Raw genomic sequence first — 56,893 nt, 5'->3', positions numbered from 1 at the left:
GTCTGGATCTGGACACCATCCCGTTTCTTACGTTACTGATAAAATGTTTTTTTTTGAGCAATCACGATTGCTTATTGTTCTCACTTGACTGTTTTGATGTTCTTTGATTTTATTTTCTCAGCACCACCCTCTGCAGCATCACCGTCGACCAGGTCCTCACGATGCTGCTCCTATAGCGAAAGCCGTCTCCAGGTTGCATCCATGTCCTACACACGCGCATACATACACAACTACACACACACAAACACATTCACACAACTACCCACACATTCATGCCTGCACACAGACACAAACACATATGCCTACACACACATACCCACACAAACACACATTCATATACACAACTACCCACACACTTATGCCAGCACACAGACACAAACACACATGCTTACACACACATACACATACCCCCTACACAGAAACACACTTACCCCCCCACACACAAACACACACGCCTACATACACAGACACTCGTGATTGCGAAAAACATAATTTGAATTCAAGATGTCAAAATTCAAATTAATTATTTTTTCTTTTGAGCAATCACGATTGCTTATTGCTTTTATTTGACTGTTTTGATGTGCTATCATTTTATTTTCCCGCCAGCACCCTCTGCAGCATCACCGTCGATCGCAGGGCCGATCCTAGGGTGTCGGTCGCCCGTGTGCAAAGCCCTAATGTGCGGTCCCTCAAAGAGTATTTTGCATATTTTGACTAATCTAAAAACACCCATATAAATCTTTCTTCAAATTTCTATGTCAGATTTTGATTCAAATAACAAAAAAAAAAAAAAAAAAAAAAAAAAAAAAAAAAAGAAGAAGAACGATGAACTTATAAAAAGGAAGACAAGTTCTATAGTAAGAAACTCCTTAGGTACAATTTGTATCTTTGAAGAAAGTAATAGATAACCAAAATTTACTAGTCTGTCTGTACCATTTTATAGTCTGTCTTCGATGACATCAGAAGAAGGACGGAGGAGAGGAAGCAGGGGTGGGGGATTTATCCCAGAAAATTATCGAAATTGGCGCATGAAAAATTGTTTTATTTAATCTTTGGTTGTTTGGTTGCAATGACTAAAGAGTCGGGTATATTCAAAGTGCATAGAAGAAATTTTCGAAATTGACGCCAAATATCGCAATTTTAGGAACTTTTTCGAGACTTCAGGAAATGCAAGCTGGAGTTCTTTCCTAAAATTCTTTCAAAAATTGAAATCAATTTGAAGCTATTTTTTTTGACCGTAGCTTTGGAAGGATTAGCACTCTTCCCGAAAATTCCGAAACTGGAGTTTTAAACACGCAATTTTGGGCTATCTTTGTTGACGTTTCTAAAATGAGGGACATTTAATCGTCTCTCATCGAAAGTTTTCGAAATTGAAGTTTAAAACGCAAATTTAGGCTGTCTTTGGTGGCGGTAAGGGGATCTGGCGGCTTTCCTTCGGTAATTTCTCGGGACTATTGTTTCAAAAACCCACTTTTGACTATATTTGAAAACGATAAGGGGAAATGTGAAAATATTCCTAACCAAAATATTTTTCGGAACTAAAATCCATTTCAGGCTATTTTTCGGAAGGAAGGGTTTTGGGGCTCCGAAGCGGATATTTCTATGAAAGCACAATTTTACACTATCTTTGGTGACGTTAACGAAAATGGGGAGCTTTGGCGGATCTTTCGGATATTTTTCGATATTAATATCTGAAAAATACAACTATAGACTTTTGTCCACCTCACTTCGAGAATTGATGGGTAGACCCTAGCTGTCTAAATACGAATCTTAGAAGTATAGGGATTGCGTTGGAAAAAAGGGGAATCTGGGGTCCTTCCCCAAAAGTTCTTGAAACTGAGGTTTGAAAAACGCAATTTTAGTTCGTTTTTCAATACGTGAAGTGAGAGGGTGTGGGATTAGGGGCCTCTTTAAAGACGCCAATTGAGACTACCTTTGGTAGTAATGTTTGCGAATGGATTGCTGGGCACTCCATCACAAAAATTTCGAAAAGAATCCAAAAATGTCATTAAGCAATTTTTGATGACATTAGGAAGTCTTCTGAAAACACATTTTGGATTTTGGAGTACATTTTTGCTCTATTTTTGATTCAGTTAAGGTTGAAAGGGTGAATCAGAGCCTTAATTGGTTCCTTAAGATCGGTGGTTCAATCAGCGAAATTTTCCAAAATTAGTCCTAAAAACGCAATTTTGAGCCTTCTTTAATATTGTCAAGGACGTCATGGCATCCTTTTAGAACTTTTTTTTTTTGGAGACATTTAAATTTACTACCCGGGCCCTGTCCTTCTACCAGATTTGAAACCGAGCAGTTAATCCGTGATTTTAGTTAGAAAAATTGTTGCAAAGGGAGAAAATTACAAAATTTTTGTTCGTCATTCGTATATGTTTGACTCTCAGGGGAGTTGTAATTTTCCACTGTCACTCCACGCATCCCCGATTGTTTTGAACACAGAATTTGTTGTTTGAAGCGCTTGCGAGAGTATCTATAGCTTCTTTTATATATAAAATAAAACTATATCTATAGTCTATAAAAGCTTGGGGGGTAAACATTAGTGGCCGCACTCGGTGCTAATTTTAGAAGGCACCCTTTCCTGCTTCAGGAGGGGCCATTTCCCTCATTTCCCCTCCCCTGTATCCATGCCTGATTACCAGTTTTGTCACAAATTTTACAACCAAATGAAGCATGTGTGTAAAGGGTAGACAATAATGGACAATGAACCAACACAATGTTCCTAACATTCTATTTTTCTTAAACTATGCTATGTTGTCGGGAAATTGTCACTTACTTTGATAATTGAACATTTAAAATTCAGCATATTTATTCGACTTATTATAAGTTATCTTGTGAGAAATTCTTGAGGAATTTTTCTTGATTAAAAGAACTATATGATGCGGCCTGCGGCCGCCCCTTGCTTTGGTCGCCCTTGTGCGGTGCACACTCTGCACACCTGCTAGGATCGGCCCTGGTCGATCGGCTCCTTACGATGCTGCTCCTCTAGTGAAAGCCGTCTCCAGGTTTCGTCAATATCCTACACCACACATACATACACGCACGTACAAAAAACACATACACACATACATATACCCAAACACATACACACACAAACATACAAACAAACACCTACACATACGCACACCTACACACAACTACCCACACACTCATGCCTGCACACAGACACAAACACATGTGCCTACACACACATACACATTTCCCCCCTACCACAAACACTCATACACACAACTACCCACACTCATACCTGCACACAGACACAAACACACACGCCTACATACACCCACACACTCGTGATTGCGAAAAACACAATTTGAATTCAAGATTTCAAAATTCAAATTATTATTTTTTCAACTTAATTTTAAACTAGTTTCCACAAATTGCTAAACTACTATTTTTTGTATCGAACTACTCGCAACTCTACTTAAAAAAAAAAAAAAAAAGAGTAGTGCGTTACACTACAAACAACTACAAAATGTAGTTACTACAGTAGTGTTGCTACTTGTAGCGGGCTACTTCCGACCAGTGGCCACAACTTATTGTATCAGTTTATAGTTTTTTGGATTGTCGCTTTAGCTCATTGCCATCATTTGCAAAAATAATAAGCTTTCAATTCTCAATGAGTATTTCATTGAATTTCCAGCAAATGTGTTGTAAAAAAAAAAAAAAAAAAACCGAACTAGTAGAGGGTGGGGTGGGGTGGGGGGAGAGCGACGGGGGGGGGGGGGGTTCTGAATCTGAGAAACAAGTATCTTGATCAACAATGCTGTGAGAGAAGGGGCAGTATCTGCAAATTTTCCATTTTCGATTTTTTTGCATTTTTATCATCTATTGTAGTCTAGTTTTATCGTACGAGTTTGCTTATAGGGTTTCTGCTAAAAATAAAGCAAGGGGGAAAAAAAACCCGTCATGATTCCAACATTTCACAATGGAGTTGTCGCAGGTTTTGTAAAAAAAAAAATCTCTTCCAAATATTTCTAAGTTTATAAGTTTCCGAGTAATAAAAAACGATTTTCAGAACGAATGTTTTATTTACTTTTTATTATTTTTTTTTCATCATATTACTCTTAATTCCAAATCTTTTTGATCCCTTTTTGATGAACAAATAAAATATCCTTTAGAACTGAGGAAAGTTTTTAATAACATGCACAATCTTTTACTTTCTTAGTATTGTAACTTTTGCATAAAAACAATTATTAATTGGTTACATTCTTATTATGATCATTGGCTCTAAAATTCCACAGAAAAATTCACACCGTAAGTTTTGCGACACAAATTTTTCAGTAGCAAACAGATCCTCTGAATGAAAAACTTACCTTTGATTAAGAATTTACAACATCTGCGATATGGAATGAAATCATTTCCCCTAACTTGGTCAATAAAGCAGGGGTGCCTACACCCCTAACGGCTAGGGCGTCCCCTAAATGTCTCAAAGCCCCCCCCCCCTAAAAAGAGAAAATACCCCTTAAAGAAACTTTGCCTGAAAATTTCAATGGCGCAGTCTGCGCCATGATCCTCCCCCCTGGTGGGCACCCCTGCAATTTATTCGCAAATATAAAATTAAAAGTTACTTTAACACGGCTGTGAAGTTCAGTGCCTAAACTTTTTTCTGCGAGTTACTTGAGACATAGGCATTTATTTTTGTCTGTTTGCTCGGTTACTAAAGAATCCTAGACAGCCAAAAAACACTTAGTTATGCTATTGGCACGGCGCATTAAATTAAAAATTTTGAGCATTGCGGGGGGGGGGCACTTGTTGGCCCGGCCTCAAGCCTGAAAGGGGTCAAATATTTTTAAAACTAGGGGTGAAATTTTGGGGAAAACAACATGGAGGGGGGCGGAAAAGTCATTTGTGGCTGGCCCCAAAATTTCTGGGCACGCCCCTGGAGGGGGGGGGGGGTAATTTTCCGAATGAAACTCGAATTTTATTGAATGATAAAATGGAGCAATATATATATATATATATATATATATATATAACGCAGAGAGCCAAGTCGGGCCCCTTGTCAGCACAGCCTGATTAACTAAAAGTGAGACCCAAGGCCCACAATAATTTTGAGGCCCCCTGAAAGTTTTTATTTCAAAAATGTGTATACTTTTAGTATAATTGTAATGCTATGCATAATTCTTTAAGTAATTTGGGGCCCCTTAGGAAGAGGGGGCCCCAGGCCCAGGCCTTGAAGGCCTGTGCCGTAATCAGGCCCTGCTTGTTAGTTATGTCACCGGGCAACTCCCGCCACTAAAAAAATAGAAAAAGAAATAAAAATGGAAAAGATGAAAAAAATGGGGGTTGAATTGGAGAAGAGAGAAAAGGGGGAAAAGGGAAACGTACTAAAAAAAAAATTAACTGTATTTTAAGTGCCATAACAGTAAATACCAAAAAAGTACATTTAACTTAATTTTTACGGTTTCTCTCATTCGGAGTCCCCCCCCCCCTTTTTGTCTTTCTTTCTTCCTTTTTTTTCTCTTTTTTTACTTTCTTTCTTTTCTTTCATTTTTTTTTTGTGTCAGTGTCGCCGGGTCCTCCCAAGGCCCGTTCTTCTAGTTTCTGACTAGGCTGACATGGCCTTTCGTCTGCTCTCTGGAATAAGTAAGGCGATCAGTTTCATCAAACAAATAACGAAATAGATTATTCTCGATTAAGTATTTTCTCAATTAATGACCAGTGTTTTTAGCTGGAATACTAATTGTTTCGACGGTTTAAATGCGCCCGTACATGCAATATTTATTATTTGTGAAATTGTTTTGAAATTATCGGTATTTTTTTTCTAGATAATTGGATAAAAATATTCGTATTAATTGATTAGTTGTTCCATAATTTTCCTTTCTGATATCTAACAAACAATATTGTGAATGAAAAAAGAAAGAAAAATTTAAAAACATATTGTATTCATATTTATGTACTGATCAACAAAAATAAAATAAATAAAAATTGATAAATAAATGAATAAAAATAATAGAAAAAAAAATTCATTTACACTAGAAGAAAGTAATGTTCCCCCAATTTTTTTTCTTAGAGGGAGGGGGGAGGTGTAGAACTTGTCTTCTTGCTTATCTCTCGTCGTGAGTGAGTTTATATCAGTTTAAATAAACAAACGAAAAAGAGTAAATAGTACTTGTTGAAATATTTCCTTGATTAATGATTAGCTAAGTTTATAGGGGTGCCGACGAGTAAGGAGGGGGGGGGGGGTCATGGTACAGACTGCGCCATTAAAATTTTTAGGAGAGATTAATTTCAGAGGAATTTTGTCTTTTATTTCCGAAGGGTCTCCTTCTTGGGAGGGGGGAGGGTAGTATGTTCTGCAGCATTAGGGGAGAGTGATCCAACGCCCTTGGAGGGGGGGGGACGACATCCCCGAGTTTATCTTTTTTTTGATTCCAAATTAAATCTGTTTAAAAATAAAAATTTTGTTTTTCATAAAAATGAGCGTTTGGAGATTTCCTAATAATTGGACCCCCCCCCCACCCCTCATGAAGTTGTGTTTGCATAAATCGCTGATTTTCAAGCAGTAATTTTGTAGGTAATATGGACTGCGGTAGGAATCGAATCCTTTCCGTTCGTCATGTTGTTTTCGTCGTATTCGCCGAGGATGGGAGAGAATAGTCGAGCCCGAGGTTCTCACGGCTCGGAATCCGAGAGTCATAAGGGTTCGGTTTCTCAGTTGCACCCTTGTGTCTCGATCATTTTGCTCTACTTCGGAAACGGAGTACCTGTACATGCTCAGCCTTCACGTTATTCGCTGGCTGCTACTTGCGAACCAAGGCCTAGGCGACCAACGAAAGACCCGACGCCGATTCGCATTGGCGCATGGCCGACCTACACTTCTTTTTCGTGACGTCATCAATTTGTTCCCACCTTCGTTTACATCGACTTGTAGCTCATTCACCACACCAATTCCCTCTAAAACATCTATTACGCGATTACTGACAACCACAACAATACGATTCCCCCGCGTCCCGCACACATGATCCACAATTGAAATTAAATAAAACTGAATTATAAAACTATTCTACGGTAATGACGTCACTTGTCGTTGCGGTAAAGCACTCCCTGAAACAGCCAATGAGAACCCCGTCGGACATTGGCATGTTACATGACGGGTGAGTGTTTTCTGAATATTATTTTGCTGATAAAATTTTCAGGGTAAACATGGAGTACAGCTGCTCTGAATCGTACGAATGATAGAAATGTCGGTTTTCATTTATAAATCCGATTGACCCAGGGGTTATGCACTTCCTTTTCTTTCGATGGATCATTTTAGCGATCGCGAGTCTCCTCTCCCGCCACTTTATGGCTAAGCCTGACTTTCAGGTGTAGATGCAGCTGTGCTTATGTTAAATGCTCCTTGATTTATTTTAAAATGCGACATCTCCTATAGATTGTCTTAATCCTTGCCGAGATTTCTTACTTCTGGTATATTTTAAGCAACAATTAACTGCTTTCATTATTTCAATCGATTCTGTGTCGCGATCATTCGATTCTATTGCATTTACGGTGTATATTAAAGTGCTATGCAGAGTGTAATGTGTTTATGGCGGCCATAGATATTGTTGTAAGTCGCAGTTGATTTATGGAGAAGTAAACATTGAGCTTTTTGGTTATTGATGGCTGAATAACTTTCCGAAATGCCTTATTTATGACATCGGAGGTAGATAAAATTAAGTATGTTTATTTAGATTGACCTTATTCAATCGTAAACAATGTTTAAATCTGTTTATATTCCATGTTTCACCTATGATTGCACGTACGATGTGGAGCAGTTGTATTCGATAAATTTTAGTTAAAAAGTGTATAAAATGTGCCATATATTTGTAGTAAAAAAGATTTGCAGCATTTACAGTAATGCTTGCACAATGATTTTATTTTATTATCAATCAGCAGGAACTTTACGTGATTGAGAAAAAAATGAATACTTTATCACGTATTTGGAAGTATGAACAAATTTCATGTTTTTAAAATTTTTCGCACAGTTAAATGTTTGATCATTACTATTTTTGATATGATAATTATGTTATGATTATGTTAAACATTTACCCTTGTCAAAATGACCTTGAATTTGTCACGCCGTTCAGGCTCTTTTATCGCTACGTTCACGTAATTGCTTTGTGTTTTTACTGATGTCTTTGTCTTCGGTTGTTTCCTTTTAAGATCTTTGTTGCATACAATACACATTTGTACCTTGGTAATTTTTGGCGTAAACGATGCTTTATGCATTTGATCTTGAACTGATTGAATTTATCAGAGTATAATGAAGCATGTCGATGTAAACAATCATTATGATTCTCAATATTTTTTAATTGCCAAAATTGATTAATTGCTTATATTTGTAGTAATCATTGCAAAAATTTTTCTGGTGATTGACTTCTCCAAATTTAGTGTGTTTTTACAGTTTTTAAAGTATTTTAAGGAAATATAATTGATGTTAGTATTGTTTAAATGCTCTCACAATACACAACACATGTCTTGCAAATTTCTTAGGGAATCCCCCACTTTTTCAACACCATTTTTATTAGTTTTGGGGAATACGCTTCATGCACACACACATACACCAAAAAAGTTCTTTATTTTATGTTTTTTAGAAAAATTGCATGATTATTAATGTATTATTTATTTCAATAAAATATATTGCAACCGATCCGTCACTTTATTTCCGTTTCTTATTATTGTATGCTGTGATCATACAAAATGTTATGACGTTATAAAATATGTTTTTAATTTACATATTTACTGAAAACACATTCAAGCATCTACTTTTTGAGACTTTACTACATATAGTAATCTTTAAAAAAATTACGGTTGTACTTATTTGTTGAACATTTACACAGATCCCATTTAAAATTTGGTTCATTAACCAAATTTTTAATAAATATTTTCTGAAGCACTTCTTAAAATTCGAAGTCTTAACCATTTTAGCAAAATTCGTCTGTGGAAGTAATGACATTTCATCATTTTTTTTTAGATTAGTGTTGCCAATCTGTTGCATTGGTTTTAGTGTTTCTGCTATAGATCGGAAATGGGGCAGGGACATTCCTGATAAAAGGGCACTTTCTCAAAAAGAATTTTGTATTAAAATAGTACAAAGTTTTGTAGTACAATCTTCTCACGCCCATTCTAATGGACAAGGGGAGTGAGAGAAACGACATTTCAAACCCATTCTGGGGTTAAATTGTACTTTTCAAGCGAAAACATTTGCTTCTGTGATCAAGTGTTGTTAAATTTTGAAGGGGCAACTAGGATTGAGAAATGCAAAATTCATTGCATTTTTATTTGTGGCATTCATTTTATTTATTCGTTGCATTTCTCAATGCTTTTTTGCATTGAGAAATGCAAAAAAGAGGGCAGGGCACAGCGCCCTCCTAAAATTGTTTGGGGGAAACACTATATTCGATCTAATTGTGTGTAGTTTTCTAATTCTCTATCTCAAGCTTGATTAATGTTGTACTTTGCTAGCTGCAATAGATTTTTATATATGTGCATTTAATCTTTGCTGCATTCTTGTTAAGCAGTAATTCAGTATTCTATTAATGTTGCTGATAATATAGAACACATATATTTAAACAAATTAAAAATGTTCATTTTTTTCAATGGTTGTCCACTTAAAAAACTTTCACTTAAACTTTTCAAATTTGCAATGTACTTGCTTCAGTGTTTCAAGGTATCCTTTTTTCAGTGCAAGGAAAAATAGCTCTTTGAGATAAATATTTCATCACTTAAGAATAAACCGTGTAGTAACTTCAAAACGAGAATTGGTGCTTTATTTTCAAATACCGACATTGCTTATTTCTTCCTTGTAAGAAGGAAAGGAAGTAGGTGTTTTTTTTTTTTTTTTGTAAAATATTCTTATTTAAGTACGAATTTCGCAAGTTTTTATTCATTTTAGGAAGCATCAGGATAACTAAGGAATTAATAAATTAAAAAAAAATCTTTTACTTAAACTGTTGTACGACAAGGCTGGTTCAATACGTAGCAATGATTGACTCAAAAAGCAATAACTAAATGAAAAACTACCTTTGTGCAATGAAGTAACAGTAGTATACAATGTTGGGATAAAGCACTGATTACCAGCTGGTTGTTGACATGTGTTTCAAGGTTTGAATTTACCCCTTTTCCAATGCAAAGGAGTGTGAGCTTTTGGATGTAAAGTCGTCGTAGAAGAGCACCAAAAGCTCATACTTTTTTGCATTGGAAAAGGGGTTCCTTAAAACCCTAAACTTATATTTTTGAGACGTCATAAAATCTCAATTTGCGGAATGGAACTGCAAATTTTGCAGAATGATAAAACTCGGGTGGCACAAATAAATTCGTCGAGAAAAGTCATTCAGCCATTTAAAAATTGCAACATTGCAATGGACCCTATTCACCAGATGTCACTGTGGGTATAAAACGTCACTGCAGTGCATTTTGGGAGCTGTAGCAAACGGAAATCCAGTACTGCAGCGTATAATAACTTGCTTTTATGCCACTTATAATCTCTTTTTTTTCTACAGGGTTTGTACGCTCCTTCAAAACTCCTCCAATACTCCTTCATTTACAAAATATTTTTGAAGTGCCCTTCAAACGCCTTCATTTGGGTTTGAACTCCAAAACTCCTTCTTTCTTAGTTCAAGACTACATTGTCTTCCTCTATGTCAGTAGCTTGAAATACTTCGGTTGACAACTTAACTTTGTCACAAGAGCAAAAAGGGCGATTTTAGTGTAGTAATTTTGTGTATTTTTTCATGAAGATGTGATTTACAAACTGATCATAGTTAAGTCATAAAAGTTGAAGGTGAAAGTTTTATTAGAAGACTAAAACATTTCAGACGTGAAGTAAAACATGCTTAAATTGTGCTTTGTTATTTTTTCAAGTTTTATGATTATTGCTTTTCCCTCTACCCCACTCTCAGCTGCAAAAGTCATTTTGTCTAATTATTATTTAAATATTTAAAAATACATAAGCAGATGTACTATATTAAGTGATTAGTGTTGAAAAAACAATTGTTTAGCAAATCACAGTTATGATAGTGTAAAATCAATCATCCACAAGTGATGTTATGCCTTGAGGGGGAGACGGGTTCATGAAAATGTGACAAGGTGGACGTGAGGGAGGGTGACAAAAAGTAACATCATGCGGTTGTTATAACAATATGTTTTTAAAAAATATAACATGTGACAAGAGGAGGAGTAGGATAAAGTGTTACACTTTGTGACAAAGGGGAAGGGGGTCAAACATGTTGGGAAAAAAAAGGTGCGACATCAATTAAGGACATCCCATTAGTACTCCTTCAAAATCTCATTTTACTCCTTCAAAACTCTTTCATTTTATTTCTGAAACTGAGTACGAATCCTGTATCTATTTAAAAAAGAGAGCTTTCAGATGTTTTTAACTCGTTGTAAAAGGATGATGAACTATTAATTTGATACGAAAAATACTCTCTTCATGATCTTATTTTCGAGTTTTTAAGTTCCTCTTCACAAACATGGTGAAAACTCAAATTCTCTTTTCCCTCTTCCTTTTTCTCCACATTTTTCATGCAGTTATAAATCTGCATAAGCCCTAAGCATTTTCATCATTTGTATGAATTCCAGTAATCCTTAAATAAAAGGGAGTTTTTTCAGCACTACTAACACTGCATAGTTGATCAAAATACCCACAGACACCAGTCTAAGAATCTATCTTCATTCAACCCAAACATAAATGATCTTTACCAAGGTTAAGTGTCTTTTTACCAGGGATGGGTTATATTTGATTGTCGGTTTTGTTTTATAGCTTTTATTTGCTGTACATTTTCAGACGCACAATTATGACTTATCTATGAATCAGCTCTTGAATGTTAAAACTTTTAAGTTCATACTGGTTAGAAATCACTGATATGTGACTAGAAGCGCCTTAACTTAGTTGGAGGGGGGGGGGGGTCTCAATTTACCGAATGGAGCTCCAAATTATGCTGAAAGATAAAATATGAGTGCGCGCATACATGATCTAATGATGAGGGACATTCGATCATTAAAAAATTACGATATTACATTCATGTCTCCAATTTACTGAATCGGCAGACAAAATTTGCCGAGTTAAGAAATTTTTTATGTTACAGTGACCTCCCATCCGGGTACCTCTGAATGTGGCCTTCAATTTTTGAGAATTAATTGTCAGCATGCAGTTTAGCAAGGGATACCTATTTTCATTCTATTTATAAAACGCATATGCGGTTTTAAACCTTCTCCATCGTTCGTATGATATCCAGACATGTTGAAAGTGTTTGTAACCTTAGAATCATTAAATGAAACTACTCTTTTAGGAAATAATCAGGACTGGATCTAAATATGAATTTTGGGCTCCCCTGCAACAAAATCTATAGGGCCTAAATCTCCAGAGGCCAGCAATGTATATTTGCAACGTTAATCAGTCTTATGCTTTTTTTAAAATTTTTTTTGTCAATTTCTTTGGTTATTTTACCCCTTAAATCCGTGACCTCCCCCTCTCTGCACTGCGGATTCTGTGGCTATGCAGATCCAGGCCTGGAAATTATTTTTATGCAGGATGCATCTCCCTACACTCATTGTCTCAGAAAAACCTCTTGATTTTCCTTTTCACTCTCCTTATAGTCCCGTGGTATTTCTTGCCATGGGTATCGTAACAGATCAGGAATACTGTGAACCGCCTAAAACATGATTATATCTGAAAGACAGATTTATTTGGCATGTTAGTATGTTTTCGATAAAAAAAAATTAACTTGGCGTTTTTAAAAATATTTTTGCTGCCTCCCTCTTTTCTCTAAGTTATTATAGAAACTACTTTGATGATTCCATGCATTATTTTGTCTTTTTAATGGAATTTTAAACAAAATAGGAGCTACAAGAGTTTCAATGAAATGGAAAAAATTATCCATATATAATTAAAGGAATCCAATAAAACATAAAGAAGACGGTCAAATAAAAACCAAGTTATTGAATATCAAGAAAAGCTTGATTAAAATAGTTCATCAACTAAATAAAACACGAATAAGAGATTCATTGTAATGTTAAATCATCTGCTAAATAATTATTTGAGTCATTAATGATTTATAAAAGTTCTGTTAATATGTAAAATCGGAAAAAGAGGAACAAATATGGCTCGACGTAAATGCTTTTATTTTTTTTTTGTGTTGCAGCATTATCAACCAGAAACAGATGAAATGCCTACCTATGATTTGAAGTTTCTGTCGCTCTAATTTCTTGTTGTTAAAACGTATACAACAGTCTCCACAACAGGGGTGGATACAGATTCCCATTTAGGAGGGGGCAGGGACATGCTGAGGAATGCCCCTCCCCCTTTCCACCGCTAAAAATGAATCTACAGTTTTGAGTTGGAAATGTTTTTGAAACTGCTTGGGTGTCAATAAAAAACACCAAATCTACCAGGAACAGTGTACGAATAGGGCATTAACATTACAAATTAATTTAAAAGCAAATATTTAAAATATTTTCTTTTATAAATTATGAATTGAAACTTACTGCAAACCTTTATATTTTAATAATGAAGTGTTTAATGTAGGTAGTTTTGGGAGGGATCATGGGGAGAGGGGACCCATAACCCTCCCCTTGTATCTGTCCCTGCTAGAAGCCCATTCAAATGTCAATGTTTGACGACTTTTCTTAAAGTTTTGACAGGATGAGTAATAATATTAATAAACATGAAACCTTTCAGTCTTGACAATAGTTGTTTTTTAGTAAGTGTCAGATTGTGTTTTCCTCCAAATGCACATGGTGTAAGGCTGAGGTATATTCAAGACATTTTCAATTGACTTATCTAAGAAATTGCACTTGTGAATTTGTGTAGTGGCTGTAACCATCAGTAATTATGTAGTTGTACGTAGTATGTCTGCTATTATTAAAATTTTTTGATGTACATGGTACAGAGAAGCTTCTACGAGCAGCCACCTCTATATTGTTGCCTCAGAGCAGCAGTAAGATATCTTAGTGTCATTTCGGTGATGAGATGTCTTACTATTGCTCTCAGGCGATGATATAGCTACCACCCCCATTAGCGACCAAATTTCTAAAACACCAGTTTTCCTGCCTACCTACTCAATGTAAAAAACCCTCTGGGAGAAACCATCAGATCCTCTCCCAACAACCAGAAGAACAGAAAACTCAGCACAATGAATTTTCTGTAAGAAAAAACCAAAAGTGACATAACAAAGGGAAAGCAATAAAACATTTTGGTCTGGACATGCATCCACCTTCTTTTGCTTACGAAAGTGGCAAAAAAAGTGGGTAAAATCTATTTTTCTAGACTTTCCAAATAGATTCCTTTTGCCACCGTCTGTGTAGAGTCTCAAAAATGATACAAAAAGGGGGGCTTAGTTTTTTTTTGCCTTTGGGAAGCTAAGATGACACTTGTACATCCCGCTGCAGGTCAGGCGCATTTTCTGTCATTGTGGGAGGTTAAAAAATGCAAGTAGCTGTTCTCGGAATTTAGTTGTTGCTTACAAATAGAACAGAGGCATTCCCAGGTCATTTTAGTGATCAGAATCTATTTTTAGCTCATTTGAGCAGGTGATGAGTAGATCGGCTCATGTTTTACTCAGATCGCACTGATAACGACATTAATAATTTTTGTGGCTAAAAAGAACTAGAAACAAAATTTGATTCAGGCAGCACAAAGAATCTGAAGCAGACATTCTGTTTCTTACGTTTTAAAGCAAATCGGTTCCTAAATGGAAAAATAATGTAAGAAATTTGTGATGGAGAAGAAAAATTTTGGTTTTTCTGTTTAATTAAATCCTGATCACAGTGTTCTTTGTATACTGTAAGTAGAATTTAAATGATGTCTGTTGATGCAATTATTATTATTTTTTTTTTTGCTTTTTCAAAAACGACCTTTTATAGCATCTGACCTTCAGTAACTACCAATTTTTTTAGGAACGGAGAGTGGTCCCTCTAGAGAAGTTCACTGTACTATGTATTTGCATGAATGTCTAACAATGCTATTATAGCTGAAAAAAAGTTTTGAGAAAAAATTTTGTTCAATGGTTATAAATCAATGCTCCATTCAATTAAAGAAATATGGCGCTGGCCAATTGTAGGTTTTCTGAACTTGGCATGTTGTGTAACCTTTGAACTGGTTGTGACAATGCACTTCACCTGATTTATTGAATTTTTATGATTGAAAAAAAATGTTTATCTATTTTGGTGTCTATGCTCATAAGATAGGATCAAATAAAATAAATTAATTTGAATTATGGCTTTTTGAATTCAAATTATGTTTTTTGCAATCACAAGTGTGTGTGTATGTAGGCGTGTGTGTTTGTGTTGAGGCATGAGTGTGTGTATGTATGCGTGTGTTTGTGTCTGTATGCAGGCATGAGTGTGTGTGTATGTAAGAGTCAGTGCGTATGTATGCGTGGGAGTGTTTGAGCCTGTGGTGCAGGCATGAGTGTGTGCGTGCAGGTGTATGTATGTAGGTGTGTGTATGTTGGATATGGACGCAACCTGGAGACGGTTTTCGCTAGAGGAGCAGCATTGGGAGGAGTGGTAGTGCTGCAGAGGGGAGGGAGGGGGGAATAAAATCAGCGTAACGTCAAGGACAGTCAAATGAGAACAATAAGCAATCGTGTTTGCTCAATTAAGTCTATTTTTGATAGCTTATTTTATTTAAATTTTTAAAAGCTGTATTCTTATGGAAGATATTTTCTTTTTGGACAGTTATGCTGATACGTGATCTGGAAGATTGAAGGCAGGGTTTTGTATCAGGCATACCCTGCCCTGTTATTACTTCCGTATTCCCAATGGTCAGACAGATTTCCCTCAGTGTCCAGTATGGGCACACTTGTGTATGCATGCACAATATGATTCATAATGAAGATAAAAGTGAGCAAGATAATGAAAGCAAAGTCCTCCTACTCAAGTCAACGTGAAACTGTCGTAACATCTAGCTTTGGAGGTGAGTTTTTTTATTGCTTTTTTAATTCTCCCTTTGTTTGTGATAGCATTTTAGGCTGATTTATGTATTAAACAGATTTTTATTGCTAATATTTTTTATTTTATAACTGAATGTAAAAATTGCTACAGAGTAAACTTCCGATTATCTGCGAGTCAATCAAGATGAATTTTCGTAGCAAAAAGCAAATACCAATGTCTGTTTTTTGTCGAAAAATTGTGAATTTAAACTTGGTTCTTTTTGTTTCATTTATTTATTTTTTGTGTCTTCTTCATCGTACATATACTTGTTCTATATTGATGTTAAGTTATGATGCTCAAAAATACAAAACATTTTTACTGTACTGTATCTGCTTTTAATGTTTGTAGGAAGTATTACACATCAATATATCTAACTTTTTGAGGAAGTGAAAGTCTTTTCCTTATTTGTCCTTCATTTTAGCTTTTTTGCGGTTTATCCACGATTTTTATTATCTGCTGCACTTGTGCCACCTATTGTACTACAGTTTCTTGTACAAGCTTGCTTATTTTGTTTCCGCTGAAAATAATGCAAGTTAAAAACATTAAATCTAACATTTCCCTATTGTTTGTTTGGAAAGCAAAATGTGTTTCTTCAAATATCTCAGAAACTCGGATACTGTGCTTTACCTTCCAATGGCAGAATAGTGATCTAGTTGAAGCATGCATTTTTTTTTTTTTTTTGCCTGTGTCTGCTTTTTGCACATTTTAAATTCTTTTTGAAAATCCTTTATAAAAACAGGCTTAAATTTTGCCCATGTTTTCGCCTAATATAGGTTGTACGTAAGTTTGCAACATTTATCTTGCAATCGTTATGTTCAAATTTCAGAATTATACTTCTCTTGTATATTGTCAATTTTTCTGAAAGTTTGGTAAGCTTTGATGGAAAACTTTGCTTGTTATAGGCCATAAACCTTCAAATAAAATTTTTAGTTTTGAAAGAAATGCTTATTTCTTTGTCAATGTCAGTGATACTTTCCCAAAAGCATATAAAATATTTGTGAGCTAAATATATTTCTGAAAGTTACGGCTTATTCTTAGCTATTTACGAGGAATGATGATCAAAAAACTTTTTTGCTGTTCTCAATTTGTTTTTGATCCCCTTATTGCGTGAGTGATATAAATTTTAATTGAAAATGTCTGCTGAAGCATACTTTTTATGTGACATGTTCATTAGCAATTGGTCTCTTATTTCTTAAGAAATCCTTAAAAATGTGAGTTTTTAAAAGTGTCCCAATCTCCCAATACTTTTGGTGATATATGTGTATGATCTAGTGCATCATCAATAATTATGTCAATGGGCTTTTTTTTAAAAATTGCATGCAATTTTTGTGATATTTTTTTGTAATTTTTTGAAAGTTCATCTGTTTTTTATTATTTCAAGCAATTAATCAGCTTTTTCTTAAACAGTTCTTGCTGGAAGATTTAGATTTTGAATTAATGATTTTATCTAACTACATGATGATTGGATATATTTAGACTTGAATAATGACAGTGACTGAAGTACAGAGCTGCCTACTTTTTAAAATCTAAATTACTAGCAGAGTTTTGAACGGAGGTGTATTTGGGGGGGGGGGGGTGTTAAGTAGCAGAAAATTAAAATAATAAAACAGATGCGATGAATAATTGTGCTTGTACAATCTCGAAAGTACTACCCGCCCTACCCATTTTCAAAACGTTCAAAGTTTCCAGTGGTGTTATAATCGAGATTATTAGAAATATATTGTTTTCGGTACTAATTTAAGGGTGCAGAAAGGAAATAATACGTATACATTTTCTATTAATATTAAACAAGAATTATTAAAGGATAAATAATAACTTGTCATAATTTTATAGAAGTAACAGATTTTTAAGGCCCCATCTTTTACCAAAAAAGGATTTAGCACTTTAAGTTGGCGACCCCCCCCCCCCCCCCCACTTTTCTTAGCACTTAAGAGTTCATCATATACTGAATAAGGAATGAAAAGCAAACATTTAGTGTCATTGTTCTAGAATAGAAGCCAAAAATCGGAATTGTGACATCAATTTCATTACAAAAATAGCAGTTTCGAAAATGTTTCAGAAAATTCGCGATCGTAAAAACATCCTATACACTGTCTAGTAAATTGTGCATTGAAAGAACAATGACACAATTATAAATTTTTTGTTCCTCATATTTCATGTTTTGTATTTTAAGGTGGTAGTCTGATCTATATCTGCTATATGATGAATCATGCAAGTAATCTATTTTTTGTTTGGTATAAGTTAGCTTAAATCATTTTTATTTTAAAAAAAGTCACATAAACACACCAACAAGAAAAAAAAAAAAAAAAAAAAACTTGGTATTAAATGCTAGAAGTTGCAGGCAGAATTGAATTTTCTTGCAATTTTGGATAATCGAATTAGTGATAAGCAGGGTTAACTAGTTTTTTGACAGTTGAAGGTTTTATCCGGTTTTATCCAGTCTCTACCTGCATATCAAAACTTCCTATTCAATATGGTTTTTGATATAATTATCGAAAACTTAAATTTCTGTCTTAAACTTTTCTAAAATTGATAGCAAAATTACCTTAACAAGTGATTCTTAGTTTAATACATTTTGATTTCATGCACTGAAGAAAACTCTTTGACTGTTATAAATTTTCAAAATGATGTACAATAAAAAATCTCTAACATAATTTTTATTCAGAACAAGCTACTTTTCTGTAGAAAAAAAAAGAGATAAATATAATCGGCTATCATTATAGAATAAAAAGTATTATAAGTAGCATTATATATTGAAAATAAATGAATGATTGTTTCAGGGTTAGTTTTTTTGCCGGGACAGTGGAAAAAACCATGGAAAAAAATGGAAAAAAACCGGCAAAAATGGAAAAAATGGCAAAAACCTAATTGCCAATAAAGTAGCATTATAGTATTAATCAAGAAATAGTGACAATATAAGATAAATAATGCACTTTAATATTTTAGTTATGTCTCTCCATGTTACTTCTAATTTATAAAGTAAAAAATAAATAAAAAACAAATGTTGGAATTGCAAAACTTAAGATTTTAAATGTTTGCTAAAATAATTTTTTTTTCAGAATGAGCCAATTTCTTCAATGCTAAAACAAAGAATGTTTACTTAAGCTTAGTAAATTAATAAAAAGATTGAATTCTAATTACATATATATATATTTAATTAATCACTTTTTTTTTTATCCCACTAAGATTTTTAAGCTATTTAATTAATGACAGAAAATTTACTTGAATATGGAAAATATTAACTTTTTCTCACTAAAGAAATAATTTTTTCTCACTTACTGGGAAAATGGATAGCCAAGAGAAGAATTTAAAAAGAAGAAAAAATGGCTGATCAATATGTGCATTCTATATTCACTCTACTTTTTAGTAATACTAGCTCACTCTACAGAAAATGACAAAGCCTTTTTCAAAATCTTTTCACGCTTTTAGAAAAGTAAAAAAACTGTCCGTAAGTTGTTAACACAAAATCTATTTTTGCCACTTTGGAAAAAACTCTCAAAAACCTATTTTTGCCGGGCGGTAAAAAACGTGGTTTTTTCCATGGTTTTTTCCGCCCCCGGCAAAAACTTGCCAACCCTGGATTGTTTATTCCTTTAATTTTCCTCAGCTGAAATTTCAGGGTATGCATTAGATTAGTTTGACACCTTACACACTTAAATAAAAGACAACTATAATTAACATTTACTTGTTAAATTTAGTCCCATTCTAAATCCCCTTCCCCCCTCAAAGCATGTGGTAACAAAATACCAGTTTTGATGCCTTTTGTACTCCCAGTTAATTTCTAAGTTTGGAATAGATCAATCCTAAATTTGAGAAGATCCTCTTGATGCTGAACGACATGGACCTTATTGATTTTTCTAGACCCCTTTCACAATGTACTTTCGGAGACACCTTGAACTGAGATGTAACTTTTAGAATATGATGAGATTCAGCTTCAGAAGCTATTAGAAGCTTAAATGAATTTGTTTGTATTTCAAGCAAATGTTAGCTCATTTATAAACAGATAATATTTATTATTGGTTAACGGAAAGAATTTATTACAAAAGAAAATAAATAAGTATGGTCAAAAATGTTTAGATAATTTATAAATAACCATCGAGTGCTGATTAACTTAGTTTTTACTTTTACTCATAAGCAAAAGATGTTGCATAAATCCTGATATGAAAGGGGTTTTTAGGTTGATAAAATTACATGTAACTAATTGTTTTAGTCATAAAAAATTCTAAACGGAACTACTATGAAAAATGGATTAACTGTTTTGATATTCATGACCTTTTTTACGGCATAACAAATTCATTTAAAGGAATATTTATAGATTTATTTTAAATAAATTATTAATTACATTTTTGGTTATCTCAGTTGGTACGATGTGTGAATTGTAGTTAAGTATTTTTTCAACATGAGGAAATCTCGTTTTTATAAAAAGTTTTGGTAACGACTGTATATTTTGACAAAAATCTTTTAATTTGAGTTTTTAACTGGTTTTTGACATTTTTCGACTAGTTTTTGGCATGACATGTGAAAAAACTGGTTTTTGATGTCAAAAACCTAACTTTGGTGACAAGACTTCAAGATCTGTGGAATAATTCCACACATTTTTAAAAGTTAGTATTTATAAAATGTGCTTGCATTAGAAGCTATGTTATTACTTTAGATTGGAAGTATGAATCTAGGCTATAGTCTTTCTAAATGTTCGGTAACCATGGTATGCCAATTTCATAGTGAGAGATTTGAAGATAACATACGGAAATTAAAAAAAAACCCACAATTTCTTTTATTTTCATGTTCTCTGTACTTAACAAGAAGTTCTTCAAGAAGAACATCCAGAACTTTCCCATACCAATATCAACTTTCTGCTATCTGATCTATGTTCTCAAAATTAGCTAAAATGGCAAAATATTTCAAACGTAACATTTTAACCTGATTTCCAGAAATAAAATATGCCTCGTTCATCTGAAGAAATAGATGCATAAAAAATAAATAAACAATAAAATAAATTAGCAGCAGCTTTTAAACAAAGCAGCTAATATATTTTTTCCACTAAAAAAAAAATCTTTAACCACTTTGAAAAAGAAAAAAAAAAGAATGAAAAATAATAAGCTCATTAAAATCAATACATTGTGTTAACAAAAAAATCATTTGTTTTTCCCTTGTTGCTAAAAAATAATTTAAAATATGAATAAATGTACTTTCAAAATAAATAAAAAACCAACAAAGGTCAACTTAGAAATAATTTTCATTATCAAAAAAAAAAAAAAAAAAAAATCGTCTGCTCATACCTTTATGTAGAAACATAAAGGACTCCGAATTTCTCCTCGAAACACTGAATACATGAGTTCAAACTTTAGCGTGAAAATAAAACAAATTATATCAGCAATAATTATTTCAAAGTAAAAACCGTGGCTGCGGAGTGTCAATCTCTGCTAATGTTTGCAGAGTCGGAGTCGAACTCATTTTGGGATAAAGGAGTCGGATTCAAAGACTTTAAATTTCCAAGAATCGGGAGTCTGTCATTTCCCCTCCGTGTCTAAATTTTTGCCAAAGCTACGGAGTCAGAAAAGTTATCCCATTAATTTTGTGATACAGGAGTTGGAGTCAGAGTCAACGGCCCTAAAATTCTAGGAGTTGGAGTTGAGGGTTTGTCATCAAGAGCTATTTCCAACAAAATTTGTTTGAAGTGAATCAATGTATATTGACTTTTAGTTTCGCAATATGCGCTAATGTTAAGGGATATGAAATGTTAAAAATTAAACGGAAAAGAATGTTCAAATCAAAAAAATATTTTCTATGCAATCTTTTTTCAACAAAGTTTGTTTGAAGCAAATTCGCCTAAGTTTGGGATTTAAATTTGTCTTGAATTTCCCCGTAGGCGCTAATGTCAAGTTCTTTTTGAACTGTTCAAAATTGAATGAAAAATTGTTCAAATCAGAAAGTCAAATATGGGAATGAGGTGTCCTTGCCGAGATCTTTCGAGAAAAAATTGTTCGAATCGGACTATTCACTCAAAAATTATTGGGGATTGGGGGGGGGGGGGGGGCAGACAGACTGACAGACATTTTTCTCTGTGTCAATTCCCTACTTTCTAGTTTTTAATTTTTCGATATTTATATAATGATTTCATTTATTTTTGACTTTTTTTGTTTTATTTATTATATTTGCGATATTTCTAAGATGCATTAAACCTTCTTTCAAGCATTTTTCTTCTTTCTCTGACTTTAGGAAAGTAGGCTAAAAATGGATTCATTCTTAGGCTGGTTTTCAAAAGATGAAAATACTTTTGATAGAATTTTACTGCCCTTTAACTTGATTGTTTTTTTTTAATATAAATGTTATATATTTTATTTTATTTTTGTATAACATGGTATTTCCAAGATTTGTGACATGGTAATTAGCACTCATTCCAAATTTGGATAATATTTGTCAGTTCGGCTATTTCTTTTAACATTTCTCAATAATCACTGCCATATTCCACTTAATTGCCCCCATAGAAATATGATCTAAATCCTCTTGGAGATATTTCACTTGTTCCCATCATTACCAGGAAAACTTAATCTTCCCAGAATATTTCTTCACAAATAATCATTAATACTAGCTGCGTACTCAGCGTTGCTCAGGCTACTTAAAAAATGAAAGAGATGTCCAATTCACATGTTTTTGTATTACTCGGACATCAGTTTCTAAAGCGCTAAGGAATAAATAAATATGCGTAATGCAAGGGTTGCAAAATACCAATAGAACATATTTTTGGCAAAAATCTCTTTAACATTAATCATAGCTATCAATGATACAAGTTATGAGTAATTTCAATTAGCACGAAAGATGAAAATATATGCACTATCAACTATAATCTGTGCTTACTTTAAACTGAATCAAATCTGATATACTATATCTGAAATATTTATGTACAATTACAATCGGCTTTTTGCATAAAATGACTTATACTTTTGGGTTGATTACGTGAAACTAAAGCACCAAGACTTAATAAATACCAATAAGCTTAAGCATTAATTTAATACCAATTCATCAGATTCCAATTAAGCTTTAGTTAAAATCCTCAAAAACAATATTTTTCGTTCAACTCTGTTTCACTTAAAGAAATCCAAACAATCTTAATTTAACATGTTCTTTTAACGATACAAATTGTATTTCAAAACTAGAAACAGGAAGGAAAAAGAGAGTTATTACGATTCAAAAACTCACCCATGTGACGGAGACCGGAAAAAGTCCAACAAAATAAACATAATTAGTCCCACATCCTAAATGCACCAAAATATGAGGCCGGTGAATGATAAACTTACACTATAATCAATAAACATAACTAAAGAAATAGCTCATATGCTGAAAAGAGTTAAGAACGTTGAATGTAAAAAATAAAAAAAGGACAGATGATAAAATAAAGGCGATGTCCAAATAGAGCAACCAATTTTAGACTAATTTAAAATGAAATTCTAGATGGAAACGTTGTTTTAAGATTTGGACAGCAGCCATAAAAATCTCTTTTAAAATAATTATTAGAATTTTATTTGCTCACCCATATGCAAAATGGCAACAGGAAAGAAATAAAATTTCCTGAATAACTTCCTTCCTTATGTTAATTAACATTTTAATTAATATCTTCTCTAATTAAAGTCTTACAATTATGAGATTGGTCCTATTGTTTTTTCTTTTGGAAAATTTCGAATTGATCAGTATCTCGTTCGACTCTCACCTCGCAGCGGTTTTCGAGAAGATCAAACTTCAGGTGGACAGACAGACGGACGCGAACAGATTTTAATATTATAGTGGATTATTAACTTGTACGATTTTTTATTTGGCGTAAAAGTTATTTTTTTCAGAAACAACCAATAACCTTCTAAGGCTCAAATAGGGTTGGCCAATTAATGTGCTTAGTAGTTTTATCTTTTCTGATGTAAAATTTTAGTTATTAAATTCTCAATCGCGAAGAATTTGTTAGATTTTTATTTGGTTTTATTCAGCAAAATTAGAATGCATTGAAATACTTTTCCAGAATGCTATAAAAGTGCTAACAAAGTTACTCATAGTGTAATGTTTTTGACATTCAATATTATTAATGCCACTTTTTTCAGCTTTGAATACCTGTTCACACTAATATCTATAAAGACATGTCCTGATTTTTGTTGCTAATGATGTTCTGGGCCAAAAAAAGAGCATCTCAAAATCTGAGCAATAAAGTTTTATATTGTAAGAAATAGTACAAAATGTTTTGATTTTCTACATTTACCCTGAATACATACTTATTTTTTACATTCTTTATTTTATTATTTTATTTAAATTCCTTGTTTTATTCCATTAGAACCTTTTTGAGAATTTTTGGTTATGTTTCAAATTAGTTTTTCAAATTTTAATGTAAAAAACAATGAAAAAAAAAAAAAAAAATCTTTATGAAAGCAATGTTTGCTTTTATTGTTTTAAGGTTTTTCCATCATTCAGATGTCTCATATCTGAAAAAGTTACTTTGATTTGTGGAATTAGATACATTTTAAGTAGATACATTTCAAATTTGAGTTCATTCCACATTGCACTAAACAAGCTTTTATACGCAGTAATTTACATTTGAAATGAAAAAAATCCATGAAATACTAGTTACAATATGTTATTAAAACTACTTTTCTTTGAAACATGAAGTTTGCTTTACAATAAATTTTTTTAAGTGCAAAAACATTAGCTATCCCCTAAAAAAGATGTTCTATATGATCGTTTAAAAGAAAATAAACCCATATTTGAAGATTTTTTATGTGGAGGGTCTTCTTTTAGTTTCGGAAAATTTCACTGTCTTCATAAATTTTACTTGAGTCCACTATCACCATTCTGTTCCACTGAACTGATCCAAATGAAATTTCAAACGGTTCTCAACAGTTCTCAGCCTAACAGGGTGGGGGGTGTAGAACTTCAAGGGGGGCGTTAGCGCATAAAAGAAAATAAAAAATAAAGCAGACTATAATTTACTTAATTTTGTGGTCACATGTGAATATTAAATAGGTGTTAGCCCTCTCATAAAGGCTATGAAAGTGACTACTGCATCCACAAACCTCACCTAGGTTACTTCGGTTATTTATTTCGTTGCTTCATACTTTGCAACTACAATATGTTCAAAATCAAAGTCTGCTAGTAACGTTGGTGGATGAAACTATTTAGAATTTTACTGAAGCTTCAGTCTTCCTAATGAGCTTCAGTTTCTTATGGTATTACTTGTATTAACCACATATGGTGGTGGTGGGGGGGGGGGGGGATGATGATATTATTTCAGTGTTCAACGAAGGGCAACGAGCTTGAAAGATTGAGAACCCCTGATGTAGGTCACGCAGACTCAATTTTTGTTTTAAAAAAAAAGGGAACTTCAAATTGAAAACTCTTCAGGAGAAAACTTATGGATTTCGAGATTTCGAAATTGGGGTCTCATACTGTATCAGCCATCATATTCAAGTAACTGCTCTGATCTTAAAAATATAACTCTCTTGCATTCGGAATATTTTAAAGACTTTTGCAGAATAGAGCTTTATTTTTTTCTGTTACTTTTTGAACCATTTATTCTGAATTGTTTGTTAAAGAAGTACTAATTAGGATTTTTCTTGCCTACAGCATGCAGTTTGGCAATGGACGATGGAGGTCGTTGTCTGCTTGACGTGATTAAGTAAGTTATATCAAACAAATCTTTTTCAATATTTGATTGCCCTTAAATGAGAACATTTGTATTTAATTTAGTGACATGTTATCCTGAGTATCTAAAACTCACAAATGTGTGAAGTGTCTTCCAAAATTTTAAACTATTTTAATGTGCATTATTTAGAGATCATGTTCCGTGAACCCTCTCCATCTGACCACCTCTTCTCAAACAATTAAAATTTTTGAAATACCTGGAAAAACACTGCGTGTAATTGATCATCTAGATGAGGGGTCTGTGGTGAATGTTAAAATAGAAAAATCTTTTGATTGGTTAAATCTGTGGAATGTCATAGGTGTGACAGTAGGGGAATGACCCCAAAAATAAAATCTTTTAAAAATTGTTTCTCTTTCTCTACTGCAAACGCATACTCTTCAGGTTTGGCCGACAATAACATAAATTTGCAGTAGAACAATGGATACTTATTGATGTCTTGAAAAACTAACACTTCCCGAAAAGGGTTGAATTGCGGTTTGTATACTTCGTCATTTGACTCTTGGAATACTTCACTGTCCGGATGTCATCAGAGCGCTTCAATCATGAGCTGTCGAAAGAAAGATCGGAAAAGACAGTATTGGATTGCATAATGTATGAATACACAGTTAAGCGCAAATACAGTTTCTATTTTTCATCATTATTTTTAACTATCATGTATAGTCAGGGGCCAATACAAGATTTTTTTCTTGCTACCTATTTTTGTGAAATTATTGCATCATTCTATTTTTGTGAACATTTTTTATCATCTGCACTGTTTTTGTGAAATTTTAAAGACATCCTCATTTTTGTAAAAGAGAAGTAGAACAAGTAAAATTTTAGTTCGAAAAGTGTAAAGGTCGTCTAGTATTATTTTTAACAGGTTTTGATTTTTGGGGAGGGGGGAGAGCTAAAAACCTAAGAAGTACAAAAAATACCATCGTAATTAAAGCTTAATGGGTTATATACTGTATACAATATAGGAAATTATGAGAGAAATGGTTTTCCAAAACAGATGTTGAAAGATTGCGATAATATTGCATAAATACACTTTGGCGAGAAACAGCTAAAAATTAGTTAAAATACTGCAAAAAGGTTTTTATCCAAACGATTGTTCATATAAACCTGCTTAGAGTTTCATTTTATGAGTAAATTTTATTTTAAACAGAGAAACAAATTTTATATTTTAAAATACGAATTTTTGTGAAATTTTCGATGTTTTTATGAAGCTACTGATTTTATTACTTGATTTTTGTGAAAGTACCGATTTCAAAACAAGATTTTTGTGAAGGTACCGAAAAACGGTAGCAAAATCAGCCTGTATTGGGCTCTGATAGTGGAAGTAGCATCTGTGTACTGTGTGTATTAATTCTTCAAATAAACTACTTGATATCAAAAATGGGGCATGTCCTAATGAGAATATAGCATGTCAGAAAACCATTTGTATCAACCACAAACTTATTTTCTTTTTTTGTTTCTTAACAAAACGTTTCTAATTAATTTTGGAATCGCATAATTATTCATACGAACTAATGCTCATAAAACAAGGACAATGCTATCGGTTCCAAAACCACTTTCTAAATGGTTCTCTCAAGCACGGCAACCGCCGCTATCTCAGTTATGTATTTATCTTAACATTATAATTAAAAAAATAAATAGCCAAAAAAATACTTGATACAAGTTTTATCCCCGGAGGAGGCGATCAGCAAAATCAGGTAAATGTAAGGGGACATTTTCAAGTTTTGAGTAAACTGCGTTTAAAGATAAAATACTATGTAGGCTTTCGTTCATTTTTTTCCCTGAATCGTGCTGAACAGCAGCACCTAGCAGGGCTACTAGTACTATCTCTTACCCCAAGACAGGGGAGAAGTCCCACGACTATTTGTTCTGGTTATCTCCAAATTTTCAATTTCGCCTCTTACATCCCTTTGCTTCTCACTGCCTCATATACAAGTATTGCCGAAGATAGAACACATGAACAGCACATGTTTATGTACTCTTGGATACTTGTCTACGAATACATACTTCAAATAAAAGGCTATTAATGAAGGTGTTTCAAAAAATTTACATTTTAGCGCTGAGTTACATTGCATATCTACAATTCTAATTGAAGTTCTGGTGGAACATGTAAGGAATCAAAATAGATTTGAGAGTAAAACAAGTTAAGGTGCAATATCAGTTTGTTTTTCAGAAGAAGTAATGAACAGTACTGATTATATGATGGTACTGATATGATTTTATTCAGTAAGTTACTGCCCTATAGCCAGGGCAAAGGCAGAAGTACTTGAAATACGCCGTCAGCTCATACATTCCATCATGATGACTGAGGGAAGGAATGACTGAGCTGGCGGCGCATTTCATGTATGATTTTATTCGTTTTCTTTTGTCAATTTTGAGCTTTTTTCAAAAAATAAAATACTCTAAGTATTTTACTGTTACTGTTGAAATATGACCTGTAAGGATATCAGTTAACTTTTCAAAATAATTTCCGAGGTTAAAATATATGCAAAGCATCTTGGTTTGGCAAAGTTTTTTAGAAAACCATAAGACGTTTTATGTAACCTTTGCATTGACTTGTCTACCATTGTTGTATAAATAAAAATCAAAAGTATTAAATTTAAATTGTTTCCTTAAAAGCCAATATCTTTACTAAGATTATATTATTTCCAACTTTTCAGTGATCCACTTCTTCTTCAGTCCTTTCTAGAGAGTGGTAGTGACGAGAACTCAAAGGTAATGTATTTCGTTTTTTGCTTCTTTTTAGTATAAAATTCTTCTGGAGCAATAAAGATATACTATTTTTGCTATCTCAGTAAGAATATACAAATTGAATTGTGAATTTTGATTACAATTTGTATTCTTCAATTACAAATTGAAGAATACAAATTGTGATTTTTGTTTTGTTCTGAACTTAAAAAATGTTTTTTAAGTATTGAAGTTTCAGATTTTGTGTTTCTCGAGTGGACTTTAGCATGTGGAGTGGAATTTATGAGATCAAGAAATGAATAGCAAAAGCTATTGTTTCATACTTCGTTTCTGGCATAGCCATGTTTGCATCCTTCTGAGATTAAGGCAAAATTTATAATAATTTGATATTTAATGATATGCAAGTGATGTAGTAAGTTATACAAAATGGTTTTAGACTGCAATGCTGATGAAATAGTAATTGAAAGCATTTGTACACTTTAAGCAAATTCCCACATTCAACCATTTCATGCACAAGGGCGGATATAAGAAAGGGGCAAGAGGGCGATCGTCCTCCCTTGTGGAACTCTGCCCTGGCCAGGTTTCGGAATTGAAGTCCTAACGACAGAATTGTGGGCCAGCTTTGATGATATTCGAGAAAAAAAATGGGGTTTGGAAATCTCCCTTGAAAATTTTTTGAAATTCAAGTTTCAAAAAGGCAGTTTTAGGCCATTGTTGGTGATGTTCGGAGAAGAGATGTTCAGACGCTCTCTTTACTTATTCTAACTTGGTGCTACAAAAAACGGGTTTTATTAAATTTCCCTGAAATTTTTCCAAAATTGAAGCTCTGAAAACACTTTTAGACTACCCTGAGCAACGTAAAAAGAAGGGAATAGTTTCTAGAACCTCATCCTGGGCTATTTCTCTATATTTATCTCTATGAAATAAAAATGCTGTTTGAGTCCTCCCCCCCCCCCATGCATGTGTAAATAAACCACGTAATAAATAGTAATAAAAATCAATCTCCCCTTGAAAAATTTTAGATCCGTCTTTGTTCATGCATAAAATTTACATAAGAAATAAATACCTTTGTGCTGAAAAGTGAAAGAAAACTACGATAAATCGCACAAATTTGCAGCAGTAGAATAGGTTTAGACAGAAGATAATGGCTCTCCCTTAAAAATGAGGCCCTAATTTGGCTTTGATACATGAGTCACTTTTTGTTAAAATTGCATAAGTCAACACTTTTAGTAAGTTGAGTTATGTCCTTTCCACAAAAACTGATCTATGTGGCAGCACCACTTCCACAATTTAGGCATAATTCTGAAAGGTAGTGGAAAGTGTTTACGTACTCTGTACCCATGATAATTGGTAACAAACAACCACAAAATGTCAGGAACGCTATACTTATAACTGCTAACGACTACCACAGGACTAGCATTTTACAGTTATCAAGAGCAAGTAAAATTACTTTGGTTTTGTTTCACGCTGCTAAACATAGTTTTCTCTATTTGAGATGGTTATTGAGTTAATGCAGTCGATTGAAATTTTTGTCTTTATTTTGAAATGGATTTCAATCAAATCATTAGCATATTTTGTTTCTATTAAAGATTTTCCTTCTGAATTAAGTTTTCCATTGCCTTGCATTTATTTCTTAGGAATTTTGCTTCTTTATTAATAATATTTCTTTGATTTAAATATTTTTTCGCCTTTTTTGTTGTAAAGGAATCAAAAATTTTTTAAATGCATCATTTCTTTTTCTTTTTTAGCAAAAAGTTATTTCAGCAGTAAAAGAGTGTGGAAGTAAAATGTAGTGGATGTAATTAAATTTCAGTTTACTAAATAATAAAATTGCTTTTGAATTACAGGACCCTCAAGATGGGACTTCATCAGAGTCGGCTGTTGAAAGTCCGCAGGTGCCAAGGAGTTCTCATTCTACCTTTTCAAATCATCAGGCATCTATTGAACACATAGTTGAGCAGTCGGAAATGGGATACAGTTACACTGTAGAAGGCCAGGCTGTGCTGGCCCAAAGTGGGATATGTTCGACAAATGCTGGCTTAGGGAGCATGTCACTTCTGGTAACTTCATCTGGTCAACAAACATACCAGCATGCTTCATCCAGTGGAGCTACTATTCATCATATTCCATCATCTGCTGCGCATACTACTATACATCCTCATTCTCCAGCATCTGCCCGACCTGCAACTCCCTTGTCACATAACATTAAATCTCCTGGCCAAGGTCCATCTTCTGTACATAGTATGCCTCCTCCATCCCCACTGCAACAAACAAGATCACCTTTGCCATCTCATACTCCTTCACCAGCACCTGCATGGTCTCCAATTCCTCCTGTGCTATCTCCTGCCACGAGTCGAACTCAATCTTCAATGCCTTCAGTTGCTTTCCAGCAGTCTCACAATCAAATGCTCCAGACAAGTAGTGTTACACAATTTGTTACTGCTCTGGCAAATCAGCAATCTATAACGCAGAAATTAAATCTTCAACAACAGCAGCAGCAACTGTTTTTACAACAACAGCAGCAGATATTATCACCAGTTTCACAACCAGCAGCCCCACGGCTTACAGCTGTAACATCTCCCATTGTTTCTTCTGCAGCAGTTACTGTTCCTCCTCCAATGGTACAGTTGATAACTGCACCACAGTCTAATGTATCTTTGCCTACAAGGACGTCGCACAGTGCTGTTCGCCCGATTCAACCAAAGATACCACCTCAGATACTGCCGAAGCCAGCCACTTGTACTGCTTCGAATCAGTTTGTTTCACCAGCCCCAACACCAAAGCAGCCCCCTCCACCTCCTGTAACCGCGAATCAGAGGACTGTAGGTGTTGGTATTCAACCCAGTGCAACAGGGCAATTAGTCATTGGCCAAGGACAGCCAGGTGTTTTCTCTGGACCTCAAGGTACAATTGTACTTAACCAAATAATTCCAGGTGTTGGACAAAATCCTATTCTAATACAAGGGATGGGCAATCTTGCCAACATCCCAGGCCTACAATTGACATTGAGGCCGCCTAGTAGTGCATCTCCTGGTCAGTCTGTAAATTCTTCAAATTCACAAAACAATGCAACGTTAATTGCTGCACTACAAGGTCCCAGTCAACATGCCCAAACTCTTTTTGCACCTGCTAAATCTCCTATCCATGGGCAGCAAACTGTAGTTATTCCTAATAACCTTGCACATCCTGTTTTAGCTTCTCAAAATATAAATTTAACTTCTTCAGGAATTCCAAATAGTGGGATCATGTCATCTTCCTCTCAAGGGCAAGGATTTTTGACTCGATCAAATATCATTCTATCGCCTAGAGTTGTTGGAGGTAATCAGGGTCTCCAACTGCAACAGATACAAACCCCACAAGGTCCTATTTTTGCTTTCGCTCCCAGCCAGACCATAGCAGTACCACACTTACAAACTGCATTGCAGAATGCTACTTTAGGCAATGCTCAGTTAGCGCCTGTGACACTTCCTATGCATGGAATAATGACTAATCAAGGAGTCTTATCTGGGTTATCCCTCCAATCTCATGCACCACAGTCTGCCTTACAACAGCAACAACAGTCTTTGTTTGGTACAGCAGTTCCTTTTACTAGCCATGTAGAGCCGCCATCACATCAAGTGATTCAAGTGCCACAGCCTCTGGCTCCTCCACAAGTCCCTGCTAATCATCCAAATCAGTTGCAAAACCAGCAACAGTTACAGGTTGAACATTCTCCAAAACCAGCTTCTCCACCAAAGCCTTCCAAAATTACTTCTGTGAATTTAGAAGAGTTGTTGAAAGAACATGGCATTGTGCCTGAAAATTCTCCTATCCCTTCTCCAGATTCAAATTCTCCTCTAATGGAGGATCCAGTTCCTTCACATATGCAGCCTTCAAACACGGTAGTCCCTACTCCTCAGTTGGTCACAGCATTGCAATCACAGCAAGTAGTCCTGGAACAAGTAAGAAAAATCTTATTTATTTCTATTCTAGTTATTATGTTATTGAATTAATTAGTCTGATGAATAATTTAGACAAGGAACTCTTCAAGTTTTCAAAAATAAGTCTGAAAATGCTGCTTTTAGTCTAAAAGCAAAAAGTCCTATTTATGTTTTTAATCATTTTATGTTGTGGCCAGAGTTTGATTGCACATAAATAAGTAGTTTCAAATCTTCAACATAGTTTTCAAATTAATGAGTATGCCAAGTGAATGTGATTTTATGTTTCGTAAATTGTTTAAATGTTCACTTAAATCTTTACAATTAAAAATTTAACTAAACTTGATATTCTTTAAAAGTAACTTTTTTTAGCATTTCAAATTATTAAACAGGTACATAATAGATATGTATTTTTGTTTTAATTGTTATAGTTTATTGAAGACTTCTGAACACCTATTTGTTCATATTTTATAGAAATAACATCTTCTGTTTTTAAAACCGTTCTTGGCTTTTTGTAATACAACAATGTGTACTTGAAAAATGATATAAAGAAAAATATGACCAAAACGCAGTTCTTTCATAGGTGTTTGAATGGGTAAAACTTTAAAGTCATGTAGAAGCTCAAATTTTGTGTCACTGAAAAGTTATGTTACAGTTTTTCATCATTAGTTTTTTCAAGCTATCTTGCTGCTAGGCATTTTAGGGACACATTATGTTGCCTATGCATACATTTTTGTCATCTCAGAAAACTTTTCTTCAGGATATTATTGTTACATGGTTTTGCATGTTTTTAAAGTGTCAAAAATGCTTTGCAATGTCAAAACATAAATTTAAATTTTACTGAATGTTTCAAAGTTTTGAACTCATTAGTAACTGCATATAATGGGGAGTAATATGCAGCATTTGCAATTATAGTTATCAAACACAAACTTCAAAATCACTGATAAACTTCTGGTTCACTTTGGAAAATTCATGATATTTCCAAGTTTTGCTTGATAACGTTTTGGGTATTCTTTGTTTGAGGCTTAGAACAAGAGGCCATTGGTCATAGTTCTTGGTGCTGTTGAATCTCCCTTTCTCTGATTTCATTTCAATTTCAGAGTTCTACTGTATTTTTCACGAATTTTCAGCACATACATGTAAAACTCTTCTTCTTATACTTGTTTATATTTTACGTCAAAGGAGGAAAAGTTAAAATTTCATATTAATTTCTTGTTTTCTGTCATAATTTGATTTTAAAGATAATACTTTGTATTAAAAAATTAACAGGGGTGAAATGCCTCTGCCTAAAATAAGTGAATAATTATCTCAGTTAATCTAAATTATAATGAAGAAATTTTGAAAAATGGTATGAAGGTAAAATTGTACAATATTGTAATAGTTAATTCGAAAGAAGAATTAAACAAAAGAATTATTTAAAGAAAAAAGAAAATTTTAATATTTATCTAGTTTACTGCTACAGTAGTGTCTAGTTAATATGATCACAATTTATGTTATCGATTGCATATTGTTATCAAAATTACTCTGGTTAAAATTGTTTTATGTGGTCATTATATTGTTTAATACTATTAGTTTTAAAATTGGAATCCGTTTTCTGCTAATATGATCAGATACTATACTTCACAAAACTCAAGATTTTGCAAAAAACGTTAATCATAAGCTAAAAGAAGATAGAAAATCTAGTTAGGACATTGCAGGAACTATAGAGTCATGAATGGCAATATACCAAAATTTTACATTAACATAATCATAAGTTAGCTAGACTATTGTGAAAAACAGATGGGTGATGGAACTGATGAGTCTATCAGGGTACCACTTAATCCTTATAGGCTGTGACAATCGCTGAAACTCATGGCAACAAAGAGGGCACTACACGGAACCTCTGTTTCCTTTACGTTGCCATTAATTGGTGGATGCAGGGGTTCAGTTTAGCAACAGTCAAAACGGGCGACGTCAAATCAAAAATAAACAAGCTTGGAAAGGTTGACAGTGATTGGTGGATGCATGAGCTGCATCAGTTTAACACAGAAAAGTAATAAATTGTCAGGACTGGTTAAGCGTCATCGCCATCTAGTGGGACCATGGTCTGATGAATTATGCTTTGATGTTGAGCTGAAATAAGAATACATTGGAAGTATTGAAATGTGGGAGAGCAACAGTACTCCAATGACTTAAAAAAGCATTAATTATAATTTATAAATAATCTAAAAAATTTTCAAGCAACATTTGTTTTTTTTTCTTCCAAAAATTGATGTATGCTTTCTACATTATATTTGAATATGAGTTTTTTCCTTTTATTTTGAGATTCATTACACATGACTAAAGTTCGTAAATTTATCTAATTTCATAATTTGTTTAATGTTATCAATTGGTTATTGTTATCAAAAGCATTGTGTCCCGAAGTGTTCACATTAAACTTCGACTACTGTACATAATAGGAATCTACAGTTTAAACATTTTGTAGTAAATGAAATTATAGATGTTTGTTTCTGCTTTTAGGTTGCTCTATAGTATATTCTGTTTTGCACGAATTTATTTACATTTTTGTTCTGTCTTTATATTCTTAATGTTTAGTAAGTAACATTATTGGACCATTTTGAGTAATTCACTACTCAAATAATCTGATCCTGGTTAGAGTCTACTTTTCTCCACCTCAGACCACCTCTTAGCATGGGACGTTAGATTGGGTTAGAGTCTACTGTAATAGGTAGAGGTAGTTTATAATTGCAGTCATTTGTGTAATAATGCTATGGAACTACAAACATGAAGAGTGCAAACTGAGTAGTCTGTTGGTTGCTTTAATTTCAAGGCTATTGACCTTAGGTTTTTGCTGAATGGCTGTTTTTTTTCTGGAGAAATAAAACGAAATCAATAGGTTTACTGCAATTAAAATTGAATATAATTTGTATGCTGTTTAATGACATGTATATTTGTTTCGCATTGGTTAAAATTTCAAGTAATGTTTCTTTTCTTACAGCTAAGTCAAAGTCCACAAGGACACACATCCTTACCTCAGATCAAACTTGCTTTGACACAAGACGGCAGTGTCATCTTTCAGCCCCACAATGCATTCAGCAACACTTCGCAGAGAGTCCAGCAGTTTATACCCTCCTCCCAGATCCATGGAAGGACGGCCAACAATGTGGCTCCTGTCATCCTGCCCACTGTCACGACATCGTCTGTTTCAGTTCCTGTTGTTGCCACTGAGCCCTCTACCGCACGCAACCATTCAACTTTGCTCGCAAGGCTGAATGCTGCCCCAGCAATAAATGTTCCTGATATGTCATCTTTGGCAATTGTTACATGCATAGGAGGTACAGCAACATCTTCAATTACTACCACTACAATCACAACTACTACAACAACACTTGTGCCATTGACTGTTCAGAGCCTGAACATTAACAGTTCCAGTAATGCCAGTAATTACGTAGTGCAACGGACTTCGGCAATATCCAGCACCACGCCAGATAAGTTCTTCATCTCTGAAGAGGAGCCTTCGAATCATGTGACATCGGTGATCTCAAATTCTGTGCAACAAAATCGTATTAATCACGTCAACTCCGGGTTCCAAACTGTGGTTGTTTCTAGTGACTCTTCTTCTCGGACATCTGTACAAAGTACCCCCAAAACTGTGCAATCTACATTTATGGTACCTGCTAGTACAACAAACTCTAACACAGTGCAAGCTGAGCCTGAGAAAATTAGAAATGAAAATACTGTTGAAATTGCTGATAATGGTGCTATTGTGCCAAGCCATACTCTTCCAGCATTTTCAGCAAATGTGCCAAATCATGTAAGTATTCCAAGGCTAACTTGACAGTTTATAGAACATTGTGATCAGGCTCTTTCTAGTCTTCTCAAAGCTGCTGAGTTTGTTTTGCCACTCTGTAGTATCCATTGCTCATGCTGCTAGTCATAGGTATGTTTTATAGCACAGAACATAAAATTTTGATTATTAATTGTCTTTTCTCGTTACAGGTGTTTCAAAACTTACAAAAAGAAATCAATGAACTTGCCACCATGAAATACCGCACTGCTGAGCAGCAAAAATCTTTACAACAATTAATGTCTGTTAGTCAGAAATTGATTGGAACGAAGGGTAACAAAGGTTGTCGAGCAATCCAAAATCAAATACATGTAAGTTTTTTTCCCAACATATTCCTAGCATGTGTCACATTATTTAAATATCTGAATTAAAGTGTGTGTGAAATTCCCAGGCAGATATTTAATATATATAGTCTTTTAAAGAGACGCTCAAACTGAATTATGCAACTTTTTCTTCTTGTCCATGAAATTTGTAGTCATATGATAATGAAAATGAAGACAATATAGGGATTTCATGTCAATGTTTCTGATTTTTTGATTTTTTTAAAATCTGATTTAACAAAAAGAAAAAGAAATACATTGCAAGCTGAATTAAAAAATTTTAGTAGTGGATCAAAAAAAATAAATGCAGTTGAACCAGAATTGTTAGGATGAAGTTAGGTAGAATTTAATTTGTTGTGTATTTTCCCTGTTTACTGTGATTATCAGTACAATATTTTACACATTGCCTGATGTATCAATTTTTATTTATAGCAAAATATATATATTTTTTAATGAGTCATAATGTTAAAGAATACTTATGTTTTGTCTACTTATCCATATTTTACGTGTTCATGTTCAAGCAGATCTGTTCTTCAATTAATTCATAAAAATAACTAAATTTGGTGTTTTAGCTACTTTCTTGTGAGAGCGAAAGTACTTATATTAAACTGATATGCAATGTATTATCTCTCATTCTTTCCTTTATTGATTTATTTAATTAAGTATTATAAGTTCAAGCTAGAATGAAGTTTGCAAAATTAAGTAAATAAGTATTACCTATCTTTTATCAGTGGAGTACCTAGCACGGGTGAAACTACCAAAATTTTAAATGGGTTAATGTACAAAAAAAAAAACTATGAACCCTTTTTATATAACTTGCCCTAGATGCATAGAAACCATTGAGAGGTCTAAAAAGTAAGGGGGTGAATGAAACTGATGGCCTCTTAATAAACCCAAACGTATCTCAAACACAAGGAAAAATAATGGGTTTCAGTTTTTTGGTTTAAGAAAAAGTCACTACTAGGTCTAATGTTTTGACGATATGAACTTAATCCTGAGTATAATATTCACTCCATGATGTGAGATGGGGGTTTGAGGGTTCCTCCACTACCCCCTGGAAAATTTTCTAGCTAACAGTGGCAGAAAAATGTAATTGTTCTGATACGGTTCCCAGCTTTAAAATTATTATTTAAAGCTTCTAGCATTAAACTGTTAGCCACATATGCTTTTGCTATTTCATGAATTATTGAACTGAAAAGAAATTGACAATTTTTAAATACATCACCCGGTATGCACTGAAAAAATTACCATCCTCATATAAATAATAGCCGATGATCAAGTAACCCACGTGTTTCAACAGCGGAACTCGCGCCACGGCATGTTAATTTGATAATATGTTTTGGTTATGTTTAACATGCAGGGAAAGGCTTTATTTTGACAAGGCTGAACTCGATTCAGTAACTTAACAGTTTTACTGGTAAGACTGTCATTTTACGATAATGAAGAAACGAAAAAAAGGGTCAACAATGAATGCTGCCTACTGGAGTTTAGAGTTAATCCACTGGATTTAAGGTTAAAATTTTCAACTCTCGAAATATCACCAAACAGGCAATGGCTTTGTTCAAATGTAGAAGCAACTTTTCAACCCCATACCATGACGCGTGACTTTCTAGTTTAAAAATAACGATAATATATTAACATGTATTTTTGAAATTGTTTTTCAGATGAAACATGATCCTGAAATAGAAAAACTGTTAACGAAAGCACAAAAAGAATGTCACAGCTTACTATCTTCTGAGCAATCTCAGCAATCACAACCACAGCTGCAGCAACAGCAGCAGCTACAGCAACAGCAGCAGCTACAGCAACAGCAGCAGCTACAGCAGCAACAACAACAACAGCAGCAGCAGGCAAAAGCTTCTAATGTATCATCTCAACACCCAGTTCCAGCTGAAAAACAAAATGCTGCAAATTCTAAAGGAGTTGCTTCTCATAATTTACACTTGGTAAATTTGTTGAAGCAAAGCACCGCACATTCTGTAAGATTTAATTTTTTTTAAAAATGAATTCTTATACAAATTCTTATACAAACTAGAAATTTACTCCGTAATTGTGTCATGCTCCGCAAGTATGAAATTTCAAAATTTTTTCTTAAAGCATTGATTTTTTATTTAAAGATCATTTACTAATCTTGCAAAATAATTACAAGCATGTTAAATTTAGCTAATTAAGAATAAATAATAGAGCTATCATTTTTTTTTTTACCAAAATGTGTTATTATTGAAAGATTGAGAAAAAATATTAAAACTGGTGTACTAATCCATTTTGTGGAATGGTTAATATCTTGTTATGTGTCTAGGAATGTGGTATAAGCAGTGTTAGAAATAAAAATTGAAATTTGGGTGTTTTCGTGACGCCAAAGATAAGTTTCTAGGTGTCAAAAGGAATAATTTAGCTGCCATTTTTAGAGTGAATCTAATGTATCACTCTAAACGTGGCAGCGTGTGAGAATGTAAAAAAGTTTTTATGGATTTAAATACTACACATTTCCTGCTGCATATTAAAAGTTATCTAAATGTACAGAAGAAATGGATAATTTTTGCTATAACAAAATTGAATGCGTTTGAAATTACTTTTACAAATTATTTTTTGATGTCAATTGCTGGTATCAATCGCGAAGAGTCTGGATAAAAAAAGAGGTTTGATGCCATCCAAAACTTTATGTGTCTAGGCGCCGAAATCTGCAACTGCAGACGTCAAATCAAAAGAATAGAATGTTACTGGTCAAAAGATAACGTGATGTAAAATTACGTTTGTACCAAGATGTGATGTTTTAATTTAATATTTCTGACTTGGAGAAACCTCCATTCGAAAATATATTTGTAATTTTTTGTACGGAAAGAAATTTTTTAAAAGTGCTGTAAATGATTTACTGATGAACTATTCTGTATGGCGGAACCTTACTAGTCTAGGCGAATTGTCTGCCAGGTTAGGTTTGCCCTAACTATAAGTATAAGTTAATGGGCAATTCCACCGTTACGGACGTAACAATCACAGACTTTAAACACTCATAATTTCAATTTAGTTTCATAAAAAGCTACAATTTTTTTTTCTGTTGTATAGTTGGGTGTTATTAATGCTATCAAAAATTTGGGTGCAGATTGCTTTATTAGAAAAAGTAACAAAAATTAAAAACTACCTGTTACGGACGTAACTCAGAAAACAGCAAAATGTATACATTGTCATACAATTGCCAATATTCCTGTGAATTATTCATAGATTTCTAAAATTTTCTTTGAAATACTTGTTCTAGAGATTTTAAGCTTTCTAAAACCATAAAGTTTTCATGGATACTGTTTGTAAAATTTATGATAGAAATTTATATATTTGTTACGGACGTAACAAAAAAGTGTTACGGACGTAACATGTCTGATATACTAATTGCACAAAGCAAATAAAAGCTTATGTATACTAATAATTTTTGTTAAGAGAGTGCATTGGTCTAGATTAACACATTATTTTGACCATTTAAGTTACACTTTAATAGTTTTTAAAGATTTGGGGAGGTAGGGAGCAGCCCCCGTCCATATACCACCATGTAAATAAATATAAAATATAAATTGGTGCGTCATAAAAAGTGAAATTATCCAAGGGGAAATTAAGCAAAACAAAAGTGGAATTATTCAGTTACAAATAAATTTTACAAATTTTTAACATGAACATGGAGTGAGAGCGGGGGGGGGGGGGTCTTCTACAAGGGAAGAACTTTTACAGTTTAAGAATTTTCGATGATTTTCTCTATCTCTTAACAAATATATTAACTGCCAAATTTCTTTTAAAGTTTAACGGTTGCCTTTGATTTCGATCGTTTTTTAATAGAATTGGCACGTTTTTGCCAAAGGTGGAAAAAAAACTGTCAAAACTGACATCGGAAAAATGCATTTTGGCCAACATTTGCCTAAGTAATCTAAATCTTGCTTCAAAACTAAATTTGCCTTATCTGAGGATCAGATGTAGCTAGTTTAATATTCAGTATTTTTAACTCTAATCTAATTATGCTTTTTAATTTAAGTTTTAAAACTATAAAATATTCAACGCATCAATGAAACAGTAATCTAAATATTATTTTTTTGTGGAGAGTAAATAACAATAAAAAGTAACTCAGTAACTTTGGTTTAAACTATTAAACAGGACAAATTCTTATCTCTAAGTTAGTTTTTAAATAAGAAGTAATATCAATTTGGCTATGCTTTCAGAATGATAGAAGTTTGAAGAGAAAAACTATAATTAATATCTGTAATATAAATTAAAAAAAAAACTTTATTGATAAAAATTACGCACAAAATGCTTTGGATTTCATCGTGTTAAATGATCAAGGAATTTTCACAAAAATCTACTATGAGAACACTATTTTTTTTTGTGTCATAGTGCATTGATGAAGCAAAGTTTAAGAAATTAAGGAACCCTCTAGAATATTTTAATGCATGTTATTAAGCATTAATTGCTAATCTAGAATTATTAACACCAATTGAATTAGGATTTGGAGGACAAAAAAAATCTTACATTGAGAGGAACACCTCAGAGCAACAGTAGGATATCTTGTCTTATTCCTAGGATTAGATGTCTTAATGTTGCTCTGAGGCGACGATGTGTATTTCAATAATTTTAAAAAATGAAATTAAATATCTACTAATATTTATAAAATTTTGAAAATCACAGTATCAGAAGTTTTGTTATATCATATTACATGTCATACCCTATATTTTCATTGCCTATCCTGTATTTTTTTTCTTTTTAATTGAAAATATACATGTGTTACGGACGTAACGTACTGCTTTTTGTTACGTCCGTAACAAAAAATGTTACGTCTGTAACGCCATTTTTTTAAAAACTAAAGAAATTCTAATGTTTTAAACTATGGTAAACAATTACTCTGATGAATTGCTAAAAGGACAAAAAAGGATTTCTTTTAATTTTGATTTTTTAGGAAGCAACAACAACTTTTGCTAAATTTTTGTTACGGACGTAACATTGAACTTCATTTTTAAAAAATTTTAATTGCCTAATTTCATTTTGTAAAAAAATAAAAATAAATGCATGTTATTACAGTATTATGTTAATAATTTAAGCTGTACTGCAATTAATTTTGTTTATTTTTATTTTGCTATTAGAAATAAGCGTTTGAAAATGGGGTATTTTTTTCTGATTGTTTTGAAGACCCGACTATCATACTTCCAACTAGGAAAAAAATTTATTATTTAATTTTTATTAAAAAAAGCAATGCAATATTCTGAAAATACACATTGCAAGCTTTACAATGATGTATAATATAGCAAAATAACTGCAATATGAAATTTTGACCTACTGGTTTCACTTTTCATGGAATTGCCCTAATGTATCTCACGTAATGTAATTCAATGTCTAACTTTCGGTTCTATCCACTGTAGTTAATTAATTGATATCCTTAGCAATTAGCTTTAAAGCTATAAATTAGCTAAAAATAGCTTTGCTATTAACAAGCATGACTTTTAGTTAAGTGAGTAATAATATGAATGTGAATTTTGATGTGATTGTTGATGATGAAATGTAACGCTGCTTCAAATTTTGAAGCAAATAGATGTCAAGATCACATTTGAGCGGAACTAAATGATTAATTCTTGTGCCTTTTTTTTTTTGGTAATTTTTTTTCTGGTCTTGAATTTTTGTTGTAGGCATGTGTATTTTGTGTTGATTGTTTTGCTTGATTTTAATCATATCTTTCAAATTTTGTTCCAGACACCTGTGAAGCTTATCGCTCCTGCTACTACTTCTATTACAACTGCTTGTGATAGTACAACAACTACATCTAGTGCAACAATTTCAAGTCATCAAAAGGTAATTTTTTTTAAAATTGTAATATTTGATCCTTTAATCCATACATATTTTATGTTATTTGCTTATCTCTTTCTTCCTGTTTTAATGCTGATGCTTTTTAAAAGACTGAAAGTGAAGATTCAGGAAAAGTGGCCTAGCCCTTTTATTTACGATACAGTCAAACTTGCTTATAATGAGCCATGATTTAACAAGAACTCGGTTTTAACAAGGAAATCAGAAATATTTTGTTGGTACAATGTCAAGCATATATAAGAGCAAAACTCTCTTTTCACAAATGAAACCAGCTTAAAACAAGCAATATTTTTATGATTCATAAAATTTCTATTGATTTCCAGCAAAATGATGAGTCTTAAATCCTTAAAGCAGGTGATGACAACATTAAAAATAAAAAAAATTTGTAGTAGGAGAAGCATTGAAAAATGACATATTTGTTGACGTCAGTGTTATCACTTCTGATATGCTTATTTCGGATTATAGTGTAGCTCAAATTCAAGCTAATACAAATGAAAAATATGAATTTAAGAGACTAAATTAACAAAAATTGTGAAGAACTTGAAACTGAACTACCAGCAACGTCTTATGATGTGCAGAAAAACTGCATCCGTTTTTTGAAGTTGTGTTGAAAATGGCGATGTTTTGGCCAATGAATATTCCTCAAAAGACACCAGTGGCCCTAGAAAGACACTATAAGACAATTCAAAGGAATTTAAACAACTTCTTTGCCCCTGTAGAGAAATGGAAAACAAACAAAGCAAGTGTATAAGAATTTTAATGATTTTTTTTTCACGAACTTGTGTTTTACAAGCATTTGGTTATTAAAAGCAAATATCGTGGTTCCTTCTCTTTCGTTATAAGCAAGTTGGACTTTAGTATCAAAAACAAGGAATTGGTAAAATTGAACTGGAGCGTAACATTGCAATAAAAATATGCTGGTCACGCTATTATCATGTTGAAGTCTACTTCAAGAACAGATAACAGGTTAAACTTATACTAGATGGAAAAGTTTTTCTTAGCATACAGTAGTCTCCTCTTAGTCTGATCAATACAGTGTGAATCAGTGTTATGAAAAGCTGAATGAATGTTATTATTGTAATAAAAAATAAAAGGGTCGTATCTGAATGTAAGAAGTATTTGCTTCGAATGCTCGCATATATTTACAAGCATCTATTCTTTTTAGTATTAATTAATAGGGGTATAAGGAAGTTATGTAGTGTACACATCAGATTTATTATTCATTTTATCCAGATTCACTTATTGTCATCAATCGGTTATTATTATCAAAACCATTATGTCAGAGAGTGAAATATTTTGTCCTGTTGTTTATTCAATGCTTTTCAGTATCATTATTGTTTGCTTTTAAGTCTGTTGCATTGTTTGTAAGCTATGCTTGTGTGTTTTCAAACAAAATATGTGTAGATCTACTTTTTAAAAAAGCTGTGAGGGATAAAATGAATGCAATGTGTAGAACTTAAGACTATATTTCATTATAGTTAAATAACACATTCACAGTTTGTTATTATTATACTTGCATTTATCTCAACCCTTGCAGAACATCTACGCTCTAGTGTCTACTTTTTGTAATTAAAAATGAATAATGAAAGACAGCAAATGCACAGTGTGAAAAACTTTTCAGAGTTGCAAGATAAATTTAACATAAACATGACTGCATTTTATTAATTGTTCACTGGAGTCCATTTCACTTTTCAAACACAATGCATGTTAACATGGTTCACATGTTTTTAAAAAACCTTGAAAAGTGTCAAAATGTGTTTTTAGTTTCTAAATTCTGTGATATATTTTTTTAAAATTACATTGAAAAAACTTGGATTTTTTTTTTTTGGCTGCTGTTTTCCATGTAGCTTTTCTGATTATATTTGTACCCTATGAAAATTAGATATTTTTGCAGAAATATATATCCAATTATGTGCCATGAATGAAATCGACTTATTAAAAACTTCTACTTAACAGAATTTTTATAATTAATGACTATTTAATGATAATCTTTTTGTTTTGGAAACTTGTCAGCATTGAGTTTGTGCTTCATTTTTTCCCCATGAATGAACCATGGATAAAATTTTTAAGTACTATTGCCCTAAAAATGTTTGGGAAGAATTCTATAACTGAGAAAATCAGTGATTTTTTGAATTATTTTAAAAATTTTTGGTGCTTTAATCTAGGTGCTGTTTTTTTCTTTCTTAATACCTGTGTATAAAAAACCAAACGCCAAAATATTGGATAGATGGTTGCTTTTCCAAGGCTATTTTTCTAACATTCTGATGAGAGTATGTAGATTAAGATTTGCCTTAACTATCAAGAGTAAGACTTGATTAGTAGAGGTGAGGTATATACTACTAAGAAGGAATTCATATTAAAAAGTTTCAGGTGTAGAAGATTTATACATGAGACAGAAGTTAAAATATAATCAGATGCATTTATCTTGGTTAGCACAATAGGCTATAAACAAAGTTTAGATAAATAAAAAAGCTTCATTCTTTGTGCCTCAAGGAGACAGAAATAGAACAAAGGAAATTTCTAATGAAAAAATATTGAGATTCTATTTGATTTTTGGTGTCAAAAATTTTGAAATGCTGTCATTTTTTCTAGATGGTTAATCAAACTGTAAATATAACTCAGCAGAGGTTGCAGGTACCACATCAGCAGCAAACACCTCATCCTCAGCAACCACCACATCCGCAGAGTAGTAAAACTCAAGTGGAAACTACACAGGTAACACCTTCCCCCTTGTAATCTTCACAAAAGCTTCAAATAAAACTCACTCTATTATCTTAAAAATTTGTAGAAACTAAAAAAATAAAAAAAATAAAACACCTTCTGGTGGCGTGATGGTTAGGTGCTGACCTTCTATGCCTGTGGACCCGGGTTCTGGCCTGCCTGAGGTGGCCAGTCAGTGGATTTTTGAGATGCAGAAAATCATCAGCGCCCATGTTGTATGATTATGCGGCATGTAAAAGATCCCTAGTTTATTCTTTTAGCTTAAAATTCCCTAGGCAAAATTAAATTCCTAGTGCAATTTAGCATCAAATGAGAGCCCAGGTGTCTCCATCTGGTGGAAACTGGGCGTCAAAAACAACTCATGCATCAGCGCCTTAATGGTGATACACGAAAGGACTGATGCATTGTAGGGGAGTGTACTAGGGGTAGTTATGGCTCAGACACCTCTTGAGTGGGTTTCTTATACAGCCCCATTGGAAACAAACAAACAAACAAAAAAAAAGTAAATAAAATAAAATAAATCAAAAAAATAAAATTAAAAAATAAAACTAAACTGTAGAAAAGTTTTATGGAACTGTGAAATTCTTGAACAATAAAAAAAATTGTCTAATAATAAAACTGGAGAAGGGACTCTTTTCTGAAAGCTATAAAACCCGAGTAATTTAAACATGACGTTAGAAGTTTCTTCAAAGTATTTTGGTTTAATGGAAAACAACTTTCTTATGCTGAATTGAAGCAATAGTGAGCAGGTGAGCTTCAAAACTTCTTGGTAATTGTTCTCAACCCTGGTTGAAGAGAACCCTTGTTGAACCCTGGCTCTCTTCAACAAGGCAAAGGAAAATTTTAAGATATTTTTTTCCCAGATAGGTTGTATGATGTTAAGCAGAGCATAATTAACTAACTTTTATTTTATTTTTCGTTACTAAACCTCAAGATAATTTAATGAATGTATAGAAATTTAATTTTTGTGCATTTTAAGGCTACTTTGTAGTCCTACAGTTTACAATCAAAATTATGACACCCATCCAACAGCTGCGGCTTGTGTATCAATTATCTGGAACAAACTAGCAAATTTAACTTCTTAAGAGGGTAAACTTAACACTGTAGAAATAAGAACAAATTTGAAATCATAGAATATCATCTTTAGTGAAAATTTCTTAAGTTAACTGTGTAAAATGTACACATGTGTTAGTGTGTATTTACGTGATATAAGGGAGCATTTTCTTACACTGAAAAATGTCTCAGTATTTTTCTTATTCATGTTGCTTAAAAGAAACTTATCAATGGAATTTTTGTATAACAATTTGAAAAAACTGTTTGTTACGGCTGATTTTTAGTTGAAAAGGCTGTATGTCATACATTTATTGTTATTATTTTTGCATAGCTGGTAAAAAATAATTTTCGATTGCAAATAAATTTTACACATACTGTTTACTAAAGTTTTGATACAGTTGAACTTGCTTATAACAAGCCCTGTTTTAACAAGAACTCAGATTTAGCGAGGATAATAAAAAGATTTGGTTGGTACAATGTTAAATCTATGGGAGCAAAACTAGCTTTTAACGAGCAAACTCTGTTTAAAGCAAGCAATATTTAATTGATAAAATGTCTATTCATTTCCTCATCAGAAAAGATTATTCTATTTTTGGAAAAATTCCATTCACTGTTGAATTCAACCGAAAAATAGAGAAAAGACATAAATCAGAGGGAACAAGTGGTGACAGGGCCCATTTTTTGTAATTCGTGAAGTAGGAGCATTTGAAAATTACATGAAAGCTACCACCATAACGACAAATGAAGAATTTGAAGTTATAAAACCCTCAACATAGTAGGCTTTTAAAGTGCAGGAAAACTTCAAACTGTTTTGATGCCACGGATGCAAATGACTATGTTTTCGGACCCTTTGTTCCTCCCAAACAAAAACAAGAAAGAGACAATAAAGCAGTTGAAATCAAAAGGCCAACTTCCTTGGTACTGTATAGAAATATAATAACAAAGCATATATTTTTAAAAAATGGCACTACAAGCTTTGTATTCTTTCTGTAAAACAAATTTTTTAGCAATATATCTATGTGGTGAAAACATTCTTTTGAGAAAAATTTGCATAAATTGTGTTTTGTGAATCCATTGTAAGTTCAAGTGTTTTAAAAGTTATACAATTTCTTTTTCAGCAACCAGTAGCAGTGAGGATATCAAAACCGCCTCAGCAAGCTCCACCTTGTCCAAATGTGGTTCCAATTAAAGTAATCCTTTTTAAATATAAATTTTTGGCTTTAAATTAGTATTAATTTCAGGCATAAAGACTTGCTAGGTTTTTTCTTTTATTAGTAATGTTATTATTTATTATTAAATTTAAAGTTAATTCCTCAACAATATTTGGCATTGCAGAAATGATCTCAGCACACTATTCTGGTTTTAAAGCAGAAAAATAACAAAATTGTTCGCATACTCTGTTAAATATCGTTTTGATTGCCTGCATTATGCTAATTGTTGCATAAATAGTATTCTGAAATAATTTTAAATTATTTACAGTAAACTTATGATTATCCACCAGGCAGATAATCGTAAGCATCCGGAGCATTTCACACTATCAAAAAAAAAAAAAAAAAAAAAGAAATTTTATTTTTTGTGATGATTAATTGAATTTAGATAAATGCACACATTTTAATTAAACAAGTGCAAAATCTATTTTAAGATATTCCTATTTCTTTTTTCCCCTCTATCCTCCATTCACATCAAACCTTTCATGGTCGCCAAACACTGGCTAATAACTGACACTTTTAAAAATATTTACACTACTTACTGATTTTTAGATCAACCCTACTTACTGATTTTATCTGAACTAATTACATGTGTAAACGAGTGGCCGGATCGGTCTAGAAATTGTCTACCCTCACTTATGCCTTTTTTTTTGTGTTCTAGCTTGATTTGGTGCAGTTGATCTGTTTGCTCAATTTGCTCCCATATTTGTGTAATCTGTTTGCAATAATGAGCAATCCTGTTTTAGCTTTTGCTTGTATTTTTCGTACACTGTTATTGTTTTAATTAGTTCAAATGTATGAAAGTGTTATTAATCTTTTTGAAGCTATATTTCGTACGCTAGCATAGTTTAATCAAATTTGTGGATTATCTGCGAATTCGATTATCTGCGGTTACTGTGCCACCCTACTTTGCGGATAATCAGGAGTTTACTGTACTAGAAATTCAATTCCTTTTTTGAAAATTCTAAATTTTAAAATGTACTGTTAGTGTATATGTTATATTGCAGTTTAATGCAGTTACAAATGCATGCCAGACTTAAACAATAACTATTCTTATAAATTGAGTTAATTTCTTACAATATCACAAAATTCAAGTTTACTGTTAGTTAAGAAATAAATTAACACCTTTAAGGTTTATATAAAAAAAATAAAAAGTAAATTTTGTCCTCTTAAAATGTTTTTGTGTGTTTTGAATCCATTTATTATTACTATTATTGTTGATGATTATTATTATTATTTTTGTAGTTTTTCAGACACTTAATTGTATGAATATTCAGTTGATTGTTAATATTGTTTATTTTTTTCGTTACATAGGGTCCATCACCTGTTAAAAGAGTTCCCACAGTGCCTAAACCTGTTCTGTAAGAACTACATTTCTTATATATTACTAGATTCCATCTTTATTTTTCATAATTATTTGAGATTTACTGTAGCATTGTAAAGGTTGCTTGCTTTCTTTTTCTTTTTTAGCTTAAAACCAATAAAATTTTCTATTTTTACTCCATTAATTTTTTAAAAATTCATTCCTGTTAATATTTTGAACATTAATTCAGTAGTGCTATTTGGAAGCAACATTAATGCTTTCTCTATGCATTATGAATAAACAGTTCATTACTTCTTTTTCTGTATTATATGTGGTCCATTATTCAAAAAGGAGAAAAAGTTGTATTTTTAATTAAAAAAAAAATTGAAATTGAAATTATAAAAGGAATATTTGCTATTATTTGAAACATGTTTCTTTATATAATTTAAAATCTTGTTGAAACTGCTTTTTCTTAAAGTATTAAAGGAATCGTGTTTAAAAAGTGTTTTAAGTAGCCTCATGGGATCATAGGTTTATGTATACTGAATGATATCTACTTATGCTTGACTTGTATTTTTCAAAAAATCCTTTTTTTTTCATTTAAATTTAGGAACTTAAAACATATGTTTGTTCTTTTGTTTCTCTCTTTCCATTTATACTAATTGAAAGTGTTTGCTAGTATGCTAAAATATCTTTTTTAAAAATTAGTTTTAGTGACCAGCTTATCAAAGATCAGAATGGTGTTGTCAGTCCTGATGTCAAAACACCATTTTTGTCTAAGCAAGATGCTTGTAGCAGGCTCCTCAGATATCACGTGTATAATTCCAAAGTTCCATCAATTGAAGAAATTCATAAAGGTATGATAAACAATATAAATTGATGCTTCCCCCGATGGTGTCTTTAGCTGTATGAAGTGACTCAATACGAATTACTTATTTACTTACAGCGGATGAAACATTTGACATGGTGTCTGTTCAGCTGTTAGAAAAAGTGAAGCGGTTGAAAAATAAATATCAGCTTCTTCAGCTTAAGGAAAGCATGGTAAGTAATTCATCTTTTTTTAGGTAAATTGTTTTATAATAGTTTTAAGTAAAGGGTGTCCCAAAATTAACGCAAGATTTGAATTTGCCACCATTTTTTTCCATAAATTGTTGGCAGCCATGAAAAAAGAACAATTTGACAGTTGAGAGTTTAGGGTTAGTAAAAATGGGGTGTTATTGTACCATACAGCTAGAGAGAGTGAAACATTTCAATTACTGCATCAGGCATTTCCTAGTCGCGTACTCTCTCATTTTGGTCATCAGAATTGGCACCCTAGATCGTGTGATTTAACATTATTAAATTTCTTCTTATGGGGTTATTTGAATTCAAAGGTCTATGTCAACAAGCCCACAACCACCGGTGCATTACCGTGTTGCGATACCGAGCGCCAATAACAGTAACTGCTTGACCAGCCTCAACTTTCATTATTTTTGAAACAATTGTTCAATAATGAAAGTGCGTTATTGTATCGTATAATACTCCATTTTTGATTACCCTAAACTCTCAGCTGTCAAATTATTCTTTTTTCAGTGTTGCCAACCATTTATTGCAAAAATGGCGGCAAATTCAAATCTTCCGTTAATTTTGAGACATCCTTTATTCAATAAAAAAATTTTTTTTTTTTCTTCAAACAGGGATACTATTCAGAATTTTATCAAATTTCAGATTTTTCTTAATTGTTTTGAATAATCTCACTTAATTCATTGACAGTGTTAAAATTATTCCTTTCCCCCCCTTCACGTAAACATGAATACGTAAACATTATGCTCTGGATTTCTGCAATCTTTTCTTCAAATTAATAGTATGCTCCGATCTCAGCCAGGGTTTCCAATGGCATCCCGAGATGTGTCACTACATTCTCCCATGGCAGAATTTGCAAATATTTAACTGTTTCGTTTTTATGCCGTTCCATACCTTTTCATTTGACCCTTGTATGTTTAAAAAATACGTAAATACCTTATTTTGTATAATTGAAATTAATTTTTTTAAAGATTTTTTTCACTATTGTTTTGTACAAAATAGGAATTAGTACTTTTTTATATTGAAAAATTTGAGCCATACTCATATTTTCACACTGTTTGAAATAAAATATAGCCTTTCGAGTTTTTAAAATTTTTTGTTTGGAGCCATTCATTAATTACGTAAGAATGATTTTGGCAAATTTTGATCCCCCCGTCCCCCATATAAGGGTATGTAAGATTTTTCACCCTCCCCCCCATTCTTACCTAAGATTTTATTTCTTTTTTCAAAATAATAAAATAACAAATCTAACATCACTGGAATCGAAATGAAATTCACTATTTTTAAATTGAGCCTTTTTGTGTGAAGAAATATTTACTAAAAAGTTGGAATTTTTTTGTATATGATGCGATACTAATTAAAAATAAAATATGCCATACATAATGCAACTCTTTTATTATATTTTACACTATTCATTCTTTGTAAAACAAATAAAAAACAGCTCATCCTAATACTTTTTTTACTTTCCAGACGCAAATGAAATAGGATCTCTGCCGAACCAATTGACTGCGCAATTTCTAATATAAAATATCGATTTGAAAAATATTATGTAAGAGTGGGCTTGACCCCCCCCCCAAAGTAAGGGTATGTAGAGATTTCTTCAACCCCCCTCCCCCTCGGGACCCTTACATAATTAATGAATGGCCCCTTATCAATATACTAAACAAGATTAAAAATTTAAAGGAATCTTGCCTTCCTGAAGTTTCAAGGTAAAAAATAAGCATTAAACTTCTTGATTCCTGATAAATAACGTTAATTTTAACCTGATATTAGACTGGATGCAACAATTTTGGAATTTTCAAATGGATGTGTCCAAATGGTAATCATGGAAGTTTTTTGCTACTAAACATAAAATACACTAATAGCAAGGTTGAAAGGATAAGAATGATAAACACAAAACTACTGAGGTTTGAAGTAAAATGCTAAACAAAAATGAGCAAGTTTTAAATAAACAGATACAAATAGATTTCCACAGGGCTCATAGTCCTCCTATATCTCCTATATTTCCTATATTTTCAAATTTGTCAGATATTCTCCTATATTTCCTATATTTTCTCACCAACTCCTATATTTTCTTCATTGAATGTTAAATTCTACCCAAAAATGAAAAAACCTTTGATCATTTTTTCTTCTTCTTTGTCTTTGTTTAAAAAAATTAGTTTCTTTTTCTGTAAATAGTGAAACGATGGGGAGGCAGAACGTTGCACACTTTTTGTAACGATTCTCTCTTGATATGTCCAACAAAACCAGTAAGACGAGAGAAACATGGAGTTGAATGGACTTTTCAACTTTTCATCGTTAGTGTTAGCATTGAAGTAATGACGTACCAATATTGAGAACTATGGGTAGATTTAAGACATTGGAAAAAGAATGTCCAAATTAATTATTACTTAGTTTTAGCAATCAATAAGAGATGTACTTTCCGAAGTACGTAAGCTAAAATCTGAATTTTGTAATTGCTTTTACATGCTGTTTTGGAAAAAAATTCTTTAAAGAATCAGAGAACGGATAATTTGGCGGTATACTTCTTATGATATCATGTTTGGCCAAAAATTTAATAAAGTTCTCTGAAATTGTGTGGTGAATTCCACGAAAAAAAAAAAAAAAACCACGCACACACAATTTTGCTTAGTTGAATCAAAGTTGTCTTAAACGAACAGGATTCATATAAGTAACCGTGGGTACAAAAATTCATTTGCTCTCTCTTCTTTGACTCTTTTCATTGCTATGACTTCATGGATTCTGGAATTGTATTTATACTGGATCTCTGTTTTTTTTATGTTTTTTCATATTTTTTTAGGGCTCCAAACATATTAGATGCTATATGTTTTTGAAATTCCTATTGTTTTTCTATCAAACTCCTATATTTTTCCTTTTAAAATCCTATATATTTTGCTACCAAACTCCTATATATTTTGCTATCTAACTCCTATATTTTTCCTGTTAAACTCCTATATATTTTTTTCCACTTGCTATGAGCCCTGTTTCCAATTGCTTAAAAAAACAGAGCTAGTGCTAGAGAACATAATTGCAAGTATGATGCATGTTTTATGGTTGGCAGAATGGATGTGCATAGTTTTATTTTTTCATTCTTGAGAATTTTTAAAATATAAAGTTTTTGCTGTAAACCAAGGTTTGTTTCATTTGTGTAACTAACATTTCTTTTTAATTCAAGACATCATTCGATAGTTCAGTTTTCTGATTTTTCCAAACTTTTTTTATATTGATGTTTTTCGTGAATCTTTTAGCGGCCATGCGTTACACCTGATCAAGTTCTGATGGAGAGATTGTTTATCGAAGATGAGCAAACTTCCCTTCAAGAAGATAAAGCTGCAGTAGCTGATGGGAAACGTAAGATTTTTTTTTTTAGCAACATGTGCATTTTGTTTATTCCTACATGTTTAGTTTGCTGATTTGTGACATTATAATCACCCTTGAAGTTGCTTTAGAAATGGGTGCAGAGGTATTCTCAATTTAAATCTTTATTGAAAGGAGAATCATTATTTTAGTTCTGCGTTGAGAAACAGTTGAGTGAAATTTTTAAAGACATATGATCTGTTATGATTAAAAAATAATTATGATCTGGTGATATGATTTTAAAGTACCTAGTTAGTAATGAATCATCTTTTCCTTAAAAAAAATATAAATAAATAATCATTTATAAATTATAAGTTTATTTATCAACATTTTATTTTAATACAGTAACCCTTTGTTAAGTTGCACGTCATTTGAACAAATGGCGCTTTTCCGCTGTCTCCCAATAAATCAAAAGCAGTAAGCTTTTGCTTGCATAAATTTGAGACCCTTTAAATAGTTCAAAATTTGTATCAACAATATTTTCAAGTTATTTTTTATTTAAAAAAAGTCAGTTGGTAAAATCCTTTTCTTTTGTTGTCTTTATTCAAAAATTCATCATAATATACATATAAACTATATTTATTATAGATAAAGAAGCACATAGCAGTTCTTTAAATGTTAGTTGGATAGTTACTGTTAATAAACTCGGTTGTATCGGGTTTTTCAGATACATCAGTTTTTGTTATCTCTCATCAAGCAAGATATAACAAGAGATTATTTTAATGTCAAAACATTAGTTGTAAAAGGAAAGCAAAATATGCAAAAAAGAACAAAAAAAGATCTTATTTTTAATTCTTAGATTTAATAATTTTTGTTTGTTCAATTTGGTATTCCAACTTATCTGAATTTGAAAGCGTATTCATCTTTCTTCCACATTTGTTACTGATTTGAAGAATGTTTACAGTTGCTTTTTAGATTGCAGAATCTACTGCTAATGAAGATTAATTATTTTGTTTCAGACCTGATCATTGCGAAATGTTTACTATTCCAAATTTCAGGGTTGGTATTTTGTCCACTTTTTCGTTAGAAGTTCAGGACGGGCGGAATAAATAGGACAAAATGAATTAATTGGACACAATGAAAGTCCGCTGACTTTCCATATGTTTGATATTTATAATTATTACGATGATGTAATGGAGTTATTATATAATTTGATCGCATTATTTATTGAAAAAGTAAATTGTTTTTAACAAATCATTTTGGGGAACCATAGTTACTGTACTTTAATCATAGTCTGATAAATCTGTAAAAAAATTGATAAACACTTAAAAGCAACAATTTTTTATTGTTAAGTTAACTGAATTTAACAAAATGAACTAGCTGTTGAACATAATTAGCAACTTTGCATTATTTTTTTCGACTAATTTAAGAGTAAGGGGAGGGAGGTACTGATTTAAATTAATTTTTGTTTCCAGGATAACTTTTTTTATAAATAAATGAATGTAAAAATAACAAATTAATTATAATAAATACTATGTCATTAGTTAGTAGCAAAGGTTAATTGCAGATTAGGTAAGTAAATTTTGCCAGAATTACTGACTGTTTGCTAATGTCTTAACTGCAAGGTCTTAATATCGTAAATTGAACCAGGGGCGGATACAGAAAACCATTTTAGGTTCCGTGTAAAGAATGACCCCCCCCTCCCCCTCCACCCCCCATGAATGAACCTATATTTTAGGACGAAAAATTTCTGAAACTGCTGGCGGGTCAATAAAAAGCACCACATTGGCCTGGAAAAAGGCACTTAATTGGGGATAAACCTTGTAAATTATTTTCATTAGCAGTAAAAAATAGTTCAAATATTTACTTTCAAAAATAATTGATGAATTGAAAAGATACTGTAATCGTTAACATTTCATGCATTAAGTGGTTGAACACAATAAAATGATACTGCTGTTGATGGTTTAGTAGGGGTGTCATGATCCCCATGACCCTCCCCTTGTATCCGCCACTGAATTGAGCGTTGTCTAATTTCAATATATTTTGCAGCCTTATCTCTCCCGCCTCCTCCTCCAAGTTGGTTGAAGTTGATGAACTGCAGAGATTCTCCGCCGCCACTGTCCGCCTGCGAAGCCGCGCCTTCCGAGTCGAAAGTGGAGGAGCCCTGCGCGAGTTCCGAGGACTACCCGGAACACCCCCACGAACTCAGCGATCCTCACCTGCAGGAGGACAGCGATCCCCCCAACTACAAGGACGACGACAACCTGGAAGCGCCGGTCATCGACAGTTGTGCCGACATCATGGTTCCCAGGCACGACGACAACATCGAGCGCAGCCCTCCCACCCTGAAAAGGATCGTGATAAAACCCCGGGAGCTGTCCGAGAGCGACTCCGAGGAACCAGTGACTAACAAACGCTTTAAGTTCAATAGTGCGTGTATAAAATTGACTACAAGCAGCTGTGATTGGAGCGGCGAGAGCACGCTCTGTAGGCCCGCGAGGCCGACCTCCAAGGGCGGCGAGCAGAAGACTAATCACAAGTATCCCCACGCCGCTTTGACTCGTGAATCTTTTCACAGTGATAATAGGATAGACGATGTGGTGAGTAAGATTAAGTTGGATATATCTCCCATGGAGATCGATATGGGCGACTTCGAGCCGGGGGCCGAGGACCTGGCGGACTTCGAGCCGCCCGTCGCGAGGACGGAAGAGTCGTGCGATTCGCTGGCGTACAACAGGACTAACAGCGAGGTGAAGTACGAGTTCGACATGTTGGGCTGTTCCACGTGGGATCCGGATTACGTCCACCACCCGCCGAACGACGGCGACGACCCGCCCGATCTGGACCTGTCGGGTCTGGACGGGCTGGAGGACCACCTGGAGGACGGCATTCCCAACGGGATCCGGGACGAATCCGACGTGAACAGCTACGTCGGGTATCATATTCCTAAGCGTCAAAAGAGATTCCCGGACGTGGGGCCGTCCGGCAACTGCGCGTCGGACCAGGTGCAGAGTGCCATCAAGAGCATCATGGGAGCGCCGGCCGAGCATCGTTCCTACTTCGTTCCCGACGACGTCGAGTTCTTGCCCATGGCGAAGCAGAGCCACAACGCGCACATTTCCGACTACGGCGGGAGCTTGGACGCCGACATGGGAGCCACCAGCGGCGAGTCCGACGCCGCCCTGGACGAGGCGGTCCGCAGCATTCTCCTATGAGGGGGCGCCCCATTCCATTATCATTTCTACACTACAAGCTGCCTGCCCGACATAACTGTGCACTTATTTATTGTCATTGTTGAATTTGTCTGTTAAATAAGAATTATATTGATTTCCTTGCGTGCGTTCTTGTGATATGGATTTTTTTTTTGTCATCGAGACATTTCGTTCAAAGTTGTTTTTTTTATAAATTATAGCGCAATCAGCAATAAATGAGTCTCCTGGTACGAGCAATGTGATGTGTGTAATTCGAAACAAAAAAAATAATTGTTAAACATTTGCCTCTTATTGCGTTTGGGGAGGAGTAAAAGGCGACGTCGCCGATCTCTTTAGTACAAATTACTCGAGGGGGAAAGAAATCCCGATCCTACATCTTGCTCAAACGATTTGAAAAGTACTTAACCTTGCTCATTACTATTAATGATTTAAAGTGTTATACCTGTTGTTTTTGTAATTTTTTGAAGAACTGTATATTATTTTATGTATTGCAATTAAAAAAGATGCAGTCTAAATTATCACGTGTTTGATTATGGGTTGTATGGGGCATATTTCAAAAAAAAAAAAGAGAAGAGAAGCCTAAATGAAAGTTTCTGAAGTCATTCGATCAAAGTGCTTTGAACAAAGAGGATGCTTGCATTTTTTTTTCTTTTTATGCAGTTTTTAAGCTATTGTCCATCCATAAAATGAACCTGGTATGAAATAGTTCTTATGTTTGATTTCTTCGTTGTGTGAAATCAACTTTAATAACTTTTCATTATTCAAAGGAATTTTTGTCATGAAATTTAGTTGATGAAATATTTTTATCCATGTGCCAAAAACATAGTTGAGTTGTTACTATGTTTTGCTTCAAGTTC

At 33.2% G+C, this 56,893-nt stretch overlaps 1 protein-coding gene across 1 annotated transcript; it reads left to right on the top strand.

Annotated features, from left to right (window-relative positions):
- Window positions 1-15,840: 15,840 nt before the first annotated feature.
- Window positions 15,841-56,498, top strand: LOC129232163 (polyhomeotic-proximal chromatin protein-like). Its single transcript, XM_054866404.1, has 15 exons — window positions 15,841-15,913; window positions 25,531-25,582; window positions 28,264-28,318; window positions 30,139-32,232; window positions 35,186-36,001; window positions 36,187-36,345; window positions 38,019-38,300; window positions 42,070-42,168; window positions 44,773-44,895; window positions 47,073-47,144; window positions 48,477-48,523; window positions 49,174-49,322; window positions 49,412-49,506; window positions 52,776-52,878; window positions 54,874-56,498. Exons 1-15 carry the CDS (start codon window positions 15,853-15,855, stop codon window positions 56,037-56,039), a joined length of 5,373 nt encoding a protein of 1,790 aa, XP_054722379.1. The 5' UTR covers window positions 15,841-15,852; the 3' UTR covers window positions 56,040-56,498.
- Window positions 56,499-56,893: the final 395 nt, after the last annotated feature.

The sequence above is a fragment of the Uloborus diversus genome, unplaced genomic scaffold (assembly GCF_026930045.1).
Source record: "Uloborus diversus isolate 005 unplaced genomic scaffold, Udiv.v.3.1 scaffold_11, whole genome shotgun sequence".
In the NCBI taxonomy this organism is placed as follows: Eukaryota; Metazoa; Arthropoda; class Arachnida; order Araneae; family Uloboridae; genus Uloborus; species Uloborus diversus.
This window is presented reverse-complemented; position numbering and strand designations above follow the sequence as displayed.

What these genes read in the sequence shown, in the direction of transcription:
- LOC129232163 (XM_054866404.1), top strand. Translation starts at nt 15,853, where the DNA reads ATGAAAGCAAAGTCCTCCTACTCAAGTCAACGTGAAACTGTCGTAACA. An exon ending in ACAGTGCCTAAACCTGTTCT is followed by an intron (nt 48,524 to 49,173) that starts GTAAGAACTACA and finishes TTTAAAAATTAG; the next exon opens with TTTTAGTGACCAGCTTATCA. An exon ending in TGCAGTAGCTGATGGGAAAC is followed by an intron (nt 52,879 to 54,873) that starts GTAAGATTTTTT and finishes TATATTTTGCAG; the next exon opens with CCTTATCTCTCCCGCCTCCT.